The sequence below is a fragment of the Strongylocentrotus purpuratus genome, unplaced genomic scaffold (assembly GCF_000002235.5).
Source record: "Strongylocentrotus purpuratus isolate Spur 01 unplaced genomic scaffold, Spur_5.0 spur5_contig_47, whole genome shotgun sequence".
Classification (NCBI taxonomy): Eukaryota; Metazoa; Echinodermata; class Echinoidea; order Camarodonta; family Strongylocentrotidae; genus Strongylocentrotus; species Strongylocentrotus purpuratus.
This window is the reverse complement of record NW_022145139.1, coordinates 1-72,089: the sequence shown is the minus strand read 5'-3', so window position 1 is coordinate 72,089 and position 72,089 is coordinate 1. Positions and strand designations below refer to the sequence as shown.

At 36.2% G+C, this 72,089-nt stretch overlaps 1 protein-coding gene across 1 annotated transcript; it reads left to right on the top strand.

The window, feature by feature from the left end:
• Nucleotides 1-42,487: 42,487 nt before the first annotated feature.
• On the top strand, nt 42,488-68,173 carry LOC105441570 (transducin beta-like protein 3). Its single transcript, XM_030987838.1, has 6 exons — nt 42,488-42,834; nt 53,811-53,958; nt 54,623-54,670; nt 60,950-61,027; nt 64,222-64,370; nt 68,062-68,173. The coding sequence occupies exons 1-6, from the start codon at nt 42,812-42,814 to the stop codon at nt 68,156-68,158; spliced, it is 543 nt and encodes a 180-aa protein (XP_030843698.1). The 5' UTR covers nt 42,488-42,811; the 3' UTR covers nt 68,159-68,173.
• Nucleotides 68,174-72,089: the final 3,916 nt, after the last annotated feature.

Genomic DNA, 72,089 nt, shown 5'->3' with positions numbered 1-72,089 from the left:
CGTTTTCTTTTGATTGCGCAAGAAATAAAGATGAGAGAGATAAACCGATGTCAAGAACAGATAGAGAAGCTCAAGCGCAACATAATGATACCTCTTAGAAGTCCATGGCTTTCTTTTTAAGAAAGATATTTGCAAATGTAAAACATGCTTTTAAATGGCTCTTTTATAGCGCAAAATGACAGCATATACGCGATTTAATCGTTTTCTTTTGATTGCGCAAGAAATAAAGATGAGAGAGATAAACCGATGTCAAGAACAGATAGAGAAGCTCAAGCGCAACATAATGATACCTCTTAGAAGTCCATGGCTTTCTTTTTAAGAAAGATATTTGCAAATGTAAAACATGCTTTTAAATGGCTCTTTTATAGCGCAAAATGACAGCATATACGCGATTTAATCGTTTTCTTTTGATTGCGCAAGAAATAAAGATGAGAGAGATAAACCGATGTCAAGAACAGATAGAGAAGCTCAAGCGCAACATAATGATACCTCTTAGAAGTCCATGGCTTTCTTTTTAAGAAAGATATTTGCAAATGTAAAACATGCTTTTAAATGGCTCTTTTATAGCGCAAAATGACAGCATATACGCGATTTAATCGTTTTCTTTTGATTGCGCAAGAAATAAAGATGAGAGAGATAAACCGATGTCAAGAACAGATAGAGAAGCTCAAGCGCAACATAATGATACCTCTTAGAAGTCCATGGCTTTCTTTTTAAGAAAGATATTTGCAAATGTAAAACATGCTTTTAAATGGCTCTTTTATAGCGCAAAATGACAGCATATACGCGATTTAATCGTTTTCTTTTGATTGCGCAAGAAATAAAGATGAGAGAGATAAACCGATGTCAAGAACAGATAGAGAAGCTCAAGCGCAACATAATGATACCTCTTAGAAGTCCATGGCTTTCTTTTTAAGAAAGATATTTGCAAATGTAAAACATGCTTTTAAATGGCTCTTTTATAGCGCAAAATGACAGCATATACGCGATTTAATCGTTTTCTTTTGATTGCGCAAGAAATAAAGATGAGAGAGATAAACCGATGTCAAGAACAGATAGAGAAGCTCAAGCGCAACATAATGATACCTCTTAGAAGTCCATGGCTTTCTTTTTAAGAAAGATATTTGCAAATGTAAAACATGCTTTTAAATGGCTCTTTTATAGCGCAAAATGACAGCATATACGCGATTTAATCGTTTTCTTTTGATTGCGCAAGAAATAAAGATGAGAGAGATAAACCGATGTCAAGAACAGATAGAGAAGCTCAAGCGCAACATAATGATACCTCTTAGAAGTCCATGGCTTTCTTTTTAAGAAAGATATTTGCAAATGTAAAACATGCTTTTAAATGGCTCTTTTATAGCGCAAAATGACAGCATATACGCGATTTAATCGTTTTCTTTTGATTGCGCAAGAAATAAAGATGAGAGAGATAAACCGATGTCAAGAACAGATAGAGAAGCTCAAGCGCAACATAATGATACCTCTTAGAAGTCCATGGCTTTCTTTTTAAGAAAGATATTTGCAAATGTAAAACATGCTTTTAAATGGCTCTTTTATAGCGCAAAATGACAGCATATACGCGATTTAATCGTTTTCTTTTGATTGCGCAAGAAATAAAGATGAGAGAGATAAACCGATGTCAAGAACAGATAGAGAAGCTCAAGCGCAACATAATGATACCTCTTAGAAGTCCATGGCTTTCTTTTTAAGAAAGATATTTGCAAATGTAAAACATGCTTTTAAATGGCTCTTTTATAGCGCAAAATGACAGCATATACGCGATTTAATCGTTTTCTTTTGATTGCGCAAGAAATAAAGATGAGAGAGATAAACCGATGTCAAGAACAGATAGAGAAGCTCAAGCGCAACATAATGATACCTCTTAGAAGTCCATGGCTTTCTTTTTAAGAAAGATATTTGCAAATGTAAAACATGCTTTTAAATGGCTCTTTTATAGCGCAAAATGACAGCATATACGCGATTTAATCGTTTTCTTTTGATTGCGCAAGAAATAAAGATGAGAGAGATAAACCGATGTCAAGAACAGATAGAGAAGCTCAAGCGCAACATAATGATACCTCTTAGAAGTCCATGGCTTTCTTTTTAAGAAAGATATTTGCAAATGTAAAACATGCTTTTAAATGGCTCTTTTATAGCGCAAAATGACAGCATATACGCGATTTAATCGTTTTCTTTTGATTGCGCAAGAAATAAAGATGAGAGAGATAAACCGATGTCAAGAACAGATAGAGAAGCTCAAGCGCAACATAATGATACCTCTTAGAAGTCCATGGCTTTCTTTTTAAGAAAGATATTTGCAAATGTAAAACATGCTTTTAAATGGCTCTTTTATAGCGCAAAATGACAGCATATACGCGATTTAATCGTTTTCTTTTGATTGCGCAAGAAATAAAGATGAGAGAGATAAACCGATGTCAAGAACAGATAGAGAAGCTCAAGCGCAACATAATGATACCTCTTAGAAGTCCATGGCTTTCTTTTTAAGAAAGATATTTGCAAATGTAAAACATGCTTTTAAATGGCTCTTTTATAGCGCAAAATGACAGCATATACGCGATTTAATCGTTTTCTTTTGATTGCGCAAGAAATAAAGATGAGAGAGATAAACCGATGTCAAGAACAGATAGAGAAGCTCAAGCGCAACATAATGATACCTCTTAGAAGTCCATGGCTTTCTTTTTAAGAAAGATATTTGCAAATGTAAAACATGCTTTTAAATGGCTCTTTTATAGCGCAAAATGACAGCATATACGCGATTTAATCGTTTTCTTTTGATTGCGCAAGAAATAAAGATGAGAGAGATAAACCGATGTCAAGAACAGATAGAGAAGCTCAAGCGCAACATAATGATACCTCTTAGAAGTCCATGGCTTTCTTTTTAAGAAAGATATTTGCAAATGTAAAACATGCTTTTAAATGGCTCTTTTATAGCGCAAAATGACAGCATATACGCGATTTAATCGTTTTCTTTTGATTGCGCAAGAAATAAAGATGAGAGAGATAAACCGATGTCAAGAACAGATAGAGAAGCTCAAGCGCAACATAATGATACCTCTTAGAAGTCCATGGCTTTCTTTTTAAGAAAGATATTTGCAAATGTAAAACATGCTTTTAAATGGCTCTTTTATAGCGCAAAATGACAGCATATACGCGATTTAATCGTTTTCTTTTGATTGCGCAAGAAATAAAGATGAGAGAGATAAACCGATGTCAAGAACAGATAGAGAAGCTCAAGCGCAACATAATGATACCTCTTAGAAGTCCATGGCTTTCTTTTTAAGAAAGATATTTGCAAATGTAAAACATGCTTTTAAATGGCTCTTTTATAGCGCAAAATGACAGCATATACGCGATTTAATCGTTTTCTTTTGATTGCGCAAGAAATAAAGATGAGAGAGATAAACCGATGTCAAGAACAGATAGAGAAGCTCAAGCGCAACATAATGATACCTCTTAGAAGTCCATGGCTTTCTTTTTAAGAAAGATATTTGCAAATGTAAAACATGCTTTTAAATGGCTCTTTTATAGCGCAAAATGACAGCATATACGCGATTTAATCGTTTTCTTTTGATTGCGCAAGAAATAAAGATGAGAGAGATAAACCGATGTCAAGAACAGATAGAGAAGCTCAAGCGCAACATAATGATACCTCTTAGAAGTCCATGGCTTTCTTTTTAAGAAAGATATTTGCAAATGTAAAACATGCTTTTAAATGGCTCTTTTATAGCGCAAAATGACAGCATATACGCGATTTAATCGTTTTCTTTTGATTGCGCAAGAAATAAAGATGAGAGAGATAAACCGATGTCAAGAACAGATAGAGAAGCTCAAGCGCAACATAATGATACCTCTTAGAAGTCCATGGCTTTCTTTTTAAGAAAGATATTTGCAAATGTAAAACATGCTTTTAAATGGCTCTTTTATAGCGCAAAATGACAGCATATACGCGATTTAATCGTTTTCTTTTGATTGCGCAAGAAATAAAGATGAGAGAGATAAACCGATGTCAAGAACAGATAGAGAAGCTCAAGCGCAACATAATGATACCTCTTAGAAGTCCATGGCTTTCTTTTTAAGAAAGATATTTGCAAATGTAAAACATGCTTTTAAATGGCTCTTTTATAGCGCAAAATGACAGCATATACGCGATTTAATCGTTTTCTTTTGATTGCGCAAGAAATAAAGATGAGAGAGATAAACCGATGTCAAGAACAGATAGAGAAGCTCAAGCGCAACATAATGATACCTCTTAGAAGTCCATGGCTTTCTTTTTAAGAAAGATATTTGCAAATGTAAAACATGCTTTTAAATGGCTCTTTTATAGCGCAAAATGACAGCATATACGCGATTTAATCGTTTTCTTTTGATTGCGCAAGAAATAAAGATGAGAGAGATAAACCGATGTCAAGAACAGATAGAGAAGCTCAAGCGCAACATAATGATACCTCTTAGAAGTCCATGGCTTTCTTTTTAAGAAAGATATTTGCAAATGTAAAACATGCTTTTAAATGGCTCTTTTATAGCGCAAAATGACAGCATATACGCGATTTAATCGTTTTCTTTTGATTGCGCAAGAAATAAAGATGAGAGAGATAAACCGATGTCAAGAACAGATAGAGAAGCTCAAGCGCAACATAATGATACCTCTTAGAAGTCCATGGCTTTCTTTTTAAGAAAGATATTTGCAAATGTAAAACATGCTTTTAAATGGCTCTTTTATAGCGCAAAATGACAGCATATACGCGATTTAATCGTTTTCTTTTGATTGCGCAAGAAATAAAGATGAGAGAGATAAACCGATGTCAAGAACAGATAGAGAAGCTCAAGCGCAACATAATGATACCTCTTAGAAGTCCATGGCTTTCTTTTTAAGAAAGATATTTGCAAATGTAAAACATGCTTTTAAATGGCTCTTTTATAGCGCAAAATGACAGCATATACGCGATTTAATCGTTTTCTTTTGATTGCGCAAGAAATAAAGATGAGAGAGATAAACCGATGTCAAGAACAGATAGAGAAGCTCAAGCGCAACATAATGATACCTCTTAGAAGTCCATGGCTTTCTTTTTAAGAAAGATATTTGCAAATGTAAAACATGCTTTTAAATGGCTCTTTTATAGCGCAAAATGACAGCATATACGCGATTTAATCGTTTTCTTTTGATTGCGCAAGAAATAAAGATGAGAGAGATAAACCGATGTCAAGAACAGATAGAGAAGCTCAAGCGCAACATAATGATACCTCTTAGAAGTCCATGGCTTTCTTTTTAAGAAAGATATTTGCAAATGTAAAACATGCTTTTAAATGGCTCTTTTATAGCGCAAAATGACAGCATATACGCGATTTAATCGTTTTCTTTTGATTGCGCAAGAAATAAAGATGAGAGAGATAAACCGATGTCAAGAACAGATAGAGAAGCTCAAGCGCAACATAATGATACCTCTTAGAAGTCCATGGCTTTCTTTTTAAGAAAGATATTTGCAAATGTAAAACATGCTTTTAAATGGCTCTTTTATAGCGCAAAATGACAGCATATACGCGATTTAATCGTTTTCTTTTGATTGCGCAAGAAATAAAGATGAGAGAGATAAACCGATGTCAAGAACAGATAGAGAAGCTCAAGCGCAACATAATGATACCTCTTAGAAGTCCATGGCTTTCTTTTTAAGAAAGATATTTGCAAATGTAAAACATGCTTTTAAATGGCTCTTTTATAGCGCAAAATGACAGCATATACGCGATTTAATCGTTTTCTTTTGATTGCGCAAGAAATAAAGATGAGAGAGATAAACCGATGTCAAGAACAGATAGAGAAGCTCAAGCGCAACATAATGATACCTCTTAGAAGTCCATGGCTTTCTTTTTAAGAAAGATATTTGCAAATGTAAAACATGCTTTTAAATGGCTCTTTTATAGCGCAAAATGACAGCATATACGCGATTTAATCGTTTTCTTTTGATTGCGCAAGAAATAAAGATGAGAGAGATAAACCGATGTCAAGAACAGATAGAGAAGCTCAAGCGCAACATAATGATACCTCTTAGAAGTCCATGGCTTTCTTTTTAAGAAAGATATTTGCAAATGTAAAACATGCTTTTAAATGGCTCTTTTATAGCGCAAAATGACAGCATATACGCGATTTAATCGTTTTCTTTTGATTGCGCAAGAAATAAAGATGAGAGAGATAAACCGATGTCAAGAACAGATAGAGAAGCTCAAGCGCAACATAATGATACCTCTTAGAAGTCCATGGCTTTCTTTTTAAGAAAGATATTTGCAAATGTAAAACATGCTTTTAAATGGCTCTTTTATAGCGCAAAATGACAGCATATACGCGATTTAATCGTTTTCTTTTGATTGCGCAAGAAATAAAGATGAGAGAGATAAACCGATGTCAAGAACAGATAGAGAAGCTCAAGCGCAACATAATGATACCTCTTAGAAGTCCATGGCTTTCTTTTTAAGAAAGATATTTGCAAATGTAAAACATGCTTTTAAATGGCTCTTTTATAGCGCAAAATGACAGCATATACGCGATTTAATCGTTTTCTTTTGATTGCGCAAGAAATAAAGATGAGAGAGATAAACCGATGTCAAGAACAGATAGAGAAGCTCAAGCGCAACATAATGATACCTCTTAGAAGTCCATGGCTTTCTTTTTAAGAAAGATATTTGCAAATGTAAAACATGCTTTTAAATGGCTCTTTTATAGCGCAAAATGACAGCATATACGCGATTTAATCGTTTTCTTTTGATTGCGCAAGAAATAAAGATGAGAGAGATAAACCGATGTCAAGAACAGATAGAGAAGCTCAAGCGCAACATAATGATACCTCTTAGAAGTCCATGGCTTTCTTTTTAAGAAAGATATTTGCAAATGTAAAACATGCTTTTAAATGGCTCTTTTATAGCGCAAAATGACAGCATATACGCGATTTAATCGTTTTCTTTTGATTGCGCAAGAAATAAAGATGAGAGAGATAAACCGATGTCAAGAACAGATAGAGAAGCTCAAGCGCAACATAATGATACCTCTTAGAAGTCCATGGCTTTCTTTTTAAGAAAGATATTTGCAAATGTAAAACATGCTTTTAAATGGCTCTTTTATAGCGCAAAATGACAGCATATACGCGATTTAATCGTTTTCTTTTGATTGCGCAAGAAATAAAGATGAGAGAGATAAACCGATGTCAAGAACAGATAGAGAAGCTCAAGCGCAACATAATGATACCTCTTAGAAGTCCATGGCTTTCTTTTTAAGAAAGATATTTGCAAATGTAAAACATGCTTTTAAATGGCTCTTTTATAGCGCAAAATGACAGCATATACGCGATTTAATCGTTTTCTTTTGATTGCGCAAGAAATAAAGATGAGAGAGATAAACCGATGTCAAGAACAGATAGAGAAGCTCAAGCGCAACATAATGATACCTCTTAGAAGTCCATGGCTTTCTTTTTAAGAAAGATATTTGCAAATGTAAAACATGCTTTTAAATGGCTCTTTTATAGCGCAAAATGACAGCATATACGCGATTTAATCGTTTTCTTTTGATTGCGCAAGAAATAAAGATGAGAGAGATAAACCGATGTCAAGAACAGATAGAGAAGCTCAAGCGCAACATAATGATACCTCTTAGAAGTCCATGGCTTTCTTTTTAAGAAAGATATTTGCAAATGTAAAACATGCTTTTAAATGGCTCTTTTATAGCGCAAAATGACAGCATATACGCGATTTAATCGTTTTCTTTTGATTGCGCAAGAAATAAAGATGAGAGAGATAAACCGATGTCAAGAACAGATAGAGAAGCTCAAGCGCAACATAATGATACCTCTTAGAAGTCCATGGCTTTCTTTTTAAGAAAGATATTTGCAAATGTAAAACATGCTTTTAAATGGCTCTTTTATAGCGCAAAATGACAGCATATACGCGATTTAATCGTTTTCTTTTGATTGCGCAAGAAATAAAGATGAGAGAGATAAACCGATGTCAAGAACAGATAGAGAAGCTCAAGCGCAACATAATGATACCTCTTAGAAGTCCATGGCTTTCTTTTTAAGAAAGATATTTGCAAATGTAAAACATGCTTTTAAATGGCTCTTTTATAGCGCAAAATGACAGCATATACGCGATTTAATCGTTTTCTTTTGATTGCGCAAGAAATAAAGATGAGAGAGATAAACCGATGTCAAGAACAGATAGAGAAGCTCAAGCGCAACATAATGATACCTCTTAGAAGTCCATGGCTTTCTTTTTAAGAAAGATATTTGCAAATGTAAAACATGCTTTTAAATGGCTCTTTTATAGCGCAAAATGACAGCATATACGCGATTTAATCGTTTTCTTTTGATTGCGCAAGAAATAAAGATGAGAGAGATAAACCGATGTCAAGAACAGATAGAGAAGCTCAAGCGCAACATAATGATACCTCTTAGAAGTCCATGGCTTTCTTTTTAAGAAAGATATTTGCAAATGTAAAACATGCTTTTAAATGGCTCTTTTATAGCGCAAAATGACAGCATATACGCGATTTAATCGTTTTCTTTTGATTGCGCAAGAAATAAAGATGAGAGAGATAAACCGATGTCAAGAACAGATAGAGAAGCTCAAGCGCAACATAATGATACCTCTTAGAAGTCCATGGCTTTCTTTTTAAGAAAGATATTTGCAAATGTAAAACATGCTTTTAAATGGCTCTTTTATAGCGCAAAATGACAGCATATACGCGATTTAATCGTTTTCTTTTGATTGCGCAAGAAATAAAGATGAGAGAGATAAACCGATGTCAAGAACAGATAGAGAAGCTCAAGCGCAACATAATGATACCTCTTAGAAGTCCATGGCTTTCTTTTTAAGAAAGATATTTGCAAATGTAAAACATGCTTTTAAATGGCTCTTTTATAGCGCAAAATGACAGCATATACGCGATTTAATCGTTTTCTTTTGATTGCGCAAGAAATAAAGATGAGAGAGATAAACCGATGTCAAGAACAGATAGAGAAGCTCAAGCGCAACATAATGATACCTCTTAGAAGTCCATGGCTTTCTTTTTAAGAAAGATATTTGCAAATGTAAAACATGCTTTTAAATGGCTCTTTTATAGCGCAAAATGACAGCATATACGCGATTTAATCGTTTTCTTTTGATTGCGCAAGAAATAAAGATGAGAGAGATAAACCGATGTCAAGAACAGATAGAGAAGCTCAAGCGCAACATAATGATACCTCTTAGAAGTCCATGGCTTTCTTTTTAAGAAAGATATTTGCAAATGTAAAACATGCTTTTAAATGGCTCTTTTATAGCGCAAAATGACAGCATATACGCGATTTAATCGTTTTCTTTTGATTGCGCAAGAAATAAAGATGAGAGAGATAAACCGATGTCAAGAACAGATAGAGAAGCTCAAGCGCAACATAATGATACCTCTTAGAAGTCCATGGCTTTCTTTTTAAGAAAGATATTTGCAAATGTAAAACATGCTTTTAAATGGCTCTTTTATAGCGCAAAATGACAGCATATACGCGATTTAATCGTTTTCTTTTGATTGCGCAAGAAATAAAGATGAGAGAGATAAACCGATGTCAAGAACAGATAGAGAAGCTCAAGCGCAACATAATGATACCTCTTAGAAGTCCATGGCTTTCTTTTTAAGAAAGATATTTGCAAATGTAAAACATGCTTTTAAATGGCTCTTTTATAGCGCAAAATGACAGCATATACGCGATTTAATCGTTTTCTTTTGATTGCGCAAGAAATAAAGATGAGAGAGATAAACCGATGTCAAGAACAGATAGAGAAGCTCAAGCGCAACATAATGATACCTCTTAGAAGTCCATGGCTTTCTTTTTAAGAAAGATATTTGCAAATGTAAAACATGCTTTTAAATGGCTCTTTTATAGCGCAAAATGACAGCATATACGCGATTTAATCGTTTTCTTTTGATTGCGCAAGAAATAAAGATGAGAGAGATAAACCGATGTCAAGAACAGATAGAGAAGCTCAAGCGCAACATAATGATACCTCTTAGAAGTCCATGGCTTTCTTTTTAAGAAAGATATTTGCAAATGTAAAACATGCTTTTAAATGGCTCTTTTATAGCGCAAAATGACAGCATATACGCGATTTAATCGTTTTCTTTTGATTGCGCAAGAAATAAAGATGAGAGAGATAAACCGATGTCAAGAACAGATAGAGAAGCTCAAGCGCAACATAATGATACCTCTTAGAAGTCCATGGCTTTCTTTTTAAGAAAGATATTTGCAAATGTAAAACATGCTTTTAAATGGCTCTTTTATAGCGCAAAATGACAGCATATACGCGATTTAATCGTTTTCTTTTGATTGCGCAAGAAATAAAGATGAGAGAGATAAACCGATGTCAAGAACAGATAGAGAAGCTCAAGCGCAACATAATGATACCTCTTAGAAGTCCATGGCTTTCTTTTTAAGAAAGATATTTGCAAATGTAAAACATGCTTTTAAATGGCTCTTTTATAGCGCAAAATGACAGCATATACGCGATTTAATCGTTTTCTTTTGATTGCGCAAGAAATAAAGATGAGAGAGATAAACCGATGTCAAGAACAGATAGAGAAGCTCAAGCGCAACATAATGATACCTCTTAGAAGTCCATGGCTTTCTTTTTAAGAAAGATATTTGCAAATGTAAAACATGCTTTTAAATGGCTCTTTTATAGCGCAAAATGACAGCATATACGCGATTTAATCGTTTTCTTTTGATTGCGCAAGAAATAAAGATGAGAGAGATAAACCGATGTCAAGAACAGATAGAGAAGCTCAAGCGCAACATAATGATACCTCTTAGAAGTCCATGGCTTTCTTTTTAAGAAAGATATTTGCAAATGTAAAACATGCTTTTAAATGGCTCTTTTATAGCGCAAAATGACAGCATATACGCGATTTAATCGTTTTCTTTTGATTGCGCAAGAAATAAAGATGAGAGAGATAAACCGATGTCAAGAACAGATAGAGAAGCTCAAGCGCAACATAATGATACCTCTTAGAAGTCCATGGCTTTCTTTTTAAGAAAGATATTTGCAAATGTAAAACATGCTTTTAAATGGCTCTTTTATAGCGCAAAATGACAGCATATACGCGATTTAATCGTTTTCTTTTGATTGCGCAAGAAATAAAGATGAGAGAGATAAACCGATGTCAAGAACAGATAGAGAAGCTCAAGCGCAACATAATGATACCTCTTAGAAGTCCATGGCTTTCTTTTTAAGAAAGATATTTGCAAATGTAAAACATGCTTTTAAATGGCTCTTTTATAGCGCAAAATGACAGCATATACGCGATTTAATCGTTTTCTTTTGATTGCGCAAGAAATAAAGATGAGAGAGATAAACCGATGTCAAGAACAGATAGAGAAGCTCAAGCGCAACATAATGATACCTCTTAGAAGTCCATGGCTTTCTTTTTAAGAAAGATATTTGCAAATGTAAAACATGCTTTTAAATGGCTCTTTTATAGCGCAAAATGACAGCATATACGCGATTTAATCGTTTTCTTTTGATTGCGCAAGAAATAAAGATGAGAGAGATAAACCGATGTCAAGAACAGATAGAGAAGCTCAAGCGCAACATAATGATACCTCTTAGAAGTCCATGGCTTTCTTTTTAAGAAAGATATTTGCAAATGTAAAACATGCTTTTAAATGGCTCTTTTATAGCGCAAAATGACAGCATATACGCGATTTAATCGTTTTCTTTTGATTGCGCAAGAAATAAAGATGAGAGAGATAAACCGATGTCAAGAACAGATAGAGAAGCTCAAGCGCAACATAATGATACCTCTTAGAAGTCCATGGCTTTCTTTTTAAGAAAGATATTTGCAAATGTAAAACATGCTTTTAAATGGCTCTTTTATAGCGCAAAATGACAGCATATACGCGATTTAATCGTTTTCTTTTGATTGCGCAAGAAATAAAGATGAGAGAGATAAACCGATGTCAAGAACAGATAGAGAAGCTCAAGCGCAACATAATGATACCTCTTAGAAGTCCATGGCTTTCTTTTTAAGAAAGATATTTGCAAATGTAAAACATGCTTTTAAATGGCTCTTTTATAGCGCAAAATGACAGCATATACGCGATTTAATCGTTTTCTTTTGATTGCGCAAGAAATAAAGATGAGAGAGATAAACCGATGTCAAGAACAGATAGAGAAGCTCAAGCGCAACATAATGATACCTCTTAGAAGTCCATGGCTTTCTTTTTAAGAAAGATATTTGCAAATGTAAAACATGCTTTTAAATGGCTCTTTTATAGCGCAAAATGACAGCATATACGCGATTTAATCGTTTTCTTTTGATTGCGCAAGAAATAAAGATGAGAGAGATAAACCGATGTCAAGAACAGATAGAGAAGCTCAAGCGCAACATAATGATACCTCTTAGAAGTCCATGGCTTTCTTTTTAAGAAAGATATTTGCAAATGTAAAACATGCTTTTAAATGGCTCTTTTATAGCGCAAAATGACAGCATATACGCGATTTAATCGTTTTCTTTTGATTGCGCAAGAAATAAAGATGAGAGAGATAAACCGATGTCAAGAACAGATAGAGAAGCTCAAGCGCAACATAATGATACCTCTTAGAAGTCCATGGCTTTCTTTTTAAGAAAGATATTTGCAAATGTAAAACATGCTTTTAAATGGCTCTTTTATAGCGCAAAATGACAGCATATACGCGATTTAATCGTTTTCTTTTGATTGCGCAAGAAATAAAGATGAGAGAGATAAACCGATGTCAAGAACAGATAGAGAAGCTCAAGCGCAACATAATGATACCTCTTAGAAGTCCATGGCTTTCTTTTTAAGAAAGATATTTGCAAATGTAAAACATGCTTTTAAATGGCTCTTTTATAGCGCAAAATGACAGCATATACGCGATTTAATCGTTTTCTTTTGATTGCGCAAGAAATAAAGATGAGAGAGATAAACCGATGTCAAGAACAGATAGAGAAGCTCAAGCGCAACATAATGATACCTCTTAGAAGTCCATGGCTTTCTTTTTAAGAAAGATATTTGCAAATGTAAAACATGCTTTTAAATGGCTCTTTTATAGCGCAAAATGACAGCATATACGCGATTTAATCGTTTTCTTTTGATTGCGCAAGAAATAAAGATGAGAGAGATAAACCGATGTCAAGAACAGATAGAGAAGCTCAAGCGCAACATAATGATACCTCTTAGAAGTCCATGGCTTTCTTTTTAAGAAAGATATTTGCAAATGTAAAACATGCTTTTAAATGGCTCTTTTATAGCGCAAAATGACAGCATATACGCGATTTAATCGTTTTCTTTTGATTGCGCAAGAAATAAAGATGAGAGAGATAAACCGATGTCAAGAACAGATAGAGAAGCTCAAGCGCAACATAATGATACCTCTTAGAAGTCCATGGCTTTCTTTTTAAGAAAGATATTTGCAAATGTAAAACATGCTTTTAAATGGCTCTTTTATAGCGCAAAATGACAGCATATACGCGATTTAATCGTTTTCTTTTGATTGCGCAAGAAATAAAGATGAGAGAGATAAACCGATGTCAAGAACAGATAGAGAAGCTCAAGCGCAACATAATGATACCTCTTAGAAGTCCATGGCTTTCTTTTTAAGAAAGATATTTGCAAATGTAAAACATGCTTTTAAATGGCTCTTTTATAGCGCAAAATGACAGCATATACGCGATTTAATCGTTTTCTTTTGATTGCGCAAGAAATAAAGATGAGAGAGATAAACCGATGTCAAGAACAGATAGAGAAGCTCAAGCGCAACATAATGATACCTCTTAGAAGTCCATGGCTTTCTTTTTAAGAAAGATATTTGCAAATGTAAAACATGCTTTTAAATGGCTCTTTTATAGCGCAAAATGACAGCATATACGCGATTTAATCGTTTTCTTTTGATTGCGCAAGAAATAAAGATGAGAGAGATAAACCGATGTCAAGAACAGATAGAGAAGCTCAAGCGCAACATAATGATACCTCTTAGAAGTCCATGGCTTTCTTTTTAAGAAAGATATTTGCAAATGTAAAACATGCTTTTAAATGGCTCTTTTATAGCGCAAAATGACAGCATATACGCGATTTAATCGTTTTCTTTTGATTGCGCAAGAAATAAAGATGAGAGAGATAAACCGATGTCAAGAACAGATAGAGAAGCTCAAGCGCAACATAATGATACCTCTTAGAAGTCCATGGCTTTCTTTTTAAGAAAGATATTTGCAAATGTAAAACATGCTTTTAAATGGCTCTTTTATAGCGCAAAATGACAGCATATACGCGATTTAATCGTTTTCTTTTGATTGCGCAAGAAATAAAGATGAGAGAGATAAACCGATGTCAAGAACAGATAGAGAAGCTCAAGCGCAACATAATGATACCTCTTAGAAGTCCATGGCTTTCTTTTTAAGAAAGATATTTGCAAATGTAAAACATGCTTTTAAATGGCTCTTTTATAGCGCAAAATGACAGCATATACGCGATTTAATCGTTTTCTTTTGATTGCGCAAGAAATAAAGATGAGAGAGATAAACCGATGTCAAGAACAGATAGAGAAGCTCAAGCGCAACATAATGATACCTCTTAGAAGTCCATGGCTTTCTTTTTAAGAAAGATATTTGCAAATGTAAAACATGCTTTTAAATGGCTCTTTTATAGCGCAAAATGACAGCATATACGCGATTTAATCGTTTTCTTTTGATTGCGCAAGAAATAAAGATGAGAGAGATAAACCGATGTCAAGAACAGATAGAGAAGCTCAAGCGCAACATAATGATACCTCTTAGAAGTCCATGGCTTTCTTTTTAAGAAAGATATTTGCAAATGTAAAACATGCTTTTAAATGGCTCTTTTATAGCGCAAAATGACAGCATATACGCGATTTAATCGTTTTCTTTTGATTGCGCAAGAAATAAAGATGAGAGAGATAAACCGATGTCAAGAACAGATAGAGAAGCTCAAGCGCAACATAATGATACCTCTTAGAAGTCCATGGCTTTCTTTTTAAGAAAGATATTTGCAAATGTAAAACATGCTTTTAAATGGCTCTTTTATAGCGCAAAATGACAGCATATACGCGATTTAATCGTTTTCTTTTGATTGCGCAAGAAATAAAGATGAGAGAGATAAACCGATGTCAAGAACAGATAGAGAAGCTCAAGCGCAACATAATGATACCTCTTAGAAGTCCATGGCTTTCTTTTTAAGAAAGATATTTGCAAATGTAAAACATGCTTTTAAATGGCTCTTTTATAGCGCAAAATGACAGCATATACGCGATTTAATCGTTTTCTTTTGATTGCGCAAGAAATAAAGATGAGAGAGATAAACCGATGTCAAGAACAGATAGAGAAGCTCAAGCGCAACATAATGATACCTCTTAGAAGTCCATGGCTTTCTTTTTAAGAAAGATATTTGCAAATGTAAAACATGCTTTTAAATGGCTCTTTTATAGCGCAAAATGACAGCATATACGCGATTTAATCGTTTTCTTTTGATTGCGCAAGAAATAAAGATGAGAGAGATAAACCGATGTCAAGAACAGATAGAGAAGCTCAAGCGCAACATAATGATACCTCTTAGAAGTCCATGGCTTTCTTTTTAAGAAAGATATTTGCAAATGTAAAACATGCTTTTAAATGGCTCTTTTATAGCGCAAAATGACAGCATATACGCGATTTAATCGTTTTCTTTTGATTGCGCAAGAAATAAAGATGAGAGAGATAAACCGATGTCAAGAACAGATAGAGAAGCTCAAGCGCAACATAATGATACCTCTTAGAAGTCCATGGCTTTCTTTTTAAGAAAGATATTTGCAAATGTAAAACATGCTTTTAAATGGCTCTTTTATAGCGCAAAATGACAGCATATACGCGATTTAATCGTTTTCTTTTGATTGCGCAAGAAATAAAGATGAGAGAGATAAACCGATGTCAAGAACAGATAGAGAAGCTCAAGCGCAACATAATGATACCTCTTAGAAGTCCATGGCTTTCTTTTTAAGAAAGATATTTGCAAATGTAAAACATGCTTTTAAATGGCTCTTTTATAGCGCAAAATGACAGCATATACGCGATTTAATCGTTTTCTTTTGATTGCGCAAGAAATAAAGATGAGAGAGATAAACCGATGTCAAGAACAGATAGAGAAGCTCAAGCGCAACATAATGATACCTCTTAGAAGTCCATGGCTTTCTTTTTAAGAAAGATATTTGCAAATGTAAAACATGCTTTTAAATGGCTCTTTTATAGCGCAAAATGACAGCATATACGCGATTTAATCGTTTTCTTTTGATTGCGCAAGAAATAAAGATGAGAGAGATAAACCGATGTCAAGAACAGATAGAGAAGCTCAAGCGCAACATAATGATACCTCTTAGAAGTCCATGGCTTTCTTTTTAAGAAAGATATTTGCAAATGTAAAACATGCTTTTAAATGGCTCTTTTATAGCGCAAAATGACAGCATATACGCGATTTAATCGTTTTCTTTTGATTGCGCAAGAAATAAAGATGAGAGAGATAAACCGATGTCAAGAACAGATAGAGAAGCTCAAGCGCAACATAATGATACCTCTTAGAAGTCCATGGCTTTCTTTTTAAGAAAGATATTTGCAAATGTAAAACATGCTTTTAAATGGCTCTTTTATAGCGCAAAATGACAGCATATACGCGATTTAATCGTTTTCTTTTGATTGCGCAAGAAATAAAGATGAGAGAGATAAACCGATGTCAAGAACAGATAGAGAAGCTCAAGCGCAACATAATGATACCTCTTAGAAGTCCATGGCTTTCTTTTTAAGAAAGATATTTGCAAATGTAAAACATGCTTTTAAATGGCTCTTTTATAGCGCAAAATGACAGCATATACGCGATTTAATCGTTTTCTTTTGATTGCGCAAGAAATAAAGATGAGAGAGATAAACCGATGTCAAGAACAGATAGAGAAGCTCAAGCGCAACATAATGATACCTCTTAGAAGTCCATGGCTTTCTTTTTAAGAAAGATATTTGCAAATGTAAAACATGCTTTTAAATGGCTCTTTTATAGCGCAAAATGACAGCATATACGCGATTTAATCGTTTTCTTTTGATTGCGCAAGAAATAAAGATGAGAGAGATAAACCGATGTCAAGAACAGATAGAGAAGCTCAAGCGCAACATAATGATACCTCTTAGAAGTCCATGGCTTTCTTTTTAAGAAAGATATTTGCAAATGTAAAACATGCTTTTAAATGGCTCTTTTATAGCGCAAAATGACAGCATATACGCGATTTAATCGTTTTCTTTTGATTGCGCAAGAAATAAAGATGAGAGAGATAAACCGATGTCAAGAACAGATAGAGAAGCTCAAGCGCAACATAATGATACCTCTTAGAAGTCCATGGCTTTCTTTTTAAGAAAGATATTTGCAAATGTAAAACATGCTTTTAAATGGCTCTTTTATAGCGCAAAATGACAGCATATACGCGATTTAATCGTTTTCTTTTGATTGCGCAAGAAATAAAGATGAGAGAGATAAACCGATGTCAAGAACAGATAGAGAAGCTCAAGCGCAACATAATGATACCTCTTAGAAGTCCATGGCTTTCTTTTTAAGAAAGATATTTGCAAATGTAAAACATGCTTTTAAATGGCTCTTTTATAGCGCAAAATGACAGCATATACGCGATTTAATCGTTTTCTTTTGATTGCGCAAGAAATAAAGATGAGAGAGATAAACCGATGTCAAGAACAGATAGAGAAGCTCAAGCGCAACATAATGATACCTCTTAGAAGTCCATGGCTTTCTTTTTAAGAAAGATATTTGCAAATGTAAAACATGCTTTTAAATGGCTCTTTTATAGCGCAAAATGACAGCATATACGCGATTTAATCGTTTTCTTTTGATTGCGCAAGAAATAAAGATGAGAGAGATAAACCGATGTCAAGAACAGATAGAGAAGCTCAAGCGCAACATAATGATACCTCTTAGAAGTCCATGGCTTTCTTTTTAAGAAAGATATTTGCAAATGTAAAACATGCTTTTAAATGGCTCTTTTATAGCGCAAAATGACAGCATATACGCGATTTAATCGTTTTCTTTTGATTGCGCAAGAAATAAAGATGAGAGAGATAAACCGATGTCAAGAACAGATAGAGAAGCTCAAGCGCAACATAATGATACCTCTTAGAAGTCCATGGCTTTCTTTTTAAGAAAGATATTTGCAAATGTAAAACATGCTTTTAAATGGCTCTTTTATAGCGCAAAATGACAGCATATACGCGATTTAATCGTTTTCTTTTGATTGCGCAAGAAATAAAGATGAGAGAGATAAACCGATGTCAAGAACAGATAGAGAAGCTCAAGCGCAACATAATGATACCTCTTAGAAGTCCATGGCTTTCTTTTTAAGAAAGATATTTGCAAATGTAAAACATGCTTTTAAATGGCTCTTTTATAGCGCAAAATGACAGCATATACGCGATTTAATCGTTTTCTTTTGATTGCGCAAGAAATAAAGATGAGAGAGATAAACCGATGTCAAGAACAGATAGAGAAGCTCAAGCGCAACATAATGATACCTCTTAGAAGTCCATGGCTTTCTTTTTAAGAAAGATATTTGCAAATGTAAAACATGCTTTTAAATGGCTCTTTTATAGCGCAAAATGACAGCATATACGCGATTTAATCGTTTTCTTTTGATTGCGCAAGAAATAAAGATGAGAGAGATAAACCGATGTCAAGAACAGATAGAGAAGCTCAAGCGCAACATAATGATACCTCTTAGAAGTCCATGGCTTTCTTTTTAAGAAAGATATTTGCAAATGTAAAACATGCTTTTAAATGGCTCTTTTATAGCGCAAAATGACAGCATATACGCGATTTAATCGTTTTCTTTTGATTGCGCAAGAAATAAAGATGAGAGAGATAAACCGATGTCAAGAACAGATAGAGAAGCTCAAGCGCAACATAATGATACCTCTTAGAAGTCCATGGCTTTCTTTTTAAGAAAGATATTTGCAAATGTAAAACATGCTTTTAAATGGCTCTTTTATAGCGCAAAATGACAGCATATACGCGATTTAATCGTTTTCTTTTGATTGCGCAAGAAATAAAGATGAGAGAGATAAACCGATGTCAAGAACAGATAGAGAAGCTCAAGCGCAACATAATGATACCTCTTAGAAGTCCATGGCTTTCTTTTTAAGAAAGATATTTGCAAATGTAAAACATGCTTTTAAATGGCTCTTTTATAGCGCAAAATGACAGCATATACGCGATTTAATCGTTTTCTTTTGATTGCGCAAGAAATAAAGATGAGAGAGATAAACCGATGTCAAGAACAGATAGAGAAGCTCAAGCGCAACATAATGATACCTCTTAGAAGTCCATGGCTTTCTTTTTAAGAAAGATATTTGCAAATGTAAAACATGCTTTTAAATGGCTCTTTTATAGCGCAAAATGACAGCATATACGCGATTTAATCGTTTTCTTTTGATTGCGCAAGAAATAAAGATGAGAGAGATAAACCGATGTCAAGAACAGATAGAGAAGCTCAAGCGCAACATAATGATACCTCTTAGAAGTCCATGGCTTTCTTTTTAAGAAAGATATTTGCAAATGTAAAACATGCTTTTAAATGGCTCTTTTATAGCGCAAAATGACAGCATATACGCGATTTAATCGTTTTCTTTTGATTGCGCAAGAAATAAAGATGAGAGAGATAAACCGATGTCAAGAACAGATAGAGAAGCTCAAGCGCAACATAATGATACCTCTTAGAAGTCCATGGCTTTCTTTTTAAGAAAGATATTTGCAAATGTAAAACATGCTTTTAAATGGCTCTTTTATAGCGCAAAATGACAGCATATACGCGATTTAATCGTTTTCTTTTGATTGCGCAAGAAATAAAGATGAGAGAGATAAACCGATGTCAAGAACAGATAGAGAAGCTCAAGCGCAACATAATGATACCTCTTAGAAGTCCATGGCTTTCTTTTTAAGAAAGATATTTGCAAATGTAAAACATGCTTTTAAATGGCTCTTTTATAGCGCAAAATGACAGCATATACGCGATTTAATCGTTTTCTTTTGATTGCGCAAGAAATAAAGATGAGAGAGATAAACCGATGTCAAGAACAGATAGAGAAGCTCAAGCGCAACATAATGATACCTCTTAGAAGTCCATGGCTTTCTTTTTAAGAAAGATATTTGCAAATGTAAAACATGCTTTTAAATGGCTCTTTTATAGCGCAAAATGACAGCATATACGCGATTTAATCGTTTTCTTTTGATTGCGCAAGAAATAAAGATGAGAGAGATAAACCGATGTCAAGAACAGATAGAGAAGCTCAAGCGCAACATAATGATACCTCTTAGAAGTCCATGGCTTTCTTTTTAAGAAAGATATTTGCAAATGTAAAACATGCTTTTAAATGGCTCTTTTATAGCGCAAAATGACAGCATATACGCGATTTAATCGTTTTCTTTTGATTGCGCAAGAAATAAAGATGAGAGAGATAAACCGATGTCAAGAACAGATAGAGAAGCTCAAGCGCAACATAATGATACCTCTTAGAAGTCCATGGCTTTCTTTTTAAGAAAGATATTTGCAAATGTAAAACATGCTTTTAAATGGCTCTTTTATAGCGCAAAATGACAGCATATACGCGATTTAATCGTTTTCTTTTGATTGCGCAAGAAATAAAGATGAGAGAGATAAACCGATGTCAAGAACAGATAGAGAAGCTCAAGCGCAACATAATGATACCTCTTAGAAGTCCATGGCTTTCTTTTTAAGAAAGATATTTGCAAATGTAAAACATGCTTTTAAATGGCTCTTTTATAGCGCAAAATGACAGCATATACGCGATTTAATCGTTTTCTTTTGATTGCGCAAGAAATAAAGATGAGAGAGATAAACCGATGTCAAGAACAGATAGAGAAGCTCAAGCGCAACATAATGATACCTCTTAGAAGTCCATGGCTTTCTTTTTAAGAAAGATATTTGCAAATGTAAAACATGCTTTTAAATGGCTCTTTTATAGCGCAAAATGACAGCATATACGCGATTTAATCGTTTTCTTTTGATTGCGCAAGAAATAAAGATGAGAGAGATAAACCGATGTCAAGAACAGATAGAGAAGCTCAAGCGCAACATAATGATACCTCTTAGAAGTCCATGGCTTTCTTTTTAAGAAAGATATTTGCAAATGTAAAACATGCTTTTAAATGGCTCTTTTATAGCGCAAAATGACAGCATATACGCGATTTAATCGTTTTCTTTTGATTGCGCAAGAAATAAAGATGAGAGAGATAAACCGATGTCAAGAACAGATAGAGAAGCTCAAGCGCAACATAATGATACCTCTTAGAAGTCCATGGCTTTCTTTTTAAGAAAGATATTTGCAAATGTAAAACATGCTTTTAAATGGCTCTTTTATAGCGCAAAATGACAGCATATACGCGATTTAATCGTTTTCTTTTGATTGCGCAAGAAATAAAGATGAGAGAGATAAACCGATGTCAAGAACAGATAGAGAAGCTCAAGCGCAACATAATGATACCTCTTAGAAGTCCATGGCTTTCTTTTTAAGAAAGATATTTGCAAATGTAAAACATGCTTTTAAATGGCTCTTTTATAGCGCAAAATGACAGCATATACGCGATTTAATCGTTTTCTTTTGATTGCGCAAGAAATAAAGATGAGAGAGATAAACCGATGTCAAGAACAGATAGAGAAGCTCAAGCGCAACATAATGATACCTCTTAGAAGTCCATGGCTTTCTTTTTAAGAAAGATATTTGCAAATGTAAAACATGCTTTTAAATGGCTCTTTTATAGCGCAAAATGACAGCATATACGCGATTTAATCGTTTTCTTTTGATTGCGCAAGAAATAAAGATGAGAGAGATAAACCGATGTCAAGAACAGATAGAGAAGCTCAAGCGCAACATAATGATACCTCTTAGAAGTCCATGGCTTTCTTTTTAAGAAAGATATTTGCAAATGTAAAACATGCTTTTAAATGGCTCTTTTATAGCGCAAAATGACAGCATATACGCGATTTAATCGTTTTCTTTTGATTGCGCAAGAAATAAAGATGAGAGAGATAAACCGATGTCAAGAACAGATAGAGAAGCTCAAGCGCAACATAATGATACCTCTTAGAAGTCCATGGCTTTCTTTTTAAGAAAGATATTTGCAAATGTAAAACATGCTTTTAAATGGCTCTTTTATAGCGCAAAATGACAGCATATACGCGATTTAATCGTTTTCTTTTGATTGCGCAAGAAATAAAGATGAGAGAGATAAACCGATGTCAAGAACAGATAGAGAAGCTCAAGCGCAACATAATGATACCTCTTAGAAGTCCATGGCTTTCTTTTTAAGAAAGATATTTGCAAATGTAAAACATGCTTTTAAATGGCTCTTTTATAGCGCAAAATGACAGCATATACGCGATTTAATCGTTTTCTTTTGATTGCGCAAGAAATAAAGATGAGAGAGATAAACCGATGTCAAGAACAGATAGAGAAGCTCAAGCGCAACATAATGATACCTCTTAGAAGTCCATGGCTTTCTTTTTAAGAAAGATATTTGCAAATGTAAAACATGCTTTTAAATGGCTCTTTTATAGCGCAAAATGACAGCATATACGCGATTTAATCGTTTTCTTTTGATTGCGCAAGAAATAAAGATGAGAGAGATAAACCGATGTCAAGAACAGATAGAGAAGCTCAAGCGCAACATAATGATACCTCTTAGAAGTCCATGGCTTTCTTTTTAAGAAAGATATTTGCAAATGTAAAACATGCTTTTAAATGGCTCTTTTATAGCGCAAAATGACAGCATATACGCGATTTAATCGTTTTCTTTTGATTGCGCAAGAAATAAAGATGAGAGAGATAAACCGATGTCAAGAACAGATAGAGAAGCTCAAGCGCAACATAATGATACCTCTTAGAAGTCCATGGCTTTCTTTTTAAGAAAGATATTTGCAAATGTAAAACATGCTTTTAAATGGCTCTTTTATAGCGCAAAATGACAGCATATACGCGATTTAATCGTTTTCTTTTGATTGCGCAAGAAATAAAGATGAGAGAGATAAACCGATGTCAAGAACAGATAGAGAAGCTCAAGCGCAACATAATGATACCTCTTAGAAGTCCATGGCTTTCTTTTTAAGAAAGATATTTGCAAATGTAAAACATGCTTTTAAATGGCTCTTTTATAGCGCAAAATGACAGCATATACGCGATTTAATCGTTTTCTTTTGATTGCGCAAGAAATAAAGATGAGAGAGATAAACCGATGTCAAGAACAGATAGAGAAGCTCAAGCGCAACATAATGATACCTCTTAGAAGTCCATGGCTTTCTTTTTAAGAAAGATATTTGCAAATGTAAAACATGCTTTTAAATGGCTCTTTTATAGCGCAAAATGACAGCATATACGCGATTTAATCGTTTTCTTTTGATTGCGCAAGAAATAAAGATGAGAGAGATAAACCGATGTCAAGAACAGATAGAGAAGCTCAAGCGCAACATAATGATACCTCTTAGAAGTCCATGGCTTTCTTTTTAAGAAAGATATTTGCAAATGTAAAACATGCTTTTAAATGGCTCTTTTATAGCGCAAAATGACAGCATATACGCGATTTAATCGTTTTCTTTTGATTGCGCAAGAAATAAAGATGAGAGAGATAAACCGATGTCAAGAACAGATAGAGAAGCTCAAGCGCAACATAATGATACCTCTTAGAAGTCCATGGCTTTCTTTTTAAGAAAGATATTTGCAAATGTAAAACATGCTTTTAAATGGCTCTTTTATAGCGCAAAATGACAGCATATACGCGATTTAATCGTTTTCTTTTGATTGCGCAAGAAATAAAGATGAGAGAGATAAACCGATGTCAAGAACAGATAGAGAAGCTCAAGCGCAACATAATGATACCTCTTAGAAGTCCATGGCTTTCTTTTTAAGAAAGATATTTGCAAATGTAAAACATGCTTTTAAATGGCTCTTTTATAGCGCAAAATGACAGCATATACGCGATTTAATCGTTTTCTTTTGATTGCGCAAGAAATAAAGATGAGAGAGATAAACCGATGTCAAGAACAGATAGAGAAGCTCAAGCGCAACATAATGATACCTCTTAGAAGTCCATGGCTTTCTTTTTAAGAAAGATATTTGCAAATGTAAAACATGCTTTTAAATGGCTCTTTTATAGCGCAAAATGACAGCATATACGCGATTTAATCGTTTTCTTTTGATTGCGCAAGAAATAAAGATGAGAGAGATAAACCGATGTCAAGAACAGATAGAGAAGCTCAAGCGCAACATAATGATACCTCTTAGAAGTCCATGGCTTTCTTTTTAAGAAAGATATTTGCAAATGTAAAACATGCTTTTAAATGGCTCTTTTATAGCGCAAAATGACAGCATATACGCGATTTAATCGTTTTCTTTTGATTGCGCAAGAAATAAAGATGAGAGAGATAAACCGATGTCAAGAACAGATAGAGAAGCTCAAGCGCAACATAATGATACCTCTTAGAAGTCCATGGCTTTCTTTTTAAGAAAGATATTTGCAAATGTAAAACATGCTTTTAAATGGCTCTTTTATAGCGCAAAATGACAGCATATACGCGATTTAATCGTTTTCTTTTGATTGCGCAAGAAATAAAGATGAGAGAGATAAACCGATGTCAAGAACAGATAGAGAAGCTCAAGCGCAACATAATGATACCTCTTAGAAGTCCATGGCTTTCTTTTTAAGAAAGATATTTGCAAATGTAAAACATGCTTTTAAATGGCTCTTTTATAGCGCAAAATGACAGCATATACGCGATTTAATCGTTTTCTTTTGATTGCGCAAGAAATAAAGATGAGAGAGATAAACCGATGTCAAGAACAGATAGAGAAGCTCAAGCGCAACATAATGATACCTCTTAGAAGTCCATGGCTTTCTTTTTAAGAAAGATATTTGCAAATGTAAAACATGCTTTTAAATGGCTCTTTTATAGCGCAAAATGACAGCATATACGCGATTTAATCGTTTTCTTTTGATTGCGCAAGAAATAAAGATGAGAGAGATAAACCGATGTCAAGAACAGATAGAGAAGCTCAAGCGCAACATAATGATACCTCTTAGAAGTCCATGGCTTTCTTTTTAAGAAAGATATTTGCAAATGTAAAACATGCTTTTAAATGGCTCTTTTATAGCGCAAAATGACAGCATATACGCGATTTAATCGTTTTCTTTTGATTGCGCAAGAAATAAAGATGAGAGAGATAAACCGATGTCAAGAACAGATAGAGAAGCTCAAGCGCAACATAATGATACCTCTTAGAAGTCCATGGCTTTCTTTTTAAGAAAGATATTTGCAAATGTAAAACATGCTTTTAAATGGCTCTTTTATAGCGCAAAATGACAGCATATACGCGATTTAATCGTTTTCTTTTGATTGCGCAAGAAATAAAGATGAGAGAGATAAACCGATGTCAAGAACAGATAGAGAAGCTCAAGCGCAACATAATGATACCTCTTAGAAGTCCATGGCTTTCTTTTTAAGAAAGATATTTGCAAATGTAAAACATGCTTTTAAATGGCTCTTTTATAGCGCAAAATGACAGCATATACGCGATTTAATCGTTTTCTTTTGATTGCGCAAGAAATAAAGATGAGAGAGATAAACCGATGTCAAGAACAGATAGAGAAGCTCAAGCGCAACATAATGATACCTCTTAGAAGTCCATGGCTTTCTTTTTAAGAAAGATATTTGCAAATGTAAAACATGCTTTTAAATGGCTCTTTTATAGCGCAAAATGACAGCATATACGCGATTTAATCGTTTTCTTTTGATTGCGCAAGAAATAAAGATGAGAGAGATAAACCGATGTCAAGAACAGATAGAGAAGCTCAAGCGCAACATAATGATACCTCTTAGAAGTCCATGGCTTTCTTTTTAAGAAAGATATTTGCAAATGTAAAACATGCTTTTAAATGGCTCTTTTATAGCGCAAAATGACAGCATATACGCGATTTAATCGTTTTCTTTTGATTGCGCAAGAAATAAAGATGAGAGAGATAAACCGATGTCAAGAACAGATAGAGAAGCTCAAGCGCAACATAATGATACCTCTTAGAAGTCCATGGCTTTCTTTTTAAGAAAGATATTTGCAAATGTAAAACATGCTTTTAAATGGCTCTTTTATAGCGCAAAATGACAGCATATACGCGATTTAATCGTTTTCTTTTGATTGCGCAAGAAATAAAGATGAGAGAGATAAACCGATGTCAAGAACAGATAGAGAAGCTCAAGCGCAACATAATGATACCTCTTAGAAGTCCATGGCTTTCTTTTTAAGAAAGATATTTGCAAATGTAAAACATGCTTTTAAATGGCTCTTTTATAGCGCAAAATGACAGCATATACGCGATTTAATCGTTTTCTTTTGATTGCGCAAGAAATAAAGATGAGAGAGATAAACCGATGTCAAGAACAGATAGAGAAGCTCAAGCGCAACATAATGATACCTCTTAGAAGTCCATGGCTTTCTTTTTAAGAAAGATATTTGCAAATGTAAAACATGCTTTTAAATGGCTCTTTTATAGCGCAAAATGACAGCATATACGCGATTTAATCGTTTTCTTTTGATTGCGCAAGAAATAAAGATGAGAGAGATAAACCGATGTCAAGAACAGATAGAGAAGCTCAAGCGCAACATAATGATACCTCTTAGAAGTCCATGGCTTTCTTTTTAAGAAAGATATTTGCAAATGTAAAACATGCTTTTAAATGGCTCTTTTATAGCGCAAAATGACAGCATATACGCGATTTAATCGTTTTCTTTTGATTGCGCAAGAAATAAAGATGAGAGAGATAAACCGATGTCAAGAACAGATAGAGAAGCTCAAGCGCAACATAATGATACCTCTTAGAAGTCCATGGCTTTCTTTTTAAGAAAGATATTTGCAAATGTAAAACATGCTTTTAAATGGCTCTTTTATAGCGCAAAATGACAGCATATACGCGATTTAATCGTTTTCTTTTGATTGCGCAAGAAATAAAGATGAGAGAGATAAACCGATGTCAAGAACAGATAGAGAAGCTCAAGCGCAACATAATGATACCTCTTAGAAGTCCATGGCTTTCTTTTTAAGAAAGATATTTGCAAATGTAAAACATGCTTTTAAATGGCTCTTTTATAGCGCAAAATGACAGCATATACGCGATTTAATCGTTTTCTTTTGATTGCGCAAGAAATAAAGATGAGAGAGATAAACCGATGTCAAGAACAGATAGAGAAGCTCAAGCGCAACATAATGATACCTCTTAGAAGTCCATGGCTTTCTTTTTAAGAAAGATATTTGCAAATGTAAAACATGCTTTTAAATGGCTCTTTTATAGCGCAAAATGACAGCATATACGCGATTTAATCGTTTTCTTTTGATTGCGCAAGAAATAAAGATGAGAGAGATAAACCGATGTCAAGAACAGATAGAGAAGCTCAAGCGCAACATAATGATACCTCTTAGAAGTCCATGGCTTTCTTTTTAAGAAAGATATTTGCAAATGTAAAACATGCTTTTAAATGGCTCTTTTATAGCGCAAAATGACAGCATATACGCGATTTAATCGTTTTCTTTTGATTGCGCAAGAAATAAAGATGAGAGAGATAAACCGATGTCAAGAACAGATAGAGAAGCTCAAGCGCAACATAATGATACCTCTTAGAAGTCCATGGCTTTCTTTTTAAGAAAGATATTTGCAAATGTAAAACATGCTTTTAAATGGCTCTTTTATAGCGCAAAATGACAGCATATACGCGATTTAATCGTTTTCTTTTGATTGCGCAAGAAATAAAGATGAGAGAGATAAACCGATGTCAAGAACAGATAGAGAAGCTCAAGCGCAACATAATGATACCTCTTAGAAGTCCATGGCTTTCTTTTTAAGAAAGATATTTGCAAATGTAAAACATGCTTTTAAATGGCTCTTTTATAGCGCAAAATGACAGCATATACGCGATTTAATCGTTTTCTTTTGATTGCGCAAGAAATAAAGATGAGAGAGATAAACCGATGTCAAGAACAGATAGAGAAGCTCAAGCGCAACATAATGATACCTCTTAGAAGTCCATGGCTTTCTTTTTAAGAAAGATATTTGCAAATGTAAAACATGCTTTTAAATGGCTCTTTTATAGCGCAAAATGACAGCATATACGCGATTTAATCGTTTTCTTTTGATTGCGCAAGAAATAAAGATGAGAGAGATAAACCGATGTCAAGAACAGATAGAGAAGCTCAAGCGCAACATAATGATACCTCTTAGAAGTCCATGGCTTTCTTTTTAAGAAAGATATTTGCAAATGTAAAACATGCTTTTAAATGGCTCTTTTATAGCGCAAAATGACAGCATATACGCGATTTAATCGTTTTCTTTTGATTGCGCAAGAAATAAAGATGAGAGAGATAAACCGATGTCAAGAACAGATAGAGAAGCTCAAGCGCAACATAATGATACCTCTTAGAAGTCCATGGCTTTCTTTTTAAGAAAGATATTTGCAAATGTAAAACATGCTTTTAAATGGCTCTTTTATAGCGCAAAATGACAGCATATACGCGATTTAATCGTTTTCTTTTGATTGCGCAAGAAATAAAGATGAGAGAGATAAACCGATGTCAAGAACAGATAGAGAAGCTCAAGCGCAACATAATGATACCTCTTAGAAGTCCATGGCTTTCTTTTTAAGAAAGATATTTGCAAATGTAAAACATGCTTTTAAATGGCTCTTTTATAGCGCAAAATGACAGCATATACGCGATTTAATCGTTTTCTTTTGATTGCGCAAGAAATAAAGATGAGAGAGATAAACCGATGTCAAGAACAGATAGAGAAGCTCAAGCGCAACATAATGATACCTCTTAGAAGTCCATGGCTTTCTTTTTAAGAAAGATATTTGCAAATGTAAAACATGCTTTTAAATGGCTCTTTTATAGCGCAAAATGACAGCATATACGCGATTTAATCGTTTTCTTTTGATTGCGCAAGAAATAAAGATGAGAGAGATAAACCGATGTCAAGAACAGATAGAGAAGCTCAAGCGCAACATAATGATACCTCTTAGAAGTCCATGGCTTTCTTTTTAAGAAAGATATTTGCAAATGTAAAACATGCTTTTAAATGGCTCTTTTATAGCGCAAAATGACAGCATATACGCGATTTAATCGTTTTCTTTTGATTGCGCAAGAAATAAAGATGAGAGAGATAAACCGATGTCAAGAACAGATAGAGAAGCTCAAGCGCAACATAATGATACCTCTTAGAAGTCCATGGCTTTCTTTTTAAGAAAGATATTTGCAAATGTAAAACATGCTTTTAAATGGCTCTTTTATAGCGCAAAATGACAGCATATACGCGATTTAATCGTTTTCTTTTGATTGCGCAAGAAATAAAGATGAGAGAGATAAACCGATGTCAAGAACAGATAGAGAAGCTCAAGCGCAACATAATGATACCTCTTAGAAGTCCATGGCTTTCTTTTTAAGAAAGATATTTGCAAATGTAAAACATGCTTTTAAATGGCTCTTTTATAGCGCAAAATGACAGCATATACGCGATTTAATCGTTTTCTTTTGATTGCGCAAGAAATAAAGATGAGAGAGATAAACCGATGTCAAGAACAGATAGAGAAGCTCAAGCGCAACATAATGATACCTCTTAGAAGTCCATGGCTTTCTTTTTAAGAAAGATATTTGCAAATGTAAAACATGCTTTTAAATGGCTCTTTTATAGCGCAAAATGACAGCATATACGCGATTTAATCGTTTTCTTTTGATTGCGCAAGAAATAAAGATGAGAGAGATAAACCGATGTCAAGAACAGATAGAGAAGCTCAAGCGCAACATAATGATACCTCTTAGAAGTCCATGGCTTTCTTTTTAAGAAAGATATTTGCAAATGTAAAACATGCTTTTAAATGGCTCTTTTATAGCGCAAAATGACAGCATATACGCGATTTAATCGTTTTCTTTTGATTGCGCAAGAAATAAAGATGAGAGAGATAAACCGATGTCAAGAACAGATAGAGAAGCTCAAGCGCAACATAATGATACCTCTTAGAAGTCCATGGCTTTCTTTTTAAGAAAGATATTTGCAAATGTAAAACATGCTTTTAAATGGCTCTTTTATAGCGCAAAATGACAGCATATACGCGATTTAATCGTTTTCTTTTGATTGCGCAAGAAATAAAGATGAGAGAGATAAACCGATGTCAAGAACAGATAGAGAAGCTCAAGCGCAACATAATGATACCTCTTAGAAGTCCATGGCTTTCTTTTTAAGAAAGATATTTGCAAATGTAAAACATGCTTTTAAATGGCTCTTTTATAGCGCAAAATGACAGCATATACGCGATTTAATCGTTTTCTTTTGATTGCGCAAGAAATAAAGATGAGAGAGATAAACCGATGTCAAGAACAGATAGAGAAGCTCAAGCGCAACATAATGATACCTCTTAGAAGTCCATGGCTTTCTTTTTAAGAAAGATATTTGCAAATGTAAAACATGCTTTTAAATGGCTCTTTTATAGCGCAAAATGACAGCATATACGCGATTTAATCGTTTTCTTTTGATTGCGCAAGAAATAAAGATGAGAGAGATAAACCGATGTCAAGAACAGATAGAGAAGCTCAAGCGCAACATAATGATACCTCTTAGAAGTCCATGGCTTTCTTTTTAAGAAAGATATTTGCAAATGTAAAACATGCTTTTAAATGGCTCTTTTATAGCGCAAAATGACAGCATATACGCGATTTAATCGTTTTCTTTTGATTGCGCAAGAAATAAAGATGAGAGAGATAAACCGATGTCAAGAACAGATAGAGAAGCTCAAGCGCAACATAATGATACCTCTTAGAAGTCCATGGCTTTCTTTTTAAGAAAGATATTTGCAAATGTAAAACATGCTTTTAAATGGCTCTTTTATAGCGCAAAATGACAGCATATACGCGATTTAATCGTTTTCTTTTGATTGCGCAAGAAATAAAGATGAGAGAGATAAACCGATGTCAAGAACAGATAGAGAAGCTCAAGCGCAACATAATGATACCTCTTAGAAGTCCATGGCTTTCTTTTTAAGAAAGATATTTGCAAATGTAAAACATGCTTTTAAATGGCTCTTTTATAGCGCAAAATGACAGCATATACGCGATTTAATCGTTTTCTTTTGATTGCGCAAGAAATAAAGATGAGAGAGATAAACCGATGTCAAGAACAGATAGAGAAGCTCAAGCGCAACATAATGATACCTCTTAGAAGTCCATGGCTTTCTTTTTAAGAAAGATATTTGCAAATGTAAAACATGCTTTTAAATGGCTCTTTTATAGCGCAAAATGACAGCATATACGCGATTTAATCGTTTTCTTTTGATTGCGCAAGAAATAAAGATGAGAGAGATAAACCGATGTCAAGAACAGATAGAGAAGCTCAAGCGCAACATAATGATACCTCTTAGAAGTCCATGGCTTTCTTTTTAAGAAAGATATTTGCAAATGTAAAACATGCTTTTAAATGGCTCTTTTATAGCGCAAAATGACAGCATATACGCGATTTAATCGTTTTCTTTTGATTGCGCAAGAAATAAAGATGAGAGAGATAAACCGATGTCAAGAACAGATAGAGAAGCTCAAGCGCAACATAATGATACCTCTTAGAAGTCCATGGCTTTCTTTTTAAGAAAGATATTTGCAAATGTAAAACATGCTTTTAAATGGCTCTTTTATAGCGCAAAATGACAGCATATACGCGATTTAATCGTTTTCTTTTGATTGCGCAAGAAATAAAGATGAGAGAGATAAACCGATGTCAAGAACAGATAGAGAAGCTCAAGCGCAACATAATGATACCTCTTAGAAGTCCATGGCTTTCTTTTTAAGAAAGATATTTGCAAATGTAAAACATGCTTTTAAATGGCTCTTTTATAGCGCAAAATGACAGCATATACGCGATTTAATCGTTTTCTTTTGATTGCGCAAGAAATAAAGATGAGAGAGATAAACCGATGTCAAGAACAGATAGAGAAGCTCAAGCGCAACATAATGATACCTCTTAGAAGTCCATGGCTTTCTTTTTAAGAAAGATATTTGCAAATGTAAAACATGCTTTTAAATGGCTCTTTTATAGCGCAAAATGACAGCATATACGCGATTTAATCGTTTTCTTTTGATTGCGCAAGAAATAAAGATGAGAGAGATAAACCGATGTCAAGAACAGATAGAGAAGCTCAAGCGCAACATAATGATACCTCTTAGAAGTCCATGGCTTTCTTTTTAAGAAAGATATTTGCAAATGTAAAACATGCTTTTAAATGGCTCTTTTATAGCGCAAAATGACAGCATATACGCGATTTAATCGTTTTCTTTTGATTGCGCAAGAAATAAAGATGAGAGAGATAAACCGATGTCAAGAACAGATAGAGAAGCTCAAGCGCAACATAATGATACCTCTTAGAAGTCCATGGCTTTCTTTTTAAGAAAGATATTTGCAAATGTAAAACATGCTTTTAAATGGCTCTTTTATAGCGCAAAATGACAGCATATACGCGATTTAATCGTTTTCTTTTGATTGCGCAAGAAATAAAGATGAGAGAGATAAACCGATGTCAAGAACAGATAGAGAAGCTCAAGCGCAACATAATGATACCTCTTAGAAGTCCATGGCTTTCTTTTTAAGAAAGATATTTGCAAATGTAAAACATGCTTTTAAATGGCTCTTTTATAGCGCAAAATGACAGCATATACGCGATTTAATCGTTTTCTTTTGATTGCGCAAGAAATAAAGATGAGAGAGATAAACCGATGTCAAGAACAGATAGAGAAGCTCAAGCGCAACATAATGATACCTCTTAGAAGTCCATGGCTTTCTTTTTAAGAAAGATATTTGCAAATGTAAAACATGCTTTTAAATGGCTCTTTTATAGCGCAAAATGACAGCATATACGCGATTTAATCGTTTTCTTTTGATTGCGCAAGAAATAAAGATGAGAGAGATAAACCGATGTCAAGAACAGATAGAGAAGCTCAAGCGCAACATAATGATACCTCTTAGAAGTCCATGGCTTTCTTTTTAAGAAAGATATTTGCAAATGTAAAACATGCTTTTAAATGGCTCTTTTATAGCGCAAAATGACAGCATATACGCGATTTAATCGTTTTCTTTTGATTGCGCAAGAAATAAAGATGAGAGAGATAAACCGATGTCAAGAACAGATAGAGAAGCTCAAGCGCAACATAATGATACCTCTTAGAAGTCCATGGCTTTCTTTTTAAGAAAGATATTTGCAAATGTAAAACATGCTTTTAAATGGCTCTTTTATAGCGCAAAATGACAGCATATACGCGATTTAATCGTTTTCTTTTGATTGCGCAAGAAATAAAGATGAGAGAGATAAACCGATGTCAAGAACAGATAGAGAAGCTCAAGCGCAACATAATGATACCTCTTAGAAGTCCATGGCTTTCTTTTTAAGAAAGATATTTGCAAATGTAAAACATGCTTTTAAATGGCTCTTTTATAGCGCAAAATGACAGCATATACGCGATTTAATCGTTTTCTTTTGATTGCGCAAGAAATAAAGATGAGAGAGATAAACCGATGTCAAGAACAGATAGAGAAGCTCAAGCGCAACATAATGATACCTCTTAGAAGTCCATGGCTTTCTTTTTAAGAAAGATATTTGCAAATGTAAAACATGCTTTTAAATGGCTCTTTTATAGCGCAAAATGACAGCATATACGCGATTTAATCGTTTTCTTTTGATTGCGCAAGAAATAAAGATGAGAGAGATAAACCGATGTCAAGAACAGATAGAGAAGCTCAAGCGCAACATAATGATACCTCTTAGAAGTCCATGGCTTTCTTTTTAAGAAAGATATTTGCAAATGTAAAACATGCTTTTAAATGGCTCTTTTATAGCGCAAAATGACAGCATATACGCGATTTAATCGTTTTCTTTTGATTGCGCAAGAAATAAAGATGAGAGAGATAAACCGATGTCAAGAACAGATAGAGAAGCTCAAGCGCAACATAATGATACCTCTTAGAAGTCCATGGCTTTCTTTTTAAGAAAGATATTTGCAAATGTAAAACATGCTTTTAAATGGCTCTTTTATAGCGCAAAATGACAGCATATACGCGATTTAATCGTTTTCTTTTGATTGCGCAAGAAATAAAGATGAGAGAGATAAACCGATGTCAAGAACAGATAGAGAAGCTCAAGCGCAACATAATGATACCTCTTAGAAGTCCATGGCTTTCTTTTTAAGAAAGATATTTGCAAATGTAAAACATGCTTTTAAATGGCTCTTTTATAGCGCAAAATGACAGCATATACGCGATTTAATCGTTTTCTTTTGATTGCGCAAGAAATAAAGATGAGAGAGATAAACCGATGTCAAGAACAGATAGAGAAGCTCAAGCGCAACATAATGATACCTCTTAGAAGTCCATGGCTTTCTTTTTAAGAAAGATATTTGCAAATGTAAAACATGCTTTTAAATGGCTCTTTTATAGCGCAAAATGACAGCATATACGCGATTTAATCGTTTTCTTTTGATTGCGCAAGAAATAAAGATGAGAGAGATAAACCGATGTCAAGAACAGATAGAGAAGCTCAAGCGCAACATAATGATACCTCTTAGAAGTCCATGGCTTTCTTTTTAAGAAAGATATTTGCAAATGTAAAACATGCTTTTAAATGGCTCTTTTATAGCGCAAAATGACAGCATATACGCGATTTAATCGTTTTCTTTTGATTGCGCAAGAAATAAAGATGAGAGAGATAAACCGATGTCAAGAACAGATAGAGAAGCTCAAGCGCAACATAATGATACCTCTTAGAAGTCCATGGCTTTCTTTTTAAGAAAGATATTTGCAAATGTAAAACATGCTTTTAAATGGCTCTTTTATAGCGCAAAATGACAGCATATACGCGATTTAATCGTTTTCTTTTGATTGCGCAAGAAATAAAGATGAGAGAGATAAACCGATGTCAAGAACAGATAGAGAAGCTCAAGCGCAACATAATGATACCTCTTAGAAGTCCATGGCTTTCTTTTTAAGAAAGATATTTGCAAATGTAAAACATGCTTTTAAATGGCTCTTTTATAGCGCAAAATGACAGCATATACGCGATTTAATCGTTTTCTTTTGATTGCGCAAGAAATAAAGATGAGAGAGATAAACCGATGTCAAGAACAGATAGAGAAGCTCAAGCGCAACATAATGATACCTCTTAGAAGTCCATGGCTTTCTTTTTAAGAAAGATATTTGCAAATGTAAAACATGCTTTTAAATGGCTCTTTTATAGCGCAAAATGACAGCATATACGCGATTTAATCGTTTTCTTTTGATTGCGCAAGAAATAAAGATGAGAGAGATAAACCGATGTCAAGAACAGATAGAGAAGCTCAAGCGCAACATAATGATACCTCTTAGAAGTCCATGGCTTTCTTTTTAAGAAAGATATTTGCAAATGTAAAACATGCTTTTAAATGGCTCTTTTATAGCGCAAAATGACAGCATATACGCGATTTAATCGTTTTCTTTTGATTGCGCAAGAAATAAAGATGAGAGAGATAAACCGATGTCAAGAACAGATAGAGAAGCTCAAGCGCAACATAATGATACCTCTTAGAAGTCCATGGCTTTCTTTTTAAGAAAGATATTTGCAAATGTAAAACATGCTTTTAAATGGCTCTTTTATAGCGCAAAATGACAGCATATACGCGATTTAATCGTTTTCTTTTGATTGCGCAAGAAATAAAGATGAGAGAGATAAACCGATGTCAAGAACAGATAGAGAAGCTCAAGCGCAACATAATGATACCTCTTAGAAGTCCATGGCTTTCTTTTTAAGAAAGATATTTGCAAATGTAAAACATGCTTTTAAATGGCTCTTTTATAGCGCAAAATGACAGCATATACGCGATTTAATCGTTTTCTTTTGATTGCGCAAGAAATAAAGATGAGAGAGATAAACCGATGTCAAGAACAGATAGAGAAGCTCAAGCGCAACATAATGATACCTCTTAGAAGTCCATGGCTTTCTTTTTAAGAAAGATATTTGCAAATGTAAAACATGCTTTTAAATGGCTCTTTTATAGCGCAAAATGACAGCATATACGCGATTTAATCGTTTTCTTTTGATTGCGCAAGAAATAAAGATGAGAGAGATAAACCGATGTCAAGAACAGATAGAGAAGCTCAAGCGCAACATAATGATACCTCTTAGAAGTCCATGGCTTTCTTTTTAAGAAAGATATTTGCAAATGTAAAACATGCTTTTAAATGGCTCTTTTATAGCGCAAAATGACAGTATATACGTTTAAGTTTTGTGTTTTTAAACAAGTTTATTTTTACGACCGAGAAAAACCGATTGAACGTAACATGTTTTAAACTAAACGTCTTTAAAAATCGTGATTCTAGGGTGAAAAAGTGTCGATTGAACTAAATCAAGAAAAGACCGATATCTCAACGGCATAGGTCCTAAAATTAACATGACTGAAAATTACATTGAATTTTCCAACATTAGCCAAAATGTCCATATTTTAAAGGACTCAGCCAAACAAAAAATACATATCATTCGGTAAAACAGCTTCATATCTATCCTCTTTAAATGTCCATATTTTAAAGGACTCAGCCAGACAAGAAGTACATATCATTCGGTAGTAAAACAACTTCATATCATCCTCTTTAAATGACCACAACAATGACTGTTTAAGCATATAAAAATGACATAGGTTTACAATGATGTTTAAAAATGTACTTTACTTACAATTCGGCATTGAGAAGAGGGGAACAGTCTCAGCATACACTGGGTTGGCGCCACACCACGCCCGGTTCCTTTCCTTGGAAATTCCCCCCCCCAAAAGTGTGACACAGACCTCTCTCTTCAGGATCAAATATCAAAGTGAGCTTGTCTGCATGTGCATCTTGACTAGCACACACAAATGAAAAGTGTCATACAAAGAGTCTGCAATTCTATACACCTGACAGAACTTAGCTATTGTGTACAATTGAATCACTTAACTATTCATCTAGTGAAGTGGAAATCTACATAAGCACCTCTTCATAACTAGACTCACAAGAACATCTATTTGAATACGATCCTCGCATAACTTACATGGGCTCACAAAGAACATCTAATTTGAATACGATCCTCGCATAACTTACATGGGCTCACAAAGAACATCTAATTTGAATACGATCCTCGCATAACTTACATGGGCTCACAAAGAACTATCTAACTTGAATACGATCATCGCATAACTTACAGGGGCTCAAAAAGAACTATCTAATTTGAATAAGATCCTCGCATAACTTACATGGGCTCACAAAGAACATCTAATTTGAATAAGATCCTCGCATAACTTACATGGGCTCACAAAGAACATCTAATTTGAATACGATCCTCGCATAACTTACATGGGCTCACAAAGAACATCTAATTTGAATACGATCCTCGCATAACTTACATGGGCTCACAAAGAACTATCTAACTTGAATACGATCATCGCATAACTTACAGGGGCTCAAAAAGAACTATCTAATTTGAATAAGATCCTCGCATAACTTACATGGGCTCACAAAGAACATCTAATTTGAATAAGATCCTCGCATAACTTACATGGGCTCACAAAGAACATCTAATTTGAATACGATCCTCGCATAACTTACATGGGCTCACAAAGAACATCTAATTTAAATAAGATCCTCGCATAAATTACAGGGGCTCAAAAAGAACTATCTAATTTGAATAAGATCCTCGCATAACTTACATGGGCTCACAAAGAACATCTAATTTGAATAAGATCCTCACAATGGCCAGTGCAACCCAAGTGCGACTGCGAGTGTTCCCGTCTCTCCTCAAATATAACTGACCTGAAAAAGAGTGATCAGAACAATAATAAGATATAAATACCTCACGAACATGGCAACAATGTCTCACTACAAAACTAACAATCCTTGGATTTTATTAGGAATTTTACAGCTAAGTGTCTCCCGGACTTCAGTGGCGCAACAGTAGGGTATTGCATCCTTAAAGTATATATTCATTGATTTTAAAACTAACTTTATTTTCATTATTGCACAGTTGAAACTTTGATTCGACAAGGTTATCAAAATTGAATGCTTGGAAACATTCGAAGTAATGATTATTATAAATTACAAAACGCTTAAATACAGCCCCGGCATAGCACCTGAAGAGCTCTCCGAACGCTGCTGAGATGTGTGAGATCACAGTATGGACATGATTTGCACAAGCAGACGATGTCCCATTACATCTCACACATTTTCAGTGCCTGTGTTTTCGTCTTCTCTTGAGTTCTTTCTCTTACTTCACTACCGTCAGGCTAAATGTATAATCTATTGCCTCACTCTAAACCCCGCGCATGGTTTTATTTTGATGACAAATGCAGCGATACAAAAATAAAGGAATCTGTCGCTTGTAAACAAAATAAGACGCCATTGTATATTCAGCTGCACACACCGCGGTATGTTCGGCGTTTCAAGAGGGAACAAATGCCGTCCTCAATATCATTCCGGGGGTTTTTCAATTTGAAAGTCTGGTTTCTTTGATTGTTAATTAACCCCTATCATGTGTATTTACAAGCAAAAGATTTTAGTTATCAGAATCGGGTCATATCCCATTTTGAATGGTTTGACATGTCATTACATTTATACACTTAACTCATTATAATTTGACAAATAATAGCTTTGCAATTATGTTCATTCTTTATGGGATGTCGTCTGCTTGGGCAGTAATGGTCCATATAGTGACGTCATTAAAACATCGTTAATTTTCCGGCGAATCTCTCGTATAACCCAGCTGCTATGGAGGTGGTTGTATTTGTATTTATTATAAATCACCCGATATGTAGTTGACCTAAAACCTGTACGATGGCCATCTGTTAGCTTACCAGTTTCTTGTGATACATTAGTTGACATATTTGTGATTTTCTTTGAATTTCACCTTTAATTACTTACTGGCAAGTTGTCATATTCATGGGATTTCTTAGCATCGAGAGCATTTAGATTATCAAAAAACTTCCGTTTATTTTATGGGTTTCTAAAAGAAGGATTTTTCATTTCTTCTAGCTAAATAGTTGTTAAAATCAAGATTAACAGTTGGAATCTTCTTTGCTAATGTTGATCCAATAGAATAGGGGGGGGGTAGTGAGCACTTTTTGGGGGCCCTCGAAAATTTGAAAAATCGCACCCCCATCCCTTGAGCGCTGGGGGGGGGGGGCATCTCAAAAAAAGGTAAAATTAACGTGTTTTTACATGTTTTTTCCCCAGAGGGCGGAGCCCTCAGAAGCTCAGGGGTTTTATACATCAAATTATCGTCGGATGAGCATAATTTTATTTGTGACACTGGCAGGTCACGAATTGGAGTGGGGTCGGCCAGGGGGCATAAGAAAAGAAAGAAACAAAGAATAACATAAGAGAAGGTGATAGAAGAAAAAACAAAGAATAACATAAGAATAAAGGGAAGAAACAAAGAATAACATAAGGAAAGACAGAAAGAGGAAGTGATAGAATGCTTAAAACAAAGAATTACATAAGAAAAGGTGATAGAAGGAAAAAAACAAAGAATAACATAAGAATAGAAGGAAGAAACAAAGAATAACGTAAGAAAAGGCAGAAAGGGGGTAAAATTAACGTGTTTTTACATGTTTTTTTCCCAGAGGGCAGAGCCCTCAGAAGCTCAGGGGTTTTATACATCAAATTATCGTCGGATGAGCATAATTTTATTTGTGACACTGGCAGGTCACGAATTGGAGTGGGGTCCAGGGGGCATAAGAAAAGAAACAAACAAAGAATAACATAAGAATAAAGGGGAGAAACAAAGAATAACATAAGGAGATACAGAAAGAGGAAGTGATAGAATGCTTAAAACAAAAGTTACATAAGAAAAGGTGATAGAAGGATAAAAACAAAGAATAATATAAGAATAGAAGGAAGAAACAAAGAATAACATAAGAAAATGCAGAAGGGGGGAGGCATCTCCAAAAAAAGTATAATTAATGTGTTTTTACACGTTTTTTGCCCAGAGGGCGGAGCTATAGCCCTCAGAAGCTCGGGGGTTTTATACATCAAATTATCGTCAGATGAGCATAATTTTATACCTTATTTGTCACACTGGCAGGTCACGAATTGGCTTGGGGTCCAGGGGGCGGAGCCCCCGGAAGCTCAGGGGTTTAAACATCAATTTATCGTCAGATGAGCATAATTTTATACCTTATTTGTGACACTGGCAGGTCATGTATTGGCGTGGGGTCCAGGTGGCGGAGCCACCATAAGCTCAGGGGTTTTATACATTCAATTCTCGTCAGATGAGCATATTTTATACCTTATTTGTGACACTGGCAGGTCACGAATTGACGTGGGGTCCAGGGGGCGGGCCCCCGGGCCCCCTGGATCCGCCACTGTCTTTGACGTACCTGTTAGTGAAAGTGAAAGATCAATATTGTAATCACCTATTAAAACTACATTTGATCTTCCAATATTTATATTTTCTAATACACCAAGTAATTAAGCCATTTAGAAATACTTATCAATGTTCCTATTTGGTTTCCTATAAATCATACCTATCACAAAATTATCAATACTATTCTTGTACCATCAAACTTTCTGCATGAACAACGTTAAATTCAAGTATTTTATAATTCACTTGTTTGTGAATGTATGCTCCTACTCCAAGTTCTCTCTCATTCCCCTGGCGGTAGTTAACCTCCAAAACATAACCTGTCTAGTAACATTCCAAACTTCTGAAAGGGCAATAATATCAAATTTGTGCTTTATAGAATGATCATACAGTATATGCAATTCATTAATGTTTTTATTTAATGATCTAATATTTACATGAGTGATATTAAAAGAATTTTCAAATACATCTTGCAATGTATCGTCAAAGTCACTTGGACTAGTATTGTATGAGAAAACATTAAATGTATATTCTTCATCATTATTAATAACTATCATTGTTTGAAAAATAATTAAGAAGTCGGTTTAACTGTATTAAAGGTAATACAAAGTTTTGGGAAATTTTGAAAATTGGGTAGATAGTGAATCTTTACAACTTTGATATATTTGAATGCCCCTGTGAATGTATTATAACCACTAGAAAAAATTGCCCCTAAAATACTTCTGCTTTCGAGAAAAATTGAATATAAAAATTTACCGGTGCTCCCGGTAAATTTTGATAAATTTCTAATTGCGCCTTCGGCCGTGCAATGCTATAGCTGCGACCATGTAAGTCTCAGAATATGTTGTTGTGATATATAATTTCCAAACGAGAATAGCTAATCGGTCGATTTTTGTCAAGAAACATTGTTTTTATAGCTTAATTATTATCCTGACCTTGAGAGGGAACTATACAACATAAGGAGTTTAGAGAAGGAAACGAAGAAAGGCATCATAAGGAAAACAAGAAAACAAAATAGATAGATGTTTTATGCAATATTAAACAGAGATGGCAGTATGATATTATATTAGATAGCTTAGACAAATACCGAGATGTGATTGGTCAAGAGCTCGTCACGTGCTATCGATTGCGAGGATCCAAATTGTTATATCTTCCTGGCCGGTTATATTTTCCTGGCCAGTTATATTTTACCAGCTGGTGAAAAATTAATATATTTTTAATCAATGCATGTCGCCCTCTTGAGGACTGTATGTCACCAATTACACACATTACACCGTTAATACCGAGGGTCATATTTTCCATGAATCCCCCCTCCCCCCCCCCAAATGCTTTTTTTTTTAAAGATTTTTTTTTTTTTTTTTTTTTCTTTATTGAATTATCTCGAAATATAATTGTTCAGTCATTTTTTTTTGCAAACAATTTCGGGCAAAAAAAAATATGGACCCCCCCCCCCAAAAAAAATCAAACCAAGGCTATCTAATATAACATTTATTGACTGGCAGGGGGTTTGGACCTGAAGGGAGTTATATTTTCCCTTGTGACCATATTTTCCCTCAGCGCTGCGCGCTTTGGGAAAATATAACTCCCTTCAGGCAGGGATATGTTTAAACTCACATATCCCTGCTTCAGGCTTCAGCAGTCCCAAATAATGTTATAAATTACACTCCCTGCCAGTCATGTATAATATGCGTATGCGACACCGTGGCACAGAGAGTAGTCTGCAAGCACAAACCCTGGTCAGTCGTAAAAGTGAGTCTGCACTATAAGACTACTATAGGCCATGTACTGTAGACACAAACATGTTGTTGTTGTTTTAATTTATAGGCGTTTTTCATTCAGAAGTGAATATTTACGCCTTAGTAGGTAGCTGGGCTAGACTTCTCTCAAGGCACAATGATTTTTTTGATAAAGTGTCAAATTAGGGTCTGTGCCTGCAGACTACACAGAGAGCGTGAACATAATGCCCTCGGCCACAGTATTGTCACGGACTACAGACTAGGCTCTCTGCGAGCGGTTTCATTGGAATTAATCGAGCTTTTCCCCTCGCTGCCGTGTAAATAAAAAATACGCGTACAGGTGCGTGTGTGAAAAAAAGCTACACCCGCATGCAGTAGCATGCTTGCTATCGCTAGCCTACACACGTGTATATCCCATAGCATAGCTAGCGCGCGCAGCCTACAGATCAACTGTACTGTACTAGCTAATGTAGCCTGAGCAAAAGACTGAATACCCTCTGCCGGCTGCCTTAGCTATTGGAGGCCGAGAATAGAATCCAGGATCACATGTGAATAAAGAATCGATATGGCGACGACATTAAAAACGAAGTAAGTTATACAGTCTAGACCTAGATCTATATCACCTTTAAAGATTAAACAAAGTTGAGTTTTGGTCATGTCAAAGAAACGGCGCTTGTTCAGAAACGTATCTAAAATTTGACCCCTAGCTCCGGCGTGGAGATACCCTACTACTAAAACGGATCCGGGCTAACTCGGACCAGGGGACAACTCGGCCCAGCTGCAAAAACGGTCGTTTTTTGTCATTTTACCCTAACCCTAACCCTAATCCTAACCCTTAACCTAACCCTAAACCTAAACATGCAAAAACTGTCCCCTGGTGCGAGTTAGCCCGACTCCTAGTAGACAGGCAACGGTGTCGATTTGTATCCGTGGTTGGGGGGATGATATAGGTCTAGATCTAGACCCTAGAAAGTCTAGCTTTAAAGTAGACCGAATTTTCCGTCTCTTTCGTTCGTTAGCCTCTTATTGGGGTAGGGTCGGCTCTCTCTTTAGAGACGGAAGCCGTTTATACACATGTCCTTGCTAACGCCACGGCCAGTCCTGGTCGTAGCGTTTTGCCCCCAAAATCCCCCAAAATGTCATTTTACCTCGAGCATGTTATAATGTAAATTAGGCCTAGGCTATAATAAATCAGTTCCACTTACCAACTTGACTGAAATAATCAGTTTAATAGTCCCTTTTTAGGAAATTATGGGTCAAAATCGAAATCCATTTTGAAAATCTTTTTCAACATGGATTCCGATTTTGACCCATAATTTCCTAAAAAGGGACTATTAAACTGATTATTTCAGTCAAGTTGGTAAGTGGAACTGATTTATTATAGCCTAGGCCTAATTTACAATATAACATGCTCGAGGTAAAATGACATTTTGGGGGATTTTGGGGCAAAACGCTACGACCAGAACTGGCCGTGGCGTTAGCAAGGACATGTGTATAAACGGCTTCCGTCTCTAAAGAGAGAGCCGACCCTACCCCAATAAGAGGCTAACGAACGAAAGAGACGGAAAATTCGGTCTAGCTTTAAAGTAGATAGACCCTATTCATTGATTTTAAAAACTAACTTTATTTTCATTATTGCAAAGTTGAAAGTTGAAACAAGGTTATCAAAATTCAATGCTTGGAAACATTCAAAGTAATGAATGTAATTATTTTAATTTTGTAATTTATAATAATCTAGTGATTATTATAAATTACAAAATGCTTAAATACAGCCCCGGCATAGCACCTGAAGAGCTCTCCGAACGCTGTAACTCCGGGAAGCTCCAACACCGGCGCCGCAGGCGTCGGAGCGTCGGGTGGTTTTGTTGGTTTCTCATGGGGGCTAGTAAAACAGCCGATTGGGTGATATTATCGTTAAATCTGCAAAGAATGGAACAGTTTGCCTGATGATATAAAATATAGACCTCTAGTACAACTCTTTCTAGACCGAAAGCTTCAGTCTCTATACCGTCGGTTGTTCCACTGAGACTACGTCTGGCTCCACTAGACCTCCGGTTATAGAGACTGAACGATCGCCTATGCCAGCCTATGTTGAAGATATCACGGCTAGATTTTAGCCGTTAGGCCCCTCCCACAAACATGAACAAACTTGCCACGGCCGTATTGTTATGCCCCCAAAATCCCCCAAAATGTCATTTTACCTCGTGCATATCCAATTTTACATTAGGCCTAGGCTATAATACATCGGTTCCACTTACTAACTTGATTGAAATAATCCGTTTAATGGTCCCTTTTAAGGAAATTATGGGTCAAAATCGACATCCATGTTGAAAATCTTGCAAGCCGTGTTAAACTCTCGCTGCCGTCAATCTCATCCCTTCTAGTCTACGCCGAAGGCAAAATGATTATGAAGGAAAAACTGTGCGCCATCTACACGTTCGTAATGGCGTTATCACAGTTTTTCCTTCATAACATTTTTGCCTTCGGCGTAGACTAGAAGGGATGAGATTGACGGCAGCGAGAGTTTAACACGGCTTGCAAGATTTTCAACATGGATGTCGATTTTGACCCATAATTTCCTTAAAAGGGACCATTAAACAGATTATTTCAATCAAGTTAGTAAGTGGAACCGATGTATTATAGCCTAGGCCTAATGTAAAATTGGATATGCACGAGGTAAAATGACATTTTGGGGGATTTTGGGGGCATAACAATACGGCCGTGGCAAGTTTGTTCATGTTTGTGGGAGGGGCCTAACGGCTAAAATCTAGCCGTGATATCTTCAACATAGGCTGGCATAGGCGATCGTTCAGTCTCTATAACCGGAGGTCTAGTGGAGCCAGACGTAGTCTCAGTGGAACAACCGACGGTATAGAGACTGAAGCTTTCGGTCTAAACTCTTTCTAGGTTTAGAAGGTTATCTAAAACGTACCTACTTGGAAAACTGACATAATTCTACTTTGTATCTTAATAATTTCTCATTTTCAAACGCTTATAGACCACTAAGGACTGTGTGTGTGCGCGCGTGTGTGTGAATATTTTTGTGTGTTCTATATTCTGTAGCTTAGTTTGTTTTCATCCCTTGTATAAACATTACATTCTTTTTATTCACCTTGCCATATCGTTAATGTATGTATTTTGTTGACTATAGGGCCCCGCTCACAAGCTTAGCTTCTACAGGGGTCCTAAAACCATTCACTTAATGATGTACTATTACCAGTCTCTTTTTCATGTAAAAGATTATATCATGTTTTGTGTGGTTTTGAATAAATGAACTTGAACTTGAACTTGAAAGGGAGTACTTACAATTTTTACATCATAGGGTACACGACTCCTCAGGGCTCAACTCCAATCACTTGAATGTATAATTTGAAAAAGTCTTCGATGGGAAAAAAAGGTTAATTCGGGGTACTACACCAATGATTCTTCCATGTCGCAGCGTTGATTCAAAATAGCCATGAGAAGGTACGCATGCGCGGCAGTGGCGAAGAAAATATGAATATTCATGCTATCGAGCGCCGATCGCTCGAAATCGCTGAATATGCACGAGGTTGAGAAGGGCTCTGTTTGTTCGAGACCGATACAGCTCAGCTCCCTTTTCACCTGTACCGTGTGAATTCACGATCTCTACACAATCATGACAATGGTGATGACCTCTGACTTGCGCTTCGTAAATGTGCTGCTTCCGGTAAATGCGCTGCATAACACTCGTACAGCGCATTATACGGAAGCAGCACAATCACGGAAGTGCCAGTCAGAGGTCATCACCATTGTGTAGAGATCGTGAATTGCTATTATTTTCTTATTTTTACCTCCGATTTTTAAATTCAGTAGGTAGTTAGGAGAAAAAATATCATAAAATTCATCAAAGCCACTGTCCAATATTGGTCGGGTGCGGGAAAGTGTGATTTTGGACCCATTTGAGATGTTGTTTACCTACCTCTCCGTGCAGTGGTATGGGAGGCGGTTAAGGCTTTCTCGAATAATATCGTAAAAAAACATTTTGAGAGAGCCCTTAAGGCTAGGATGATAGGTGTCAAAATATTTTCGGCAATGGATCAAAGCAACCAAGAGGTAGAAGCGTGTGGCAGGTTGCAACCCCTCCCTTACAAGTTATTAACTTTTTTCAAGTAACCCTCAATAAAGATAACATTTCAGAGAATATGGGTTATTATCCTCTCAAGCGCGTAGCAATGATTATATTTTAGGGGGGCGGGAGTAAGCACGCAAAGCGTGCGAATCACTTACAGAGCGCGCAAAGCGCGCTCCCTAGGGGTGGGTGCAGGGAGGGGAGTTCCCCGTCCCGCGCAAAGCTCGGAAGCTTTGATGTTTCATTAAATTATTAGAGAAAGAAGACGATTCGTTGTACCGTTCTCGACTTTTAATCCTTGTTTGAATCAAGTTCCCCTTCCTCCGCGCGTAGTGTGGAAGCTCTGACATTTCATTAAATTATTAAAGAAAGAAGACGATTCGTTGTACCATTCTCGATTCTTAATCCTTGTCTGAATTCAGTTCCCAGCCCCCCTTCCGCGCGGAAGCTCTGACATTTCATTAGATTATTAAAGAAAGAAGACGATTCGTTGTACCATTCTCGACTCTTAATCCTTGTCTGAATTCAGTTCCCCCCCTTCCGCGCGGAAGCTCTGACATTTCATTAGATTATTAAAGAAAGATGACGATGCGTTGTACCGTTCTCGACTCTTAATTTTTTTTCTTCCTACGTCCTCTTCCTTTCTTCTTTCTCTCTCTCTCTTTTTTTTTTGGCCGGCATTTTTTTTTTTTTTTTTTTTTTTTTGGGGGGGGGGGGCAGGCGACCTCCCCCACCACCCCCTACCTGGCTACACGCCTGTTTCCTCTCTGTCTCTAATTATCTCTCTCTCCCACTCTCTACTTTTTTTTGCACTTTTGCGCTTCGTGCTTAACATTTAGCTCGTTGCTTTTTAAGGCTGTGGCTTTGCATTTGGCGCACTGCATTTCTATGATGCTGTTGATTGAATAAATTGAATAAATTCATCAATTCCTGATGAAGCCATATGAGCGAGAATTCAATTTATTCTTGTCTCATATACGGTTGTCTCATTTACGTATGTATTATGAAAATGAGATAGCAAAATGTGTATATTGATGGTCATCTTGTGAGTAATAACCATTAACTACTCTCACCGGGCTCTCATCATTAATTTTTCTCTTTTTGGGGTTTTTTTTTTTATGGTGAATTATTGGGGGGGATGATTGTACAGGCCATCCCCCCACCTGAAATATTGGGGGGGGGGGGGGATATACCCCCCCCTCCCCCCCCTCCCCCTCCCCCCCCCCCCCCCCCCCCCCCCCCCCCCCCCCCTCCCCCCCTCCCCCCCTCCCCCCCCCCCCCCCCCCCCCCGGGATCGACACCCATGTAGACAGGTCTAGACTACTAAAACATACCCAAAATGAAGTAAATATTCATTTAATGTCCAAATAAAGATCATGAGTTAAAAGTTGTTATGTTTATTACCTGGGAACAACCACTCCAGCAAAGCATAGAGAGTCATAGTCATACTCATAGACAGAAATAACCGTCTGATTTGGGTCATTTCTTTAATAAAACTGACATTTGTTGACATTCCCCAATACAGACGGTACACCAGAGATCTCGTACCGTGGGGGTAGCTTAGAGCCAGCGATGAACATCTTTTCGTACACAACATTTTCTCCCCGATTTTCTTTATTTAGATCTAGATCTAGATCTTATTTTCTGATTTCTAAATCATAATAGGTATAGGTCTAGGTTAGGTAGTGTTCTCCTATTTACACTAGGCCTACATATTTTTAGATGAACTCTTACAGTTATTTATACAAATATAAAATTTATGGACTTACTTATACTATTAGCTAGTGAGTTATACGAATTGTCCCATTTTCGTCAAGCTGTACCTTTCGCCGTACTTGAACTGTGATCTATGACCCGCAAGATATATTTCCGGGTCAACGGACTAGCTGTATTATTAACGTACACATCAATCAGGGGGTCTTTATCATACAGGATCTCTATGGTCAGGGCTAGTTCTAGACCGAATTTTCTGTCTCTTTCGTTCCTCTTATTTGGGTAGGGTCGGCTCTCTCTTTAGAGACGGAAGCCGACTATACGCATTCCCTCGCTAACACCAAGGCCATTTATGGCCATATTTTTATGCCCCGAAAATCCCCCCAAATGTCATTTTACCTTGTGTATGTTATATTGTAAATTAGGCCTAGGCTATAATAAATCGGTTCCACTTACCAATTTGACTGACAGGTTTCATGGCAAACCGCTGCAGAATACAAGTACATACCGATGCTGGGTTGCGGGCGGGCGCGCGCCTGTGTGAAGTTATCTACCGTACAAGTAATTAGGATCTGAGACATTACAATACACGGTAGATAACTTCACACAACTTTTAAATCATGACCATTATTTGAACAATTGATGAAGATTTAGTTGATTTTCAGTATGTTTTAGTAGAGTCCAGGGTATCTCCACGCTGGAGGTCCGAGTCGAAGCCTGAATAGGGAGGCCAATACCCAAATCTAACTTTTTAATTACTAATCTAGACTAGAGGTCTAATCAATTGTGTTAAATGATACTAATGAAGACAATCTATAACTTCTCTTTAGGTAAAATGACAGAAAAATGGCATTTCGGACAATTTACTCACAGCTCGCAATTCGCATTGCCGCACGTACATTAAATGTGCGTTGTATCGACTCGGACCACTGAATTTCGAGCAGTGTTTTTGTCAGTAAATCACTGCAAAAATATTATTTTCATAATGTATGAAGGTCTATTTTTGATTCCTGGTATAAATTTCGTTATTGAGAAGTCGAATGTACTACATTTTAGACGAGATGGCTGATGTTTGTTCACATTCTTTCGTCCTGGCCGTAAATTAGCAGACTATACTGCTAGTGCTACCACGCAGCAGCTCGTCGCTCAGCTCTACTAGTCTCTAGCAGTACAGTTCCTGGGTAAAATCTACACTGGAAGTAAATTTATGTTATTTTGGTGCAATAAACATGGAACCTGTCAAAATCAAGTCAAAATCAGACAAACAAAATGGCTTGCTTACATTTTGGGCTCAACTTCCACTGCAACTTTTTGATTTTGCTGAGTTTTTTAATTTTAAAATATAGTTTTTTAAATTTTAATTTTAATTTGTATTTTATCAATTTTTTTAAACAGCCGCGCGCCACTCCGACTGATCGCAAGCGCCACAAGTGGCGCGTGCGCCGCCAGTTGAGAAGGCCTGTTCTAGACATTGGTTAATATGCGCTCAAATAAGACCTTTTTAATGTCGGCTGCTAGAATTTGTTTACCCCGTATTCGCTGAAGTATATAATAATCTACATTTCATGTGAGTTTCAGCTCATTTAAAGCAAATGGGAATTAGCGGCGAATGTATTAAAGACTGACACCCCTTCACCGATATACTCTTCATGCTATGCGCTACTAACTAAAATATTTGTTCTGGACATTTGTTGATGTACACTCAAATAAGACCTTTTTAATGTCGGCTGCTACAATTTCTGCACCCTGTATTCGCTAAACTATATAATAATCTACATTTCATGGGAGTTTCAGCAAAATTAAGGCAAATGGGAATTAGCGGCGAATGTATTAAAGGTCGAAACCCCCTTCACCGATATACTCTACATGTTATGCGCTCCTAACGAATATATTTGTTTTGGACATTGGTTGATATGCGCTCAAATAAGACCTTTTTAATGTCGGCTGCTAGAATTTGTGCACCCCGTATTCGATGAGGTATATAATAATCTACATTTCATGTGAGTTTAGGCACATTTAAAGCAAATGGGAATTAGCGGCGAATGTATTAAATGCCGAAACCCCTTTGCCAATATACATGTACTCTACATGTTATGCGCTACTAACGAATTATTTGTTTTGGACATTGGTTGATATGTGCTCAAATAAGACCTTTTTAATGTCGGATGCTAGAATTTGTTTACCCCGTATCTGCTGAAGTACATAATAATCTACATTTCATGTGAGTTTCAGCTCATTTAAAGCAAATGGGAATTAGCGGCGAATGTATTAAAGACCGACACCCCCTTCACCTATATACTCTACATGTCATGCGCTACTAACTAAAATATTTCTTCTAGACATTGGTTGATATGCGCTCAAATAAGACCTTTTTAATGTCGGCTCCTAGAATTTGTGCACCCCGTATTCGATGAGGTATATAATAATCTACATTTCATGTGAGTTTAGGCACATTTAAAGCAAATGGGAATTAGCGGCGAATGTATTAAAGGGCGAAACCCCCTTCACCGATATACTCTACATGTTATGCGCTACTAACTAAAATATTTGTTCTGGACATTGGTTGATATGCGCTCAAATAAGACCTTTTTAATGTCGGCTGCTAGAATTTGTGCACCCTGTATTCGATGAGGTATATAATAATCTACATTTCATGTGAGTTTAGGCACATTTAAAGCAAATGGGAATTAGCGGCGAATGTATTAAAGACCGACACCCCCTTCACCGATATACTCTACATGTTATGCGCTACTAACTAAAATATTTGTTCTAGACCAGGCCTTCTCAACTAGTTTATTAGAAGTGCCAAAACAAAATTTTATTAAGGTTGAAGTGCCAACCTGTATGTTTGGTGACTGTGTTGCGAGGGAGTGTAGTGACCGAGGCGATAGATGGGGTCCAGGGGCGAAGCCCCCGGAAGCTAGTAGATTTTAGGGCTTTTTTAAGGCCCAGATGTGGCTGATTTAACACCTTTTTATTCCATAAAATATCAATCATAATTTCATATTGGTGTGAAATAATTAGGACAATTCCTGGGTAAAATCTACACTGGAAGTAAATGTATGTTATTTTGGTGCAATAAACACGGAACCTGTCAAAATCAAGTGAAAATTAAACAAACAAAATGGCTTGCTTACATTTTGGGCTCAACTTCCACTGCAACTTTTTGATTTTGCGTAGTTTTTTAATTTTAAATATAGTTTTTTTAGTTTTAATTTTAATTTATATTTTATCAATTTTTTTAAACAGCCGCGCGCCACTCCGACTGACCACAAGCGCCACAAGTGGCGCGCGCGCCGCCAGTTGAGAAGGTCTGATCTAGATCTATATCTACTATATTATCATTACTCATTCAGAGTAGAATATCCAATTTGAGTGAGTGAGTAAACTAGACCACTGTAGCTACATCATAATTACTATTAGTCATTCAGGGTAGAATCTCTGATTAACATGATGATGATGATTCAGGGGCGGCTGAGCGACTTCCAAAGTGGGGGGGGGGGGGGGGGTGTTACACCCACAAATGTAATAACGCCCACAAATGTAATAACACTTTACCCACAAATGTAATAACACTTTACCCACAAAAGTAATAATTTCACCCACAAATGTAATAACCACTTTACCCACAAATGTAATAATTTTGAATCACCCACAAACGTAATAATGACTTTACCCACAAATGTAATAAATTTGAAGTGATATTTTGTAGAATTTTTTCAAAACTAAAACCGTGTAACAGGGCTCGAATTACCCACCGGCAATCAGCAATTTGCCGCCTTGCCCCTCTCACTGGCCGGAATGCCCTTTTCAAAATCAAACCGCTTACGGCCACAATATTTAAATCCACAAAAGTTTTGCTAACATTATAGTCATAAGTCAACCCCGACTTGTAATGTTCAAAAAGACTTTGTTGCCCCAACTGAGATCTAAAAACATTATTAATCAGCAAGGTTTTGTTGCCCCTACAGAGCTTTAAAAACGATAATAATTGGCAGGGTTTTGTTGTCCCTACGGAGATCTTAAAACGGTAATAATCGGCAAGGTTTTGTTGCCCCTACGGAGCTCTAAAAATGATAATAATCGGCAGGATTTTGTTGCCCCTAACGGAGCTCTAAAAATGATAATAATCGGCAAGGTTTTATTGCCCCTACGGAGCTCTGAAAACATTAATGATCGGCAAGGTTTTGTTGCCCGTACGGAGCTCTAAAACAATAATTATCGGCAAGGTTTTCTTGCCCCTTCGGAGCTATTAAAACAATAATAATCGGCAAAGGTAATCGGCAAGGTTTTATTGCCCCATACGGAGCTCTAAAAACAATAATAATCGGCAAGGTTTTGTTGCCCGTACGGAGATCTAAAAACAATAATTATCGGGAAGGTTTTGTTGCCCCTACGGAGCTCTAAAAACAATAATAATCGGCAAGGTTCTGTTGCCCCTACAGAGATCTTAAAACAATAATTATCGGCAAGGTTTTGTTGCCCCTACGGAGCTCTAAAATGATAATGGCAGGGTTTTGTTGCCCCTACGGAGATCTAAAAACGATAATAATCGACAAGGTTTTGTTGCCCCTACGGAGCTCTAAAACAATAATAGTTGCTCGACTTCTCTGAGCATCTGGCTGGCCAGTTGAAATTATGATTGGAAGAAGTCTTTGATGGGGAAAAGGGGGTGATTCTTCGTGCTACCCCAACGATTCTTCCCTGTTGTATCGTCGATTCGACATGCATGGCGAAGAGAAAGTACCGCACTACAGCGCCGTCTCTTTGCTGAGTTTTTTTCTCGATCAGCAGACATTTCAACTAGACCAGTAGTAATTACAAGCCGAGTAATACAACCGTTTTAGCTCACCTGCATTCTGATCGCGGTCTCCCTGCTTAATTTGTTCGATTGAGAGACGTTTCAGCTAATTTATAACCGAGAAAAACAACTTTATCTCCAAAAAATGTCACGCTGCAATACACTACTGTGAACACTGCACTATGAACGGCTGAGCTGAGCTCATCGCGAGTTTTCCCCGTGCCGCGAAGTTCAAGTTACGCTAATTATCAAAACAAAACATAGGCGAAGCCAGTGTGTCAGGATCTGCAAGACGATCAATTTTACAGTACCAAACGTCAATATTTCAAGGAAACCAAACATCGGGAAGTAACCAATGCTCATACTAATTGAAAGAATGTTCATTTCTTTATTGTAAATTCATTCAATATCACAAAAATTGCAAAATCTACTAAAAAAATGACCTATGTTTGTGTACGTATTTACATTAAAATAATATGTTGTACTTCCGGGTTTAGGAACAGTCCACGGAAATACGTCACATATACTACGTCACGAACAAGAATATCAATGCTTCCGGGTTCCTCTGCTTACACTTTTGATCTTTCTAAGTCTAATAATAATTTAACAACACATGCAAATTTCTGTCAATCAATATATATGCTCAGTGGCTGCCGGGCTCACGATCAATTGGGCAAAAAGAATTTCTGTTTCGGTTTAATAAAATTTGGAGTGGACTATTAGGCTATTATTATTATTATTATTATTATTATTATTATTATAAGCATTCCAACAATAGCAAACATGCATATTTTCATCACTTTCTTCCAAATTCACCTTTAGATATTGAGGGCAGTAATTCTATATCAGCATATTGCTGCTTATGTTCTTCTCTACTTTTGAATGCTGCTAAAATATGCTTATGATTTTTGATGAACATTTCAACCCTCAATGCTAAATTTTGACAGTTTTCTCATTCAGTTTCAGAGTAGCAAACAGGATCGAAGCATTCTACACTGGAGGAAAAGTCTATGTAGCATCAGATGGCAGCCACATCTTCTGTACAAATGGAGATGAAGTTAAGATTCTGGATGCTGTGACAGGGAAGGCTGTTCATAGCATCAAAGATGTAAGATTTTGCACCATTTTAAAATGTTGATACTTTTTTTACCCCCCCCCCCAAAAAAAAAAATGTATGCAAAGATAGCTTGTGATCGCATTATCATTAGAACCGATGAACGGATTACCATCAAACTCAGGACATGGATTATTTTGCAGAGCCAATGAACTGATTATACTTAGGGGGTCATGAGGTCAAAGGTCATGGGGCTCATAATGTATGCAAAAATAGCTTGCGATCTTATTATCATTAGATCCGATAGACAGATTACTATCAAACTCAAGACATGTATCTTGCAGAGCCAATGAACTGATTAGATTTTAGGGTCATGAGGTCAAATGGTCATACATGTACCGGTATATGGAAAATAGCTTGTAATCATAATATTCTGAGGACCTGTTAATGGATTACAATCAAACTTGAATTTTAAAAATTGCTTCTGTTTTAGTTTGTAAAATCACTCTATGGTGGATGGAGGCATCATTTTCGACAGCACACAGTCGAAGATCCATCTAGTTTTGATTACAGTTTAGCTTTTTCTATACCTTGTGATGTTCGAACAGTTTCATGAATATGAATGATCAAAATGAGACAATGATTGAATAATGACCAGTATATAGCTAAGCAGAAAAGAATTGTATTAACCTTGTGAATTTTTATGTTATTTTAACAGGAGGGTGCGGATGAAGTGACATGTTTTGCTGTCACTAAAGATGATGAGGTGAGTTAAATAGCTACATTATAATTGTATCCCCCGGCAGGAGGATACTTTAGATTCAGCAGAGTCCCGCCGCCACAGCAACGTCATATTCTTGTGTGCGGTCTAACTGCCACATTCCTTGACAGATTTCTTTCAAATGTTGTATGGAGGTGTATGTTGGTATAATCTGCACACTTATAATTTGAGGTAATGCTGCCCCCAGTGTTCCGTCTCCTATAGGGTAAAAGGCCATACCGTAATAAACGTTGTATAAACCGCTCTCGTGTATTAACCGCACCTGTCTTTTTCACCCTTTTTTTAAAATTTATTTTTTTAATAATTTGTTTAAAGTAGATATTCATTGATTTTAAAAACTAACTTTATTTTCATTATTGCAAAGTTGAACTTTGATTCGACAAGGTTATCAAAATTCAATGCTTGGAAACATTCGAAGTAATGATTATTATAAATTACAAAATGCTTAAATACAGCCCCGGCATAGCACCTGAAGAGCTCTCCGAACGCTGCTGAGATATGTGAGATCACAGTATGGACATGACTTGCACAAGCAGACGATGTCCCATGACATCTCACACATTTTCAGTGCATGTGTTTTCATCTTCTCTTGAGTTCTTTCTCTTACTTCACTACCGTCAGGCTAAAAGTATAATCTATTGCCTCACTCTAAACCCAGCGCATGTTTTTATTTTGATGACAAATGCAGCGATACAAAAATAAAGGAATCTGTCGCTTGTAAACAAAATAAGACGCCATTGTATATTCAGCTGCACACACCGGGGTATGTTCGGCGTTTCAAGAGGGAACAAATGCCGTCCTTAATATCATTCCAGGGGTTTTTCAATTTGAAAGTCTGGTTTCTTTGATTGTTAATTAACCCCTATCCTGTGTATTTACAAGCAAAAGATTTTAGTTATCAGAATCGGGTCATATCCTCTTTTGCATGGTTTGAAATGCCATTACATTTATATACACTAAACTCATTATAATTTGAGAAAAAATAGCTTTGCAATTATGTTCATTCTCTATGGGATGTCGTCTGCTTGGGCGGTGTTGGTCCATATAGTGACATCATTAAAACATCGCTATTTTTCCGGCGAATCTCTCGTATATCCCAGCTGCTATGGAGGTGGTTGTATTTGTATTTTTATAAATCACCCGATATGTAGTTGACCTAAAACCTGTTCGATGGCCATCTGTTATCTTACCAGTTTCTAGTGATACATAGGTTGACATATTTGTGATCTTCTTTGAATTTCACCTTTAAATAATTTTTTTGAATAATTTTTTTCTTCTCCCCCTGTTCAATAAGTGTTGTAACATCACAGATATTTTCAATTCTGTTTGAACGCTAGTCAAAACAGGACGGTTTTCGGTTAAACAAAAATTAATCACATTTGCCAAGGTTTGATTGCCTGATTAGGCTAATAGTGGTTGGGACTGGGCAGGTGCTGGGCCGACCAGCACGGGGGATTTTCGCCCACCATTCCTGATGAAAAACACTACTTTCATCCTGCACTAATTTGAGATGAAAAGTTGTACTTACATTCATATTTCCGTCTTTAATCATGTTTTATTTGCAATTGTGTAAGAATCATGATATCAATTTGTCTTTAACTGATTATTTTTTGAAGATTTGTCGGGTGTTGTTGTCTAAAGATGAGATTCATGCAAGCTGCCATATTGGATTGCAGATCAGCCTTGTTCATTACTGTTTTTATAAGTGTTTATTTTTAAGAGGTTAAATATTTTTTCCCATGATTTTCCAGAATAAATAAATAAAAATACTATAATATATACTTATTTCATGATTTATATTGTAAAGTTTGTCAGAAATTGTTACACTTATGTATCATGTAACCAACACTTGCATGTACACACACTCAAAATATGAAATACACTCAAATTCCCAACGCCCCCCACCAAACATATATTTAGAATCGACGAACATCCATCTTCACGATAGTTAAAATCATCAATCAACCAGAAATATTACAATAATAATGATCAAAAAATAAAATATTGTATATTTGTAGGTTCGTGACAAGTATCAACATAATATCGCTTGATTTTTAATTTTTTTTCTTCATCGTCACGTATTTCTTCCATCTCACTAGATGAATTATCACATTTGTATCCACTTCACATACGCCAACAATCCCAACACAATTATGATCGACTTGACAGTGACAGAGCACAATTCCGGGCCCAAAATTCATATTTAGCATCATCAGTATTACATGAAAATTTACCAGATTCAAGATTATGATATAACATTCACATTAGAAATATTTTTTCTGATGTCAGAACTTCCGATGGATGATTTGAAGGCGTTGAAAACGAGTGTCATTTTCAGGACGATAGTATATAACTAAACCAAGAACTTAAGCCTCGGTGACACAATTAAACCGCTGCTAAATGCAGAGATTGTTTACCGGTACCTGGAATTGCAGCATGACTTATGTCTGTAACGTATATAAACAGCATCCCGATTTTTGTCTCGCCGAGACATAGGCGCCGCTTTTCTTGTTTATGTTTACCAGCGGTAAAAAAAGTGCGGTTAATACACTGTTAATTACGGTATTTTGATAGATGGTGTGAGTGCACTCTGCAGATGGATTTTTTCTGAATTTTGTTTAGAGATGTATCTTGGTACAATACATCTTAACTTTTTAGTGATGCTGCCCTCATTGTTCCATCCTTCATAGGGTCAAAAGTCGTTTGTCCATTTTTGCCACATTTCTTATCGGATTTCTCTCAAATTTTGTTTGGAGGTGTATCTTGGTCAATTACATCTTTAGTGTTTCGTGATCCTGCCACCTGTGTTCTGTCTGTTATAGAGTCCGAAGGTCATATTTTGGGGGATATCTTGTGTCGCTCTGCAGGTGACAGTTCTTTCTACAGAGATGCATTATACTCTACCACAATCTACACACATTGTTTTGGTGATGCTGCTCCTAGTCTTGACAATAGTCTGAGCCACTAGTGGCGAGTCCTACGTCACCCTCTTGTTTCAGGGAGGGGAGAGGGGATCTTTGTCCCTCCTTCGAACATAAGGATGACACAAAATCGTTTCCACTGCCGGGGGATACATTCGCATTGCGCGGCAATACAGATTGCGATATTTCTAGTTATACCTGGGTCGAGAGGGAAAATGTTGGAAAAACGTCTTCCAAGGATGTAAGCATCGAGCAAAGATCGATACCTTGGTCTCTTAGATGAGAGTCATGGGCATTTAGCCATTCACCAATCACTTTGATAAATATCTTCATAAGTATGGTGTTGATGAAGCAATCTTATCAACTGTAATTAGCTTCTTGAGTGATCGAACCCAGGCAGTCAGAATAGGTCCCTGTATCTCCGAAGAATTATCGCTGACCTGCGGAGTGCCTCAAGGGACCAAGCTGGGTCCTTTGATATTTCTAACGCTGGTAAACGACGCTCTGATGGATTTCGATCAACGGTGGAAATATGTGGACGATTTGAGCATTCTTGAGGTACGCTCCACTTCTGGCGTCTCGACGTTAGCGGATCATCTCGACAAGCTGACACTTTGGAGTAAGGAAAATGACATGAAATTCAACGGTCAGAAAAGTAAGACCATGTCAATTGACTTCTCCAAAAACAGAGCGAATCCTCCGAGCTTACATCTGAATAATCGACCGATGGAGGACACGAATTGCCTGAAGCTGCTTGGCGTTCTTATACAGGCGAATCTCAAATGGGATAGCCATATCTCTGACGTGGTCTCAATAGCTGGAAGGAGAATATTCACGATTTGTCGTCTGCGGAAAGCGTCAGTCCCGATGCACGACCTAGTGAATATATATTCCACATACATTCGTCCGTTATTAGAATACGCATCTCCATTGTGGTCTACAAGCATAACAACAAATCAAATCAATGATATTGAGAGGATCCAAAAGCGTATTCGCATCATCCTGAGGGATCAGTACATCTCCTATGAACACGCTTTGGAAACACTTGGCATCAATCGCATGTCCGAGCGACATGAGCAGTTGCTGCTCTCCTTTGCCAAGAGCCTGTTGGCTTCTTCCAGGCATCGAGACTTCCTTCCGCCCCTACGCAGCGAAATATCCTCCCGGCGTCTACGTTACTCGCACCACTTGGATACCCCCATGTGTAGGACTGCTCGATACCGCTCGTCAACAATGCCCTCTGCAATAAGACTGCTTAACGCGAATCTATAAATCGTTTCATTATTTTATTAATTCATTAGTGTTCCTTTTTTTTTTTTAAACTTCAATCGTATGCCCTTGCTAAATATTAATGTTGTGCTTTTTATCTCTAATATAATGTGCAATATCTTATACGAAATTATGTAATATTGTTATTCAAATATCAATTTTTTCTTGTTTCAGATGAATGATGTCATTACAATTAACAATAGCAATTGTTAAATACACTCTGTACTATATTTTTTAGACAAATAACTTTCTTATTCTCATGCATATTAATAGATATTTGGTTTTAAACAAACCGGTATAATAATACGTTTGCAATATACACTTTTATCCAATTTACTCTCAGACTGCCTTAAACTGTAAGCATATTTTAATCCGTTGTTTCATTAGGTCATTAGTGTTCCCTTCTTTTATATATTTTTTTTGATACAAATTTATGCCCTTGCCAATTATTTGACTTGGGTCTTTTTCTCCAATGTAATGTGCAATATCTAATTCGAAATTACACTATATTGTTATTTAAATACTCATTTTAATTTTATTTGAACAACTTTCTCGATCTAGATGAATATTGTCATTACATTTATATTAAAGGGGAAAACGGAATAGAGACTGTCATTTTGACTTTTACGGTTTAATTTCATCCCATCCAATAGGTTTTTATGCCTCCGTTACGAAGTAGCCGGAGGCATTATGTTTTCGGGTTGTACGTACGTACGTCCCGTTCTCGTGATCGCGTTATCTGAAGAACCGATTAATGGATTCCTGCCAAACTTTGGTCATGTATGTATCTTGCAGAGCCGATGAACTGATTAGATTTTGGGGTCACAAGGTCAAAGGTCAAAGGTCACAGGGCTCATTATGTATGCAAAAACAGCTCGTGATCGCGTTATCTGAAGAACCGATTGATGAATTCCTGCCAAACTTTGGTCATGTATGTATCTTGCAGAGCCAATGAACTGATTAGATTTTGGGGTCACGAGGTCAAAGGCCAAAGGTCACAGGGCTCATGTATGCAAAAACAGCTCGTGATCGCGTTATCTCAAGAACCGATTGATGGATTCCTGCCAAACTTAGGTCATGTATGTTACTTGCAGAGCCGATGAACTGATTAGAATTTGGGGTCACGAGGTCAAAGGTCACAGGGCACATTATGTATGCAAAAAATAGCTTGTGATCGTACAATCATTCGAACAGATTGATGGATTCCTGCCAAACTTCATTTATGTATCTTGCAGAGCCAATAAACTGAGTAGATTCTTGGTTCATAAGGTCAAAGGTCATTGGCTCATTATGTATGCAAAAATAGCTTGTGAAAGCATTCTCATTAGAACTGACAGATGAATTACTATTTAACTCAGGACATCTTGCAGAGCCAATGAACTGAGTAGATTTTATGGTCATGAGGTCAAAGATCAAAGGGTCATATATGTATATGAGAAATTGCTTGTAATCATGATATTCTGAGAACCTGTTAATGGATTACAATTGAACTGGAATTTTTAAAATTTCTTCTGTTTTGGTTTCTAAAATTGCTCTATGACAGAGGCATCATTTTCAACTACGTGCAGTCGAAGTTCCATCTAGTTTTTTAATGCTTAATTTCATTTTTTGTAATAGAAATTTTTGTTTAGCAATTGTTAAATACTTTCTCAATTCCTTCGCTCAAACAACTTCCTATTTTCTTCTCCATTCTCTCCTTCCCACCATCTTGGTTTTTCAACATGAAAGTATATTATTACATTACTGTATAACTTTGTTTTGCAATTTCGATTTCATCTTACAATGACTTACAATATGTATTTTAGGTTTGTATATGTTTATATCTCTCTATATTTTTAACTTGTTTATAAATTGAACATTTTCAGCCTGCGAGCTGCTTGTTTGATGTGATTTCTCAATAAATCAAATCAATTCAATCCAATTCAATTTAATAATAAATATGAATATTACTGTTGGTCTAAGGGTAGTGCAGTTTAGTTTTATGAAGTAATCAGTCTAAGCTTTTTAGGACATAGCAAGCAGAGTGAGGATCTCCTTTTAATATATATGTGTTTGTCTTTTTGCTTTGGTTTAGATTCTTGCGGTAGCATACAGGAACTCATTACTGAAGCAGTGGAACTGGAAAGATGGTTCATGTACTAGGACTTGGCAGGTAAAATAGGGGTAGTGTTGTTACATCACGGATATCTCTAATTCCGTTTAACCGCCAGTCAAAACTGGACGGTTTTCGGTTACAACAATTTTTTTTTTTAAGTGTTTTTTATTTTTTAATTTTTTTTAAAAATTTGTGTTTTAATTGGAAAATCATAAGAAATCACATAATTAGAAACTAAATCACTGAACGAAAACGGAGACTTTACTATCGGACATGCTTTGGAACAATGACTGGGTTTCACTTTGTTTATGAAGCTAATAGTACGCACGTGTATTCATGTTTATAGCTCACGATCGTGATATTGCGGAGGTCAGGATTTGGGATTTAAATGGCAGCAGTGCTGTATTGTGCATGTATTTCAAGGCTGGGAACTTAGTTTTACGAGTCAACTTCTCAATCTACAATCTTGCAATTGATTGTTATCGTGTACATTGTTCCTCTGCAATTCAACAGTCAGGGCTGACTTATGATGATTATAATGTCGCCCACACTTGTTTTTGTTCAGTGATTTTGTTTCTAATTATGTACATTATTTGTTGAATTATTATTAAAAAAATAATAATAATAATAAAAATTATTTAAAAAACGGGAAAAGAAACCGTCCAATTCAAAACGGATAGTGCCATGGACAGTCGGATACCGGATGGTTAAACGTTTAACTACAGCACTAAATAGGGGCTTCAAGATTGATTGGCGCCGTCTTATAAAGAGTTGATATTGACTTATTTGCGATTAATATCAATTGCAACTGAATCATAAGAGATAGGTGACTGCAAACTTGTGATTGATTCGAGGACTGGCAATTCATTCGTATCTATCACAACTCTTTATAAGACTTAATGTGAAATCACAAAAAAGAATTAGAAATTAGCTCGATCACGCTGAAAGTCACATGCATTGCAAAAAGAAATAGGTATATGGGACTAGTCCAGAGCTGCCAACCATTACGTTTTTCCCTGGAATTATTCTGTTATTTACTCCCAAATACTGTAGTACCGGTACGTTTGTTCTTCCCAAAGTACTTAAAAAAAAAAAAAATTATATATATATTTTTTGGGGGGAACATCAACCAAAAGTCCTAAAATGTTAATCACTACTTCAATAGTAAACAAAGAAAAAAGTTAAAGGCGTAAATATTCTCAAAAAGAATGAAACGCTGTTAATACCAAACAAACAACAACAACAAAAGACTTTACCTACTTTTAAATAAACTATAGGTCCTAATATGGAAATATAAGCATGAGAAATGCACATTTCTGCATTGGAAGTGTGTCGCGCGTGAGTAAGTTTCTTTTTAACGAATTTTCTGTTTTTTGCTCTAATTTTTTATGCTTCCGTTACAAAGTAGCCGGAGGCATTATGTTTTTCGGGTTGTCCGTCCGTCCGTCCGTACGTACATACGTACGTCCCGTTCTTGTGATCGCGTTATCTGAAGAACCAATTGATGGATTCCTGCCAAACTTTGGTCATGTATGTATCTTGCAGAGTCGATGAACTGATTAGATTTTGGGGTCACGAGGTCAAAGGTCACAGGGCTCATTATGTATGCAAAAACAGCTCGTGATCGCGTTATCTGAAGAACCGATTGCTAGATTCCTGCCAAACTTTGGTCATGTATGTATCTTGCAGAGCCAATGAACTGATTAGATTTTGGGGTCATGAGGTCAAAGGTCACAGTGCACATTATGTATGCAAAATCAGCTCGTGATCGCGTAATCTCAAGAACCGATTGATGGATTCCTGCCAAACTTAGGTCATGTATGTTACTTGCAGAGCTGATGAACTGATGAACTGATTAGATTTTGGGGTCATGAGGTCAAGGTCAAAGGTCATGCGGCTCATTATGTATGCAAACATAGCTTGTGATCGCATTATCATTAGAACAGATTGATGGTTTCCTGCCAAACTAAGATCATTTATGTATCTTGCAGAGCCAATTAACTGAGTAGATTATTGGTTCATAAGGTCAAAGGTCATGGGCTCATTATGTATGCAAAAATAGCTTGTGAACGCATTCTCCTTAGAACTGACAGATGGATTACTATTTAACTCAGGACATCTTGCAGAGCCAATGAATTGAGTAGATTTTAGGGTCATGAGGTCAAAGATCAAAGGGTCATATATGTATATTTGTTTGATTGATTTTATTTCTGCGTTCAAAAATATACAAATTCAAAGTCAAAGTACAAAATTTCGAACAATAACAAATACAATGAATACAATGTTTACAAAAGTAATTAAATGAAAAATCATGTTCAATTATATCATTCGATAAACATGTACGAAGCATACAATAACATAAGAAATATGAAATATTTTCAATAAATTAGAGAGGTAATTTGGAACGCAGGAGACCACCATCGTGAGCGGTTAGGCTGGAGATGGATGGCGGCCTCGTAAAAAGAATTGGCGACATAACTCTCTTCGAAAAACTGAGTGACCAAGAGGGTGCGGTGCAAGTGCAGGTGCAGTGAGCAGTTGCATGATAAAGAATAAATAAGTCACGGTTTTGTTATACTAATTTAGAGAGGGGGAGCATATGATTGTATTATTTGTCGTTTAAGTGTAGCTTTTAAGGAGTAGATGGTTGAACAAGACTTTATGTGAGAAATTGCTTGTAATCACGATAATCTGAGAACCTGTTAATGGATTACAATTGAACTTCAATTTGACAAATTTCTTCTGTTTTGGTTTCTAAAATTGCTCTATGACGGAGGCATCATTTTCGACTGCGCGCAGTCGAAGTTCCATCTATTTTTTTTTTTTTTTTTGCCATCATGTTTCCTTTTTGGGGGGTTGCACAGGTTGGCAGCTCTGGATTACTTTTACATGGCATAAAAATGATGAAATTTAGGTCCAAAATTTCAGCCATGGGAGAATGAATAGAACAAGAAAGGTCACAATATTTTGTCTTACCTTTATGAGAACTCGACCTTCTCTTTATTATGAAACAAAGAATACCCCACCCTGCACCAATACAACGCATAAGGGTTACAGTCAGATCAGGGTCAGGGTTAGACAGTTGCTTGCTGAGGGAGCTTTTGATGGTGTATGATGGTGTTTGTGATTATGATGATGACGATGATGATAAAGGTGGTAATGATAATGATGATGGTGAGGATGATGGTGATGGTGTATGATGGTGGTGGTGGAGATCTACACATAATGTTTCTATTGCTGTTTTTATTCAGTCTTTGCACAGAGGTCCAGTGGTGAGTATGGCCTTTGACTCAACGTCCACCCTCCTGGCTACGGGAAGCAGTGATAGTACCATCAAACTCTGGGACATCGTCCGCCAGTACTGCACCCATAACCTCAAAGGCTCTCAGGGCGTTGTCAGGTAGGGCACAGATGGACAAAAGCACAGTTGGAAATTCACATGACAGATATACCACTTTGGGATTACCAAAAATGTAGGCCTCATGATTAAAAAATAGTATTTAAACAAAAACCCCTAAATAGAGTTTACTTGTATTCACTTATTGTGCAATTCTCGCTATTGCTAATATATTAAAAATACCTGTGTGTTATGTTCAGGCCCCATTTTAAATGCCTTCTAGGATAGTTTGGTTACCAAGTCGCTTCCGGTCTGTTTCGCTGGGCTGTGCATGCTTACGTTGATTGTGTGTGTGTACTATATTTTCCGACAGCAGAGATGCCAACCCTCCCGATTTTATCGGGAGGCTCCCGATAATTCACCCCAACTCCCGACCTTACGATCACCATCCTTATCCTCCCGATTTATTAAAAAAAAAAAAAATGATTTTTTTTTTTTTTTTTTTTTTTTTTTTTTTTTATTATGATTTTTTTTGGAGGGCGCTTATCAGTATATATATCTGTGAATTGAAAGAGAAATATCATCTGCTAACTTAAGCATGTAATAATTCCACTATGTTAAAAGACAAATTAAGAGTAGCGAAAGATTGTTTCAGCATATGGATCGCCGTAACCAATGCGTGGATATTGCCACAGAATCCAAATGGCGGAAAATCAGCAAAATAAGACCAGGAAATGGTCTCGGAAGTATAAGACCGAATACAGTATCAAGTACCTGTGTAATCGGAAGTCTGAAAGTAATTCATCATGCATTTTGTACAATTTTTATGTTATTTAAAAAAAAAGGGGGAATTATTTAACTAAATACACATGTAAAATGCTCCAAAATAAGGCTCAGATTGCACCAGAGAGCATCTAGAACCCCAGAGCTTCCAGGGCCCTAAGGCGGGCCCTGGACCCCGGCCGCATGTGTCGGGCGCTACGCGCTCGAGATGTGCGCTACGCGCACATTAATTGGTGTCGATTACAAATCCTCCCTATTTCTGATTTCCAAAAGTTGGCATCTCTGCGACAGTATTCACAGTGATTTTTCATGATTTTCAAGAATGGATCATAGCGGAAAATGTATAAAAGTGTTGTTAAACGTAATAAAATAAACATTTGGATGTGTGATGGGCAAGAGCAAGTAGAAGCATAGAAATAATAACATCAACTTTCTTTGGTTGTGTTCGTTGGCAATTGCGATAAATCTTCTTAAACAGTAAAAAACGGGACTACAATAAAGGGTGCGTTGGCTCATTGGAAGCACGGACATAGTATGCTTTGGTGGGGTATTCAAAAGTTAATGTATTCTGTGTCCTCTTACTTGAATTGCAAAATCAGTAGCCTCGTAGCCATTGTCTCCCAAACCATTGAAAAGATCATTATAGCTGTCTAATTTCTTCCCATTTGATTCCTCAATGTTTGTCTCAAAGGGGAATGTGAGCTCTATGACCAAGATCTTCACCATGGTCTCCCAAATCCTTACTAGGTCAGGGCGTTGTGTCGTAATAAGGATATGAGGGGGAATGGTACCATGCAATAGTACTATTGTCAAGGTTGGCGTATATGTTCACATAATCCAGGGGGGGGGGGTGATTCCTTAGCTGTTATATACAAATATCATAGAATGTTGTTATGATGCAATTTGTATCTTTCAAGAAACACTGTACAATTTACCAAAATGTGGTGGAGGCTGTCGCTCTTGTCACTATGTTCCATGAGCTATTGCGAACATCAAATGTATCTTCTATTCTACTAAGGTTTCGTTGGCACACTACAATAGACGACTGCTTCTGTGTTCATTGTGACTCTCTATCAATAGTGCAATCAAGAGCATGGCTTACTTGCGGGTCCCATTCTGCTTACAATCTCACTAGGTTCAAAGTGTGGCCCTGCCAATAGATGTTAGACATCTGGGGTATATGCATTCCTTGGGGCATAAATAGTTAAAGAAAACAAACAGATATTTGCAGCCAAATATCTAGTGTAGATGGCCAACTTATACTCTGGTCTTATCGTAGATCTATCTATTCTCTCTAGGCTTGCTTTGACTTTGTTTTTAACATGGCTAAATATATTAGATGCCTTGTCGCTAGAAAAGGTTGGGAACAAGAAAATGATTTATAGCTGACTTATCAAAATAACTACTACACAATAATTTCGAGAAGTTCCAAAAGTCAGTGTGGTATCGTTTTTCATTACTACAAAAAGTCTTTTACAACCTTTGACTTGTCCAATTTCTTTTTCAGGAAAGATATTGCCTTACCCCATCTCTGAACTTACTTTTATCCTCATCTGTAGTCTTTGCGACGAAGCGTATTTTTCCTCTTCTTCGTGCCTGTGAGGGTCTTCAGCTTGTGTTCAATGTACCTTTGTGAATGACTCTCTCCCACAAAATCAGGCTGTGCAGAGTAGTAAAATAGTCTTAATAAATCTATTTGCTGCTTTAGTATACGAATGATGCATGCGCATGATTTCATTATACGATCTATCCTCACTCCAGTTGAGGCTGTATGTATTGCACGAAGCTGTTAGGCTGAGTGCGATAGATACACACAGCATCAACGAGGGTGGATAAATCGTTTAATGAACGAATGAAAACATGCATCATTTGTTTTATACATCGCACACATAGATATAACAAGCGCACTTACCTCTATACCCATTTACGCATAGTGCTGAGCAAGAATAGGCCCAATATGCACACACAGTACTGAGCGCTAACCTCTATGCGCATCATGCACATGCGCTAAAAAAGCGTGCAATAGGACTGGAAAATATTGCACAGTGTTTTATGAAAAAGCGTGCAATAGGCTCAGTAAATGAATCACACGTGACCGTGCATGACCAATCATTTGATTAGGATCTGGGAGTGAGTTGTCTAATAGTGGATATACATGTGAATGGCATAGGCTCGTGATGTACAGATCAACACTGACGTATCTTGCGAGATCCTCTCCAGTTCAGAGTTACTAATTCGCACCTTCAAAAATAAATATAATTCTTACTTATTTTTAATCAGTTTTTGCCAAACTTTCAGTCACTCGTTTCTCTCATTTTTCTCCTCCTTTTAAAGGGAGTGTAGCTGAGCAAATACTGGCTAACGCCATCTACGTCTTCTTTTGGACAACTGCACGTAAACGAACGGACTTGATTAACGGTATTCAGCGACTTAACCTCTACATGGTCAGCGTGCTAGCGTTCGCGAAACAGACCGAAGTTCTCCGCACGCTTCAGTTTTGCGTATTTAGCACCCACGTGATTGCTGAGGTCTCGTCGTCCGTAGTCATATTACTCCTTATTGGCCCCGAGTAGGGCCACGAGAGAGACACCTAGTCTCATCATGCTACACTCCCTTTAAAATCAACTTATGGACTTCACCTTTAAGCCAGCAGCTTTCCTTTGTCAGTCATCCATAGCATAGCTTAGTGTGAACGCACCCACCTTGGCCCTGCACAGTACAAATGACAAGATGTGAAAGGGTCCAGTCAGCCCATTGTGTACTTGCAGGGTGCTTTGAACAACAGATGGAAGAAGTGACAATGACCTTATCGCCATTTTGCAAAGCCAGAAATATGTAGATTGCCTCATGTTGCACATTATATTTTATTAGTTATCATTATTTTCACCTCACAGTATTGAATCAGTAAGCTTTATTGGTCAGTACTGTATGTAATTCTGTCATTTTACACTGAAATTTATCATTTATACAGTCTTGTACAGTTTCATCCCGACTCTGAGAGACTACATCTCTTCTCCGTATCAGACGACAGTCACATCAGAATATGGGATCTACAGACTAGCAGGTAAATGATTCAAGTCTCTCTTTAGTACAAGTCACAAATGCAAGTGAATTTGTTCATGCTTTGTTTACTAAGGGTTGGGGCTGGGCTAATATAAATACTTGGATGTAATATTATAGTATTATGACTGAATTTAACGTACCCTTTTTGGTGCTCTTACTGTCAGCAAGTCTTGCATTTGATCATCATCAAGAAGTTGAAATCTTGGGAGAGTTTCTTCAGCCATTTTTGCCTTCGGTTTGGAATTTAGTACGATCAAGATTTCAGTATTGAAATTACCGACCAATTCTTTGCACACGTACGGTATCCTCAATCGCTCAAACCAGTTTTTAACTATTTTCCCCGGTAACCATGGTAACTGGAATTTTAGGACTAGCAGGTAAATGATTCAAGTCTCTTTTTAGTACAAGTCACAAATGCAAGTGAATTTGTTCATGCTTTGTTTACTAATGGTTGGGGCTGGGCTAATATAAATACTTGGATGTAATATTATAGTATTAATGACTGCTTTGAGAGAAATAGTTGTTTTTATACGCTGTATAAAACAACTATTTCTTGAACATTAAAGCAGTCATTAATACTTTTATATGCCAAAAAAAAAAAGAGTCAACTTATGACACCACTTTGGCCTTTCTCTAGTTTATCTGCACGGTTGTTTTTTATGAGTGTATCTTTGAGAGTAGACTAGATCTAGATTCTAGTCTAAGCAAGATACTTTTACAATTTTGGGGGTGGGCCGGCCCTGTGGGGAATATGGAGAAAAATCTGCGCTTTCATATGACACCTCACTTATTGAGTATCACCTTCAGGATCACGAGCAATATTAGTTTGAATCTCTGGTAATTAAAACATTGACCAATTTAGCAATGGCCAATGCATAGGGATGTGTGCAAGTGCGCAATGGCCAATGCATAGGGATGTGTGCAAGTGCGCAATGGCCAATGCATAGGGATGTGTGCAATCTCAACGGGGAGGATTTTAGCACTACTAGACCTACTTACTAGAATCTAGGCCTACTAGATCTACCGCATAGGCCGCACCCCAACTTTGACATTTCAAAGAGGGGAAAAAAAGAAGAAAAAAAAACAAACAAACAAACAATCAAACAAACGGACAAAACAAAATAATCGTAATTTTCTCGTAAAACACTATTTTTTTTTACAAACTGATACCAAATTCATCAATATTCTTATAATTAACGGAAGTTTAGCTAAAAAAGTGATCTCAGGCAGATTTAGTGTCCGATATATCCCTACCACAATATACGGTGTAATGCGAAATTGCATGAAATGGAAAACAAAATGGCGACTTCGGATGGATGCTTTGCGGCAGCTCCGACAACCGGTCCCTTCCTTTACTTTTGCAATGCATTGGCACGAACTTAGAGCAAATGTTATTTTAGGAAGTTATTTTCGTCTTCATGTCAACAATGCAAGATAAAATTGTCAGTAATGTGTGGAAATGTCCTTTACCATAGTGGTGTATATATATATATATATATATATATATTGTACCGTTCGTAATCCCATATATGCAAATTCGTGCTGGTTTTGACTTTAGTTTTTTTTTTTTTTTTACTCTTTCCCCGCAAAGGCCGCACCCCGACTTTTTGATATTTTCTCTTCCAAAAATACTGCGGCCTTTACGCCGGCCTATACAGTATTTTATGGAGAATTTAACGTACCCTTTTTGGTGCACTTACTGTCAGCAAGTCTTGCATTTGATCATCATCAAGAAGTTGAAATCTTGGGAGAGTTTCTTCAGCCATTTTTGCCTTCGGTTTGGAATTTAGTACGATCAAGATTTCAGTATTGAAATTACCGACTAATTCTTTGCACACGTACGGTATCCTCGATCGCTCAAACCAGTTTTTAACTATTTTCCCGGTAACCATGGTAACTGGAATTTTACAACTATTATTTTAGAACTATTACATGGGTTTGGAATTTTACAGGAATAGTTAAAGTTTATGAATGCAATTTCGACCAATCAGATGGCTGGATTTCTTAAGTGAGGTATATAATCTTGTATAGCTAGTCATGTTTCGACTAAAAAAGGCCAATAGGGTGTCCCTGAGAGAGGTATTCTGTTGGACGAGGATGACCATCTAGCCGATCTGTACTGCTGTGAGCGGTAGGTATCAGCTGCCTTGTATGGGTGATACGTGGTCTGGGGTCAACCATGAATGTTGCCCTGATCAGCAGATTTCACCACACCTAATGTCGCTTTCTGTTCATCTTTCATGTGTTTTAGTTTAACTCTCTTTCCTAAATCATCCCCAAAGAGGAATTTTGTCACAGGTGCTTTGCACAAATGAGAGTAAGCCGGATTCATATCTGGATTGATGAGTTCTTTACACAGGGAGTTCATCTCATAGTTGGCGTTGGAGAGCAATGCTGAAGCATCCTGCTGTGTCTCTGTGAGGTTAGCAGACGAAAGCAGATGTGTATACGCAGTTAAGCCCCTCGTAAGGAGCTTTTGAACTATGGTCAGTTTTAGTTCACGACTTCGAGTAAACGGTGACAACTTTTCCCAAATTACCGAGTTAACTTTTGGTACATCTAGGATGGGACAATTGCTCGTCAGCAAGTTCTTAGCCTAGGTTTCTTCAAGAACTTTATCCTCAAATTTTTGATTTGGCATGTAAGAAGTGGAACTAGCTACTTCATCGTCGAGTGGTGTACCCACATCTGTCTGTGCTGCAAACTTCATTGCAAAAGCAGGGATAACTGTTAGAGTCAGCATGCAAGTGCTGCCTCATTTCATCCTCAAGCACTGACTCATCTCCACCATAAACACATGTAGTGTCCTCATCTACCCCCGGCAAATTGCATGATGGGGGCTCATAATCATAACTTGTGCTTGCCTCAAATCAATCTGCCTCTGCTTGAAGTAGAGGCTCTAGCCTGCTTCTGAGCTGGTGCCGGTGGAGTTTGAGTTTGAGGGAGAGCCTCAATCACTCGCGATAACATATTCTCCAATTTAGAGAGGCAGGTGTCATAATCCACAGTTGCAGGCATTGATTTTTGTCTCGCCTGCGTAGCAAAAAGCGAGATATAGGCACCGCTTTTCCGGTGATGGCGACGGCGGCGTCGACATCAAAAACTTAACCTAAGGTTAAGTTTTTGAATTTTTAATATATTTTTAAAGTATAGGTTCTTAGTCAATGAAACTTTGACTAAAGGGTAATCAAGTATCCCCAATCATGTTTGTAGAATTTCAGATCACAAAGTCAAGGTCAAAGGTCATTTCAGGTCAACAGACTTGGAATATGTTGTAGCATCATCATTAAAAACTTAACCTAAGGTTAAGTTTTTGAATTTTTTGATATAATTTTGAAAGTATATGTTCTTAGTCAATGAAACTTGGACTATAGGGTTTTCAAGTCTCCCCAATCATGTGAGTAGAATTTCAGGTCACTAAGTTAAGGTCAAAGGTCATTTAAGGTCAACAAACTTAGACTTTGTTGTGGCATCAACATCAAGATTTTCAAAATGCTTCTTCTTTGTTATTTTCAACTGATTTTGATTCTGATTGTTTCATATGATAGGGCTAGGAGGGGGATTTAAAACTTCTACACAGAATCGTGAAATTCATTATCTATGCTAACTTATGCAAAATTATTCGAAATCACAAAAAATGCTTCTTCTCCTTCATTTCTCGACCGATTTTGATTTGGTTTGCTTTATCTGGTAGAGCTAACTTTGGTACACTAAATTTCTACACAAATTTTGAAATTGTTCTCCATTAATTAATAATGGTAATTTATGCAAAATTTATTCCAAAAATAACAAAAATTGCTTCTTCTCCCTCATTTCTTGACCAATTTTGATTTGGTTTGCCTTATCTGGTAGAGCTAAATTTGGAACACTAAACTTCTACACGGAATTTTGAGATTTTACTCCATTGATTAATTTATGGTACTTTATGCAAATGAA

Coding starts and splice junctions, on each gene's coding strand:
- LOC105441570 (XM_030987838.1), top strand. CDS start 42,812: ATGGCGACGACATTAAAAACGAA. Junction 53,959..54,622: donor CTGTTCATAGCATCAAAGAT/GTAAGATTTTGC, acceptor TTATTTTAACAG/GAGGGTGCGGATGAAGTGAC. Junction 61,028..64,221: donor CATGTACTAGGACTTGGCAG/GTAAAATAGGGG, acceptor GTTTTTATTCAG/TCTTTGCACAGAGGTCCAGT.